Raw genomic sequence first — 58,657 nt, forward strand, 5'->3', positions numbered from 1 at the left:
CCAATTCACAGTCAGGGCATGATGTAAGGCCGGTGTGAGGATTGCTCTTTGAGGAGCAGATCTAGATTCATATATGACAACATGAACTTTTAGAAATATACACTTGAGTCCAACTTGAGTCTAACTCTGGAGTCTGGATCTGTTTCTCATAGAGTGCTCCTCACAGCATGTACCAGTCATTCGGGAACATCTCTTGTACTTGTATGTTGTTATTCATGGAGATGTTCTCAATACAGTATGGGATGTGGCTGTGAGGTCAACGTGAAGAGGGGTTGTGAGGGCAGATCCTAATTCCCAATTATGTTAGAACTAACATTATAGTGATGATATAATTATAAAAATGCCTATATTCAAAATTTATTTTTCTTCACAATTTTTTCTTTGTTCCATTAAAATGCTTTTATTCTTTGTTAAAAAGAAGTATAGAGATAATTCCATATGAAAAAGAGTAAAATAAAAGTTCAAGAGCAAACGACAATTTAAATATGGGCATTTTTGTAATTTTGTTCCTCATTATATTGTTAGTTTTAATATAATTGAATTTTTTTAGGATAAAGTAACTAAATTATAATTCCAAAATATTAACATATTTTAAAACATTTGTAATCCCTTGGGGGTAATCCGATAAGTAAAAGTAGTCATAGGCGAGGCTTTTGGCCCTTTGTGCTATCAAATGGGTTACATTGTACTTTCTATTTACATTAATGATAGAGAAAGAGTTAAAAGTTTTATAGTAAATCCTTGGTCTTTCACAAAAGCCAAAGGTAAGACCAAGGGAGAGAATATTGCTCCTGGATCCCTTTCACCACAGGCAACGAGTTTAAACATACAACTATGTGATCTCTTGTCAGTTGGACTGCCACCTTAAGTCCTTGCATCACCACATTAAGTTCTGCCTTTTCCGTCGAGCTCAGCCTCTTACAAAGGTCCCCTACAATACAACAAGAGAGATGGTTAGATAGGTAGATAGCTCTAAAAGTGATATGGATTGGGGGGAGGAGATATGAGAGGTGTCGTCTCCCTAAGATTGAGAAGCCTGATACATGTCGTTAATTTTAGCAATAACCATCTCGATTGGTATCTACTTATCTCTAAAACACCTCTCATTCCTTGCCCATCAATATAATACAAAGCAATAGCATACCAGTTAAGGACTAACTAAAGCATGAAACTAACACATTCGTGAGAGCAAGGATACAATTTTCCACGACCCTTGAAACAAGTTTTGCAAGTTTATATTCCATGGAGGTAGTGAACAGAATGACATTTTAGAAAGAGGTGGTTGATCGATTCAGGGGGCTTCGTTGCAAAATTGACAGGACTGGTTTTGATCATTAGCCAAGATGTGTTCTTTAGCTGAGATGAAACCATTAACCACTCTCCAAAGGAACAATTGGAATCTGGGGGTCGGAGAGTTTCCAAAGACACTTACTTGTCGACTGGGATGGGTTGTGCAACAGATGTTGGATTTGGGTGTAGGCATACTTTGTTGAGAATTTCCTAGAAGGGTGGAAAGTCTAAATCTAGGAGATGGAGGTTTCTACAGGGAATATGGGTGTATTGTTGATATCCCGACCATCCTCCAAGAAGTGATGTTGGATCAACCTCTAGTTCCAACTGTTGTTGTGAATTAGATTTGCTATTGGGCTATGTCTAAGGGTCGGGGGCCCAGGTTGGGTTGGTTGAGAGCAGATGCCTTCTAGTGTTTTTGCTTGTTTTTTATGTTGTCTAGGACATAGGATAGGTCATTATTTCTATTCCTGGACCAACAAATTGGCAGACCCAAATACTTCAAAGTCAGATTGAGATTAATATAGAGCTCCTATCTAATCAATCTCTACAAATGGGGGTGGATATTCTTACAAAAGAAGAAACCCGATTTTTCAAAATTTATGAGCTGGCTTAACATGGCTTGGAATTGCATTAGAATGGTCTTTAGGTTATCCATCTCACCCCTATGTGCCATAAGAAAGAGTGATACATCGTCAACAAAGAGAAGATGGGATATTGATGAGGCCTCCAGGGCAATTTGGACACCTTGGGTTCTATTTTCAAATTTAGCTTTGATCAGCATTCTTGAGAGTCCCTCCATTGCTAGGATGAACAGATGCGGGGACAAGGGGATCCCCCTGCCTTAGACCTCGAGTAGGGTAGAAATGATCCTCGAAGGTACCATTTATAAAGACCAAGAAGGAAACTGATGAGATGCATTCTTAATCAGAAAGTAGATGTTCGGGGAGAACCCTAACGCACCTAGCACCTTGATGAGAAACGACTGCTCTAGCCTGTCATAGGCTTTGGACATGTCCAATTTAATGGCCACGTATCCCATACCCTTTTTATGGTGTTTTAAAAAGTGGAATATCTCGTGAGAAATTAAGATATTGTCAGTCATTTGGAAGCTTGCCTTATAGGGACAAAGAGAGCTTATGTTGGGAAAATACATTTGTCTAGAAGAGGACAGAGACGGTTGGCTAGGATCTTAGCCAGGACATTGTAGAGAACATTACACAGACTGATAGGTTTGAAATCCTGGACTTTGACATAATCCACTTTCTTAGGATTTAGACATATGGAGGTATGGTTTAGTCTCCTGAGAATTTTCTTTATCTAGAAAAACTCTTGGCTAAAAAGACAACATTCTCTCCCATTAAATCGCAGCATTCCTTGTAAACCAATGCATGCATTCCATCTAGGCCTGGGGCTTTAATATTGCCGATACTCCAAGGGGCTTTTTTTAACTTCTTCTATTGAGGAATCTACTAAAAGTTGTTCATTGTCCTTTGCAGAAATGATGGAGTTGAAAAGGGAAGGAATGGTACTTAAGTCTCCAGTGTCATAGACTTTAAACAACTTTGAAAAGTAAGATGTGAACACCTTAGCAATGTCCTTATGCTCTGTCACCTAGTTCCCTTGCTCATCTTTTATTCCCTCTATGTGGTTCCTTTTTTTTCCTTTTTTTTTTTGTCTGAACCTCATACTCCTATGAAAAGTAAGATGTGAACACTTTAGCAATGTCTTTATGCTCTATCACCCAGTTCCCTTGCTCATCTTGTATTCCCTCTATGTGGTTCCTTTTTTTTTCTGAACCTCGTACTCCTATGAAAGTACTTAGCATTTTTCGCTACATTGTAACCACATTTGTTGGGATTTTTGTCTCCACATGCTTTCTACCTGATGAGAAAGCTCCTCAAAGTTTTTATGTAGCTCTTGAATTTTATGATGATCTCCTAGGCTATTCTAGTTTACCCGAGTGATTTCATCCTATATCTGGTGAAGACATTTTGGGGGTCATTGAACATAGATTTACTCTAGATGATTAATTCTTTTTTTTTTTTTGGCTCTTGAATTTTATGATGATCTCCTAGGCTGTTCTGGTTTACCCGAGTGATTTCATCCTATATCTGGTGAAGACATTTTGGGGGTCATTGAACAGAGATTTACTCTAGATGATTAATTCTTTTTTTTATTATTATTATTTTTTCCATCCTCAAGGCTAGCTTGTAGGCCATGTGACCATTAATTTGAAAGCTCCAACCCTCCTCAATCTCTTTCCTATAGGATTGATCTGCTTGCGACATTTCATAAAAGCGAAAAGGCATGGGATGGCTTTGGATTTGAGAGGTTTTTTTTCTAGAATCAAGGGGTGATGGTTTGAACCCCACCTTGGAGCCAAGGGCAAAGAAGCATTCAGTGACTAAGAAACCTAGTCAAAAGAGGCAATAACCCCATATAGGGTTCTTATCAAATAGGGTCCATTCCTTTAGCATTTGATCTAGGAAAGACCTCCTCCTTTGATGCTCATTTCAAAGAGGTTTAGATCTAAGATCATGTTGCGGTATTGTCGGGATGTCAGCTTAGAGATGGACCAGGATGAGTTTGGGTTAGTCAATCCCGCTACTGTTGCCTCATTGAAATCTCCCATAAGAATATATGGAAGGTCAATTGTTTGGAGCCATGCTTTTAGGTTTGCCCAAAATCTATTACATTGAGCCTTAACTGGCAGACCATAAATAAACCAATCAACCAATCATATGGGAGTTCCTCATCAACCAAAGAAGTTGAAAGGTGTAAGCCTTGATCCGGGTTTGATCTCTCAACAGTCTCTTATTGAATATGGTTTGGAACTATGACCTAGTTCATTAGCGCCTATGTTGACGAGGATTTAGGCCACTCATAAACTATGAGGTTAGGTCTCTCATCCTCCACTTTCAACCGTTCTAACAGATTGATTCTTGATCGTTTACCCCTTGCTAACATCATTGGGTTACAAAGTCCCACCATGAAAAGTTGGTTAAAAGAAGCTCGGGCTTGGACAACAAGTTAGAGGTGGTTGGGGACACTCATAGGCACTTTAGGCTGAGGTTTCCACTCTTGTTGACTGGGGGGGGGGGGGATAAAGCTAGTGCTAGGATATCCTCCAAATCTTCTTGATGAACATTGCCTTCTTGGGGTTCCACTTGAGCTTGAGTTTTCCCATGATGAGGCTTTGATCTTGTCTCAAGGTGTGGTGGTAGGCTTGGATGATTCCTGATTCTTTTGTTGAAAAACTGATCAAAGGAGCAACAACTTGTCTGAGGTAGCTATTGTGAGCATCAACGGAAAAGATGTTCCACTCTTCCACAGAGATAGCACATCCAAGGTAGGTTTTTATATCTTAATGTGGCCCAACTTTGAGTGTTGTAGAAACAACTAGTCTTCAGGGGGTCTTCTATTGAGATTTGGAATTTTGCTCTAATGTAATTTTGGGCATCCGTCACTAAGTGGATAGGACCAATACTTTGAAATATAGGGTAACCAACTTGTTTAGCTAAAATTTCGAAAGGGAGATCGTGCAATTGAACCCATACTTCAATCTCATGTAGGTTCCACTCACACTACAACCTCCGATAATCCAAGGTTTGAGGATGACCCATTGTCCATCCAACAGCCAGGGTATGTTGTCTCTAATATGTATGAAGTTGTTTTTGACACGGAATCATAGTCTGAAGTAGCTTTTTTTCTTATTGTTTTTTTTTTTTCACAACTGGTTCAGGGGGGCCGGTTTAGGGCTCCTCTACCCCCTGAACTGGTCAAACCCGTATTGGAGGGGTCCCAGAACGATTTGATGCTTTGAACCTTGGGTGATCCAAATTCAACCAAATCGAATATCAATCCGATCCTTTTGCACCCCCTAATCACTACTTCCAAAGTACAAAGTAATTAACTATCACATCACATGGGATGCTAGGTGTATCATATACAAGAAGATTTTTTTTAAAAAACTAAAATTTTAAAATGATAAATGAAGTGTGAAAAAAAATAATACGGAAAGTATGGATATGCCCAATGCAGATTTCTGATTTCCACCACAGAGCTATAAACATTCAAAATGTCAACAACCCACACTGCACCAACGCCCGCCGGTAAATTGGCATCAATTCCGATTTGGCACCTACGCCAACAATAGTTTGACCTACAAATTTTGACCCTGGCCTCTACCGTCTTTCTCCCAAAAAAATAAAATGTTGAATTGAGTGCAGTGTACTTATCCCAAAAATATAATACCCGCTCAAGTATTTGATGTATCAATATTTTAATTCTTGGTATATACCATCCAAGGTTCAAAGTATCAACACGTATTAACCCGTATCGTTCCAGAACCCTTCCGATATGCCCCTACAATGGATGCATCGGAAGTCTTGACTGATTTAGGAGGTAGAAGAGACCTAAACCGACCCCATGAATCAGTTCAAAAAAAACAATAAAATGTATCAATTCCGAGCGTATTGATATTTTGAACCTTGGTACCATCTCCTTTCTTGTTCGTGCCTCGTCATATCTGTTCCATCACTATTAATGACATACTGAGATCCTTATATTTTAGTGGTAAGCGGTAAACAAGGGATCGCAGTAAACAGATCCAACCAACAGTCAAAGTAGTTAAGAAAAAATAAAAATAAAACAAAAGCCTATGAATTCACTTGTTCAGACTGAAACAACCATTGTTTTTGTCAACCGTCAAGCAAATAGCAAACCAACCGGATCTACTCCTCACACACATCCTTACCATGCATTGAAAACATCTTCCGTACTTATTAATTATTATTCACGGAAGATGTTCCCAATGGTGGATGTGCCTGTGAGGCGCCCATTTGTGAGGAGCAGATCCCGCTTCCTACCAAGCAGGCTCCTGGATTAGGTATCTAGAAAGTAGAACCTAATAATATAAAAATCACTTCTTTCAATATCATTTCACAAGTGTTTGTTTATGGAGATTTCATTAGAAATCATGGTAACGGCCAATCCCAACCACCGGGGTTTCATCACTTGATTTACATAACCACATTGTTGCCTTTTTGCATCATATTCTAACAGGCGCCCTCTAAAGATACAATACCTCAATTGTTTCTCTTAACAATTGTGGATATGAGAAAAAAGTCATAATGCCATACTACACGTACACAATGAAAAAGAAAAATTTGAAATTCGCCCCCCATTCCGCACCCTACGGAATCACTCCCAATTCATGTATGAATTTCATCATCCACACGGCTTCCTTAGCAGCATCACTTGCGGATAATGTGGCAGACCCATTGACTAAGCCACTGACATAGAAGGTGTTTGAGAAACACGAGGAAAGTATGGGTCTCCGGCTTATACCAGATTGGACCTAAGTGCAAGTGAGAGCTGTTAGACAGTCTTGTATGCCCTTAGCTTCAATCGGATTTGATGCACTTTTGTTATTTAGTGGAAATAAATTAAAGTGCATGTTTGATTCATGTTGTTTGGTATAATTCTGTGTAAGACCCTAAAACTGGACACTTATAGAAACTTGTGTTAGTTTTAAATGTTCACAGCCATTGGATAAGTCTGGGGAGTTTTATCCTGCCAAGGCTGATACTGATGTGCCACCAAGTGTTGGGATGGCTTGTTTCGGCCATCAGGGTAAGACCCAAGGCACATGTAGTATGGGATTGCTTGAACCCTTGAACTGGACCAGATTTCCAGTATTGCCCTAGACCTTGGAGACAAATGGGCAAAACTGGAAAGTTACACCTGACCCCTAGACTCGATTATGACACATCACTAGGTGTCGGATCGGGCTGTCTTTGATGTGTCAATCAGTGAGATCCTTAGTGGGAGTCAAAACCTGGACATGTTGGGGTAGTTTGAGAATTCATCTGAGAGAGTGCATTCCCGATCATTACCATTATCTGACAAAGGGGTTGATCCTGTCACTATGACCACTCACTCAGATGAATTCTCAGACTGCCCCAACATGTCCAAGTTTTGACTCCCACTAAGGATCTCACTGATTGATACATCAAAAACAGCCTGATCCGACACCTAGTGACGTGTCATAATCGAGTCTAGGGGTCATGTGTAACTTTTCAGTTTTGCCCATCTGTCTCCAAGGTCTAGGGCAATACTGAAAATCTAGTCCGATTCAAGGGTTCAAGCAATCCCATACTGCATGTGCCTTGGGTCTTACCCTGATGGCCGAAACAAGCCATCCCAACACTTGGTGGCACATCAGTATTAGCCTTGGCAGGATAAATCTCCTCAGACTTATCCAATGGCTGTGAACATTTAAAACTAACACAAGTTTCTATATGTGTCCAGTTTTAGGGTCTTACACAGAATAATACCAAACAACATGAATCAAACATGCACTTTAATTTATTTCCACTAAATAACAAAAGTACATCAAATTCGATTGAAGCTAAGGGCATACAAGACTGTCTAATAGCTCCCACTTGCACTTAGGTCCAATCTGGTATAAGCCGGAGTCCCATACTTCCCACGTGTTTCTCAAACACCTTCTGTGTCAATGGCTTAGTCAATGGGTCTGTCACATTATCCGCTGATGCTACCTTCTGAATTATGACGTCCCCTCTACCAACGATCTCCCGCAGTACATGGTACTTCCTCTCGATGTGCTTTGACTTCGAGTGGGCCCGAGGCTCTTTAGCCTGGGCGATCGCTCCATTGTTGTTACACAACAATGGGATGGGTGATATGCTGGACAGAATCACTCCCAATTCATGTATGAATTTCTTCATCCACACGGCTTCCATGGCAGCTTCACTTGCAGCAATGTACTCGGCCTCGGTTGTGGAGTCTGCAGTGGACCCCTGTTTGCTGCTTTTCCAACAAACAGCACACGATCCTATCGTGGAAACATACCCAGATGTAAACTTTCTATCATTTGGATCCGACTGGAAATCGGCATCGGTATACCCCAGAACTTGTAGTGAACTACCATCGAATACCAGACAAAACTCTTTTGTCCTTTGAAGGTATTTAAGTATGTTCTTCACAGCAGTCCAATGCTCCTGCCCTGGGTTAGCCTAGAACCTACTTACCACACTCACCGCCTGAGCTATGTCTGGGCGAGTGCACAACATGGCATACATGATGCTCCCTACGGCTGAGGCATAGGGAACGTCTCTCATGCCCTCAATCTCCTCAGAAGTCTTGGGAGACATCTTCTTGGAGAGAGTTACTCCATGTCTGAAAGGAACATTTCCTTTCTTGGAGTTTTCCATGCTGTACCTTTTGACAATTTTGTCAATGTAAGCAGCTTGTGATAATCCAATTATCCGCTTCGATCTATCTCTATAGAGTCGAAGACCCAGTATGTATGAAGCTTCTCCAAGATCTTTCATGGAGAACTGCTGTGACAGCCATACCTTGACCGAAGTCAACATTCCTACATCATTCCCAATGAGTAGGATATCGTCCACGTACAATACTAAAAAGGTAACCTTATCCCCACTGGACTTCCTATAAACGCAGGGCTCATCCGGATTCTGCTCAAAGTCAAACGTTTTGATGACAGAGTCAAAATGGATGTTCCAACTCCTAGAAGCCTGTTTAAGTCCATATATGGATCTATTGAGTTTACATACCATGTGTTCCTGACCAGCAGCAATGAAGCCTTGCGGCTGCTGCATGTAGATATCTTCATTAAGATCTCCATTTAGGAACGCGGTTTTGACATCTATCTGCCAAATCTCGTAGTCACGGTATGCTGCTACAGCTAGCAGGATCCTAATGGATTTAAGCATGGCCATGGGCGAAAAGGTTTCCTCATAATCGATGTCTTCTTTCTGAGTATACCCTTTCGCCACCAAGCGAGCTTTGTAGGTCTCAATCCTGCCATCGGGGCCCTTCTTCCTCTTGTAGATCCATTTGCAACCAATTGCTTTTACCCCGGAGGGCGGATCTACTAGAGTCCAGATTCCATTGGTCTCCATCGAGTCCATCTCAGCTCTCATGGCCTCCACCCACTTCTTAGAATCTATGTCTAACATAACTTCCGCGTAAGTCACGGGATCCTCCACACTAGTCAAAGCTTCCACCAGGTAGGAATCCTGGTCATAACCATATCGGACTGGTGGTCTGGATACCCGGGTGGACCTTCTAGGTTGGTCACTACCTGAAACTTGTGGGACATCTCCCACTGCTCCTGAGCTCTCATCATCAAGAACTATTTCCTGACGGTGAGTGTCCATGATGTATTCGGATTCTAAGAATTGGGCGTTTCGACTGCAGAACAATTTATGCTCACTTGGGTCATAGAATAGATAACCCACTAAATCCTTTCGGTAGCCTATAAATAGGCAACGACTGGTTTTGGATTCCAATTTGTCCGCACTTATTCTTTTAACGTGTGCAGGACAACCCCAAATCTTCAAGTGTTTCACACTTGGCTTCCTTTCGATCCATAGTTCATATGGAGTTTTCGAAACTGACTTGTTTGGAACCCGATTCAGCACGTAGATAGTAGCCTCTAATGCATATCCCCAAAAGAATGTGGGTAATTTTGAGCGTACGAGAAGTGACCGGACCATGTCCAACAAGGTCCTATTCCTCCTCTCTGAAACATCGTTGAGTTGTAGTGTAGTAGGAGGAGCTAGTTGTGACACTATCCCATTGTCCTTTAAGTAGTCCCTGAATTCGTCAGAGAGATACTCGCCACCTCGATCCGATCAAAGGGCCTTAACTTCTCTCCCTAACTGTTTCTCGACTTCCTGTCTGAACTCTTTGAACTTTTCAAAGGATTCAGACTTGTGTCTCATTAGGTACACGTAACCATATCATGAAAAATCATCTGTAAAGGTGATGAAGTACACGTGTTGATTTCGTGTCCTAACACTCAGGGGACCACATACATTAGTATGCATTAGGTCAAGTGTGCCTTCAGATCTTTCAGGCTTACCGTCAAATAGCCGCTTAGTCATCTTACCTTGAAGGCAAGGCTCACAAGTGGGAGGATTTTCTACGGTTAGAAAATCCAAAGGACCATCCTTTACCAGTCTTGTGATTCAGTCAATACCGATATGGCCAAGTCGGTAATGCCAGAGGCACGTGGAATTAATTGTATCACGATTCCTTTTCTTGGGATTTTTGACTGACCTAGTTTCGGTTAGGTTAGTTTCTAGAGAATGATGTAGAACATAGAGACCATTCTCCAGTTCCCCGCATGCGATGAATTTGTTATTCCGTTTAACAGTAATCATATTACTAAAATAAACAGTATATCCATCAGCACACAGTTTAGAAACATAAATTAAATTTCTTCTCAAGTTCTGTACATAAAGACAATCTTTAAGTACAATGACTCATTCTCTAAAAACTAATTCTACGGTTCCTATCGCCGCAGCTGCAACACTTGCAGTCGTTCCCAAGAAAAGTATCACTTCGCCATCACTCAATCTTCTGCTAACTTTGAACCCCTGCAGTGAGTTACACGCATGAGTTGAAGCCCCGGAGTCAACACACCAGGACACAGAAGTAACTAACATATTAGTTTCTATGACACAAGTTTCGATGTTACCTTTCTTAGATTCCAGGTAGGCAGGACAGTTCTTCTTCCAGTGGTCGGTCTATTTGCAAAAGTGACAGACATCAGATGCCTTGTTCTTCTTCTGCTTCTTGGGATTGATAGCTTTCTTCTAGGGCTTCTTTGCCTTTCTCTTTTTCTTGCCCGATTTGTTAGCTTCAACAAGCATAACCACAGGCTCATCCTTCTTTAAAAGATCCTCGGCCCTCTGCAACATATTGTTGAGTTCCTGGACGTTGACATTCAGCTTATTCATATTGTAGTTCATAGTGAACGCATTGAAGGAAGAGGGCAAAGAATTTAGGATGGCATCCACTTGCATGCCAAGATCTATCCCGGATCCAAGAGCTTCAAGTTCGTTAATGTATCCCATCATCCGAAGACAATGGTCATGAACTTTCTGCCCCTTGGACATCTGCGTGGTCATGAATAATTTCAAGATCTTCTGTCGAGTAAACGGTTCTGCTCTTCATACATTGTTCTTAGACTGTCTAATATGTCATTGGCTAGTTCAATATGATCGAACGACCTCTGTATTGAGTTGTCTAATGAGGCAATGACAAAGCAGTGGGCTAGGGAGTTCTTATCCTCCCAATCTTGGTAGTCCCTCCTACGGGCCTCAGAAGCCTTATCACCCGAACGTTATGGGGTAGGATTTTTCACCACCTTATCTAACTTTTCAGAAGTTAGGACCAACATAAGATTTCTATACCAGTCGGCATAGTTTGGGCCCTTAAGCTTGTTATCATCTAGAAGCTTTACAAATTGATCATTTGTCATTTTCTGATAAAACAACAAAAACGTTAGTCCACAACCTTAGTTTGATTCATGTTACCTACATAGATATGGCTTTTAATCTATGTTCCATTCCCATTTATTCATCTCTGAGATTTTTCCTCCCTTCTCAGTGACGGAGACGACGGAATGTCTCTGGAAATGTGAAAAATCACATGGGGTGCATGAAGCCAACTGTTTCAGCTGCATAACCCCACTACCTTTCTGTGATAGATCATATCCACTCATCAGATGAGTTTCCCTTTGACCTCTGTCAGACAAGGTTCAGAGCCGTTTTCAAATAAACCTTTCTGTCCAGTGAGTGCACACCTATCATATTCATGTTACGCCAAGGTACCGTGAGAGAATTCTCATTTTTTGGTAAAGCCCCTCCCACATCGGTCTATAACGTCCCTATCATCTAATGAAACACTCTAACAGATTCAACAGGAAATGGATAACCCAATTTTATGGTGCGTTTCCTCATTACTGATAGACCCATCATTGTACTAATGACGGAAGGCCTTTAGAGAGTCCATCATATGGATCTCCCTATCACACACACTCATATTTGCTTAAGGGAACAAAATTACGCCCTAATTCTAATTTAGGTCAAACCAAAGTGGCTCCCACTGACTTTTATAAAGTCAGATTCTGGTGGGCCTCAATCGGCTAGGGGTTCCGTATGCATCACTTTTCAGGGTTGTGAGACCCACCAAGTAGAGAGGGATCATCCAATGACCTTAAGGGACACCATGGCAATGATGTGCATTCAACCATGGTGTGCGCAAGAGCCACTGACGAATTAACATGGGCCAAGTGCTTATGGCCCATGGTCGCAACACATCATACATCCAAACATCACATGTAAATGAAGAATTGATCCAATCAATTAATTACTGTAAAGCCCATCGAATAGCCCATTTAAAAATTTAAAGCATTAACAATTAATGTTTACTAGGTGTATGGGCTGAATAGCAGTTAGCAGTTAGCAGTTAGCAGTTCGGCCCATACAGCTTTTCTCACAATAATGGGCTTTTGTAGTTTTAACCCTTTAAAATTGGGCTTTACAGGTGGGCCGAATTAATCCATGTAATTGAACATCAGATTTGGAATAATCTGTGTGAGAAATATGGACTGAAAAACAGCCCCTTTCGAATCTCAGATTCGGTCCAAACAGTTTTGGTCCAATCTAGTCCGAAATTGTCCAAAATTGATTTTCAATTCAAGAATTAATTCATGAGAGATCTGAAATTAATAATTTTTTATTTTAGACAATCACAAATAAAAAATATGGATTGTTCGTACCACTTGCAAAACAGAGGTTAATCACAAAAGTTACAGTTTCATAAACTGTAAATCGCAGTATGCGATTTCTCCATTTGCAAATCTCCAGCGCCGCCATCTTCTTCCTTCTTCTTTAATCAAGAAAATAAATAAAAAACAGAAATCCTATTTTTATTAATTAATTACATTCTTGATCAAATCCTATACATTCAGTCTATAAAAATAAAAAAAAAATTATTTACAGACCGAATGATAATAAAAGGAAGAAAAATTGTGCGTAGACTATCTGCGCCAAATCTGCACTACGATCTCCAGGTTCGAACAGTCCATTAAATCAAAAAATAAATAAATAACAATTCTAAATAAATTTTTGGATTTAACAAAATTAATTTCAGATCAAACGCCCTTAACAAGAAACAATTTCTTGAAAAAAAAAACAATCTGCGCAGATCTTGGTAGAACATTTTCTGTTCATCTACGCAGGGTCAAATCTGATTTTCTTTTGGTTCAAGATTCGAACTTGTGGCTTTGATACCACTGAAAGAATGATAGGATCCATCTAATGGACACCAAGAAGGGTGCGGAATGGAGGGCGAATTTCAAAAAAAAATTCCTACATTCTTCCAACTAGGAATCATATTCCCTAAATTTAGAATACTTTATTCAATGATCCTACTTGAACCATAAACAAACCTGATCTGAGCCAAAAGGAAACATGAAGAATTATACCTGATCCGGAGAAATAACATCTCCCAAAGTTGGTGTTCACGCCCAAAGAAGTAACCAAGATCCACTTTTGCTGAAGATGACACAGTTGTGGATGGAACGGAACCAGCAGGGTGCGTCCTACACATTGGATTCTTCACAAGAACCCTCTGGAAACCTTAAACACCGAATCCTATTGTCTTTCTTGCAAGACTATTGTCAAGAACTGTTTTCCTGACTTCCTGTTGCTGCAAAGATCCAATCTTCCAACAAGTAGTGGCGACGGCTGAAGGAGAAGTCCATGGACGAACATGGCAGAATTGTCTCTTCTCTCTAGAGTCTGTGAGAGATCAAATCTCAGAGTGTAGGATGTGATTTTTGTTTGCCAAAAAAAAACCCTAGTTCAAAATCTGATATTTCTGCTAGGGTTTTCTCCTCTTTCTTCTTGATTAAGAAACCTCCCCATATTTTTGGGAGTTATCCCAATTCAAATCAGCATTTGGATAGGGGTCAATTTTAATCATATCTGCAGATTAAATTAGTTAACTCTTGTTCTTATCATGAGGTTACCAAATTCAAATCTACTTTGAATTTGGTCTCTTAGAATGGATAAGGTAAAAAACTTAATCATTTTACTAACATTAATCTCAGATTCGTCCCATGAACTGGTGATCATATCAGCACAGTTCGAAATGGGCTTTTGGCCCATTAAGTGTTCAGTGCTTAACTAGTTTCCAACCTACCGCCCAGTTGGGTTTCTCTGTATGGCGTGGGACTCAAGCATTGATCTACACACCAACCACATGGGTTCGGCCCAGCCTTTATTACAAGGCCCAACTGAATTCACCGAAAGACTCAGTGACGCCCTTGAGCCCATCACATGGACCCTATGGGCCCAACACTTACATTAAGTGGTCCCTAGGCCAAGTCATCTTATAAAAACACAGGGACTGTGAGCAATTGCAAGATTAGCCCATCAGGCATTATCTTAAATGGTCTTACACTTAACTTCTCAACCCTTAATGATCAAGCACTACCCGACAAGAGAGGACCTCTCCCTCGACTACAAAGAACAGTGCCGCACTTTCTACTCACATGGATATCAAGAATTAAAACATTTTGCAAATCTTTTGAAATCGTACATATACATATACATATTAATTTTGCAAAACAAAATTCCAACGATTAAAATCAACTGCCGGCAGTTTGGTTTCCATCAGAGAGAGTGCATTCTTGATCATTACCATTATTTGACAAAGGAGTTGATCCTGTCACTATGACCAATCATTCAGATGAATTCTCAAACTGCCCCAACATGTCCAAGTTTTAACTCCCACTAAGGATCTCACTGATTGACACATCAAAAACAATCTGATCCGACACCTAGTGATGTGTCATAATCGAGTCTAAGGGTCAAGTGTAATTTCCAGTTTTACCCATCTGCCTCCAAGGTCTAAGGCAATACTGAAAATTTGATCCGATTCAAGAATTCAAGCAATCTCATACTGCATGTGCCTTGGGTCTTACCCTAATGGTCGAAACAAGCCATCCCAACACTTGGTGGCACATCAGTATCAGCATTGGCAGGATAAATCTCCCCAGACTTATCCAATGGCTGTGAACATTTAAAACTAACACAAGTTTCTATAAGTGTCCAATTTTAGGATCTTACACAGAATTATACCAAACAACATGAATCAAACATGCACTTTAATTTATTTTCACTAAATAACAAAAGTACATAAAATCCGATTGAAGCTAAGGGCATACAAGATTGTCTAACAAAGTTAGACAACGGTTTCTTGATTTGTTACAACAAACCAACTGTTGTACCTCAACCAAAGCCAGATTTTGGGCCGCAAGAGAAGCTTAATGTAGGGCCCAAACATCATTTGTCTCTCAACACAACATAATTTGATCCGTTGGTCTTCTGTATCTTAGAAATTCTTCTTAAAATTTCTGCGAAAGCTGCCTTGTCCTGCAACAATGAACACCAGGCAGGAACAAATATATTAAAAATGCACTCTTCTTATTTATCAAAAAAAAAAAAAAGACAATGCACTTCTTCCGTTGCTAGTTAGAGTAAATAACTTGATATAGAAGTACAAATTGCAAAAAAATTTGATTTGCTCTTTTGGGTGGAACAATGTTTTAAAATGCAGAGGCATGACGCAAGGCGTTCCACTACCTAGAACGAACACAAGGAAGCATAAGCTTCCTTAAGAGGAGAGTGGTTAGGAAGATGAAGAGGAAGGGGCATCTCATTTTTTATTTATTTTTAATAAAAATCTTTTATATTAAAAAAAATAAAGATGCATAACATTAGTTGAAAGGGGTGGTCTTGTCGAAGCGAAGGCAAGCGATGCTGCATCGAAAAGGGGGCGGGGAGTCTAGGGGGCAAAGCCCAACCGAAGGGGTAGGGGGCAAACCACTTTCTTTCCCCTTATATTTTTTTCCCTTCCTTTTCTTTCCTTTTCTTTTTTCTTTTTTCTTTTTTTTTTATCTTTTTATATCAGATGTGCATGAGGCGCATGAAGCGTACGCCTCTTGCACTTGAAGCATACACCTCAGAGGTGTCAGCACCTCTGGCATACGCCTCAGGGCGTTTTGGGAGCGCCTCGCCTGGAGGTGCGCCTCTAGGCGTACGCCTCCCACACCTTTTAAAACACGGGGGTGGAATAAAATATGCTAGGAAACTGTCCCAGGTTTTTCTTTAGTTTTTCTTTTTCTTTTTTTTTTTTAGAGAGAGAGGAATGAATATAAGGTTTTTGGTGATTCTATTATCATAGGAAGCAAGAAAAAGATGGGACTTTAATAGTAGTGAAAGTGGATTAATTGGTACAAAGAGAGGCGCTGGGGAAGGGGTTAGTTGGTTTGAGAAAGGGAAGGAGACAAAGGAGTTAAGAAGACAATTGGAGATCAAGTTTGTGGTGTATGCATGTTTGGGGCCTCTGTTAGGTCTTATGATGATGTTGATGTTGTTTAAATTATTATGTTGGGCAGTTTTCTGTATTTCCCTCTCACTGGTGATTCTTTATCTCTTGTATTGTCTTTTATTTTTAATCAAATATTATCTTTATTATAGAAAAGTGTATTATTTGGCAAAGATGATTTCAAGCAGATGCCTAAAAAACATCTAGTTAAAAACATGTAAGAAGGTACCTCCTTTGATTTCAGTCTCGCTTTAAATTTAGCAACAAGATCCTGTGTGGTGACAGGTGCCATTTGCAACAGTACAGCCCTGATTTCATCCTCTGTGACAGGACCAGTAGGGGGTGTTGATCCAGTTGTCAAAGATGCTGACCCTTTTGGAGGCACATTACCCCTGGAAGTGGATGTGGGTTCATCTTTTACAGAAGATCTTGATTCCTGAGTGGACATGGAAATGGCAAAATCAGTGTTGGGGTAAAAAGGCGTATCATGTACAGCACAGTAGAAAAGGAAAAACACTAGAAGCATAATTTGTTCGGCAAGTAGTTTCATTCTTCAAGATCTTAATACCAACTACAGGAGAAATGAGTAGATGAGCTGATAAAAATGTGTAATTAAGAAAGGGGTGATGACATACATTTTCAAACTTCCCTTTTTTTGCAGGAGCACCATTAGGAACTTTCCCATCATCCCCGGCTGATTTTCTCTTTGCCTTAGACGACTTGGATGTTGAGGGTGTTCCTCGAGCAGAACCTGAAGGTACTGGTTTTGAAGGACTGCTATCAGCAGGTTCTTCTTTTGGTGAATCCTTCTGTTTTGGAGCCAGTACAGGGGACATACCCATTTCATCTTCCATCTAACCTTGTCAACAAAGAGCACTGTAAATTATGATGCCAAATACCATATTTGCCTAAATAATTTCATATTAGCTATGTCTACACCAAGGTTTAAAATATCGAAACTTATCAGGCCGTATCGTCCGATACGTACCGTTTCCATAAGAAACCGATACACGGAACATGTAAAATTCATGTGTTCCATATCTTTTCGTATGTATTTGACCGATACGAGCCCATATCGGGCCGTTTAGGATTTGTATCGGCCGATACAATCCAAAAATAGGCCAATACAAACCAAATCGTTTCGGTTTCCCTTGTTCAATTAATCTATATTTAATACCGAATCTCTCTCATTAATGTCTTCTGTTACTTATCTATTTAAGTCTAACTTATTCATTAATTAGTTAATTACTCCTATATTTAAGGCAAATTTAAATTTAAATTTGAATTTTAGCGCCTAATTACATGTCTCATTAATTCTATTAATTAATGACTCTCTCTTTCTCTCTCTCTCATTAATTTCGTTTTGTTAGTGTAAAAACTACAAATATTAATTTCGCCACTAAACCAATCCAATTTGTTTGGTGCAATTACATGCATTTTTAGTTTTAAAATTTATATATTAATATATATTAAGATAATTATACTGGTTATTTGAAAATTGATGTATATACATTCATATTTTAGTTTTTTTGTTTTTTTCACATTTTAGTTATTCCATCATTTTTCAACGGCTACTAATTATGTATAATATGTCACATTTTATATAAAAGTTAAATTATGGTTTTTTACATTTAAATGTTTTATTTACAATCATATAAAACTTGTAAGCATTGTTAATAATATATATTTTTATGATTTTTATGAATTTCTTAACATATTTATGCGTATCTTGATTTTTCGTCTGTATCCATGCATATTCAAAACGTATCCCGATGTCTCTTAAAATTGTCTTTCCAATACAACTTGCGTTTCCGATACTTTAAACCTTGGTCTACACCACTTTAAAGATGTTGTTAGTTCATCACAGCTTATGCTTTTAGAATATGCATCATATGAACTTACATCATCATCATCCTCCTCCTCCTCGGCATCCGAATCATTCAGTCCACCTGCTCTACCAAGCAGCTTCTTTAGCTCCTTCCCAGATTTGCTAAGCCCTCCCTCTTCTTCATTAGCTTCATCTTCATCCTCTTCATCCTGCATACGTGTAAAGCACAAAATCCTTTCTATGAATATCCATTACTTGCGAACATACATATTAAAGAAGTAATACATTCAACATTGAGATCATAGTATCTCTACACAGTACAGAAAAGTCAAAAACAACAAGGTGTTAGTAATACAAGGCATATCTGAAGTTATATGAATAATAAATGAAGCAGCATGCAAGATGATGACTTGAGAGGGAGTGAAATGTCAAATGGAGAACAACAGCTCATTCTATTCGATACCCATCTTTGTTTTCAAAAGGGAGTTGAACAATGAAGTCCTCAAGGCATTTTTTCCCTCCAGCCTAAACTCGATTCCTTGTCATAGTTAGCTGAGAATTCATTCTTTTTACTATCATTCTGAGCATAGCTTTCAAGGCGCCAAGGCGAGGCTGGGCATCAGGGGGGCGCCTTGTTGCCTAGGCGATGGATTTTCTTTTTTTTTTTTAATGTAGAAAACATAGATCCTATGGTAGTTCCCTACGTACCATAGCCATATTTCCTTAATAGTTATTCATAATTTTCATAAGAAAGGTACCATAGCCATATTTCCTTGCTAATTATTCATAATTTTCATAAGAAAAGTATAGAGTTCATGTTAAAGTATAGAAAATCAACATATTCATGAGAAAAAAAAAAAAGGAAAAGAAAGTTTTTAGGGTTCAATACAGCATTTAGCAATGTTTGTATTGATTAAGTCCTAACAGATGAGAAAATAATAAAAAGAAATTAGTATATAAACACACAAAATGAATATTTTAGTTTAATAATACCTATTTTATAATTATAGTGTCAAAAAATAAAGAATAAAAAAGTATTTTACAATACATAGTTCAAAACTGCTTGGCAATTAGGCGAGGCAAGCCTCAAAGTGCGCCTTGTCGCCTAGACATCAGCTTGACAACTATGATTCTGAGTTAGAGGAATCCAGAATTTGAAGATACTTGAAAGAGGATAAGGAGCTCTGAGAAGGATGGGTAAGAATGAGAATGTCGAAGTCCTCGATTAGGAAATCAAGCCCCCTATATATTGAAGAGGTTTGCCATGGAGACATGCATGGTTCAAATCATTCCAGAATGTTCCTTGCCTTTACAGAGGGAACAAACCTGGGTTTTCCTTAGAACATGTGTCCTCGGGGGACCATTGTATGGTCCTACACATGGTTTTGAGTGCCCTGAGTGTAGACACATATCCTGGGGGGACCATTGTACCATCATGTGCAACCTCCTTGACCTCCATCGCGATTCTGCCACATGTCTCGGTCCAATCACGATATCCTAGAGGTTGTGCCTAGTCTGATCCCCGTGAGTTCCCATAGGAATCCTGCTGGGTCCGGAAAAGATGCAATATTTCAGACTCGTAATGACATACTGAGGTCTCAATATAGTTGTATACTAATCAACTCTCTTACATTAGACCCCCCTGCTTAACAATGAGGGAAGCCATTTGTTAAGCAGAAATTGGGTCAGGCATTTTCACAATCAACCTTGTTTTCCTCACGTCTACTTCTAGTCTTTCCTCTATTGCCTCGTTTTCCTCTTGAAGGTGTTTCAAGGCCAGGCAGCTCGTCAGTGTATTCTGCAGTAGCTCTCTGTTAGTCTGTAAAGTTTGCAATTGGGTTACTAATTTCCTCGCTCGTTTTACTGTTTTCTTTTTTTTTTTTTTGAAGAATGCTTCTTCTATTACTAATATTATTCAAAATTAAAATTTATCAAAAAATATTATCCAAATCATTGAGTGAAACACAAATATAGATACAAATTCAACTCAGCCCTCCACCAAAGAGCATATACAACTAGAGATAAAAAAAGAAAGAAAGATTAAAAAAAAATAAAAAGCCAAATTACAAATTACAAGCTCGTCCTGTGCAACCCTAAACTAAAACATCTCTTCCCACCCCAGCACTAGTCTCACCAATGATCTAAAAGTCCAAGGAACTTGATTTTGTGATTCACCCAACAGAAGATGGTTTCACAGTCCCCTTCAACTTCCAGATTTATCAAGCCCTGCATCCTCATCAACTTTGACCCTTGAATTAATGCCAACAATTCAGCTCTCAATGAAATTACCTTCACAAACCAATCCTGATAAACTACAAAGTATGTTGCCACTTTCGTCCCTCACAACTCCCTCTAACCGGAAGCCCCCAGGTTGCCCAAACAGCACCCATCAAAATTTAGCTTGATCTTTCCAGCATCAGGAGGGGACCATTCAACAATCCTAGGTTGTCTGCTACATTGAAAACGCACAACAAGCTTAGCTGCCATTCCTTCAGTAAATCATTAAAGGAAACCCCTTTGAAATCATCACAAATCACTGCCCAATGAGCAGCCCTCATTTTATAAGTTCAAAAACCTCCTCCACCTACTTATGACATTCTCCAAAAATTATTGCATTTCATTTACTCCACAATCCCCACAGCACTGCCCCCACCCCACCCCCACATAATGCCATGAACAGATCTTCCCTTCATTTGATGCTGCTCACTCCCTCCCAAACAACAAGAAAAAAAAAATAGCTGCCACAGTCTAGAAGCAAAGGAACAATGCAGTAATAGGTGGCTAATGTTTTCCACACTGAGCCTGGATCTGTCAGCCATCCCACAACAATTTTGGAGTCTCCTTCAATTACCAAATTCTGAACTCCTAATTGTTTTGCAATCTGAATACCTTGTACAGCCACTAAAATCTCAGCTCTAGTAGAGTCTCCTATTCCCACAGGGCCTGAAAACAAGGCTAAGAAGGAACAAGATAAAAGTAAGTGGGAGCAATCCTCACCACTAGCCCTACAAAGTACACACCAATTAGGGGACAAGCACATGAAAGGCCTTTTCTTCTGCAAGCAGTCCAAGGTATTGATCTTACTATAAAGCACCTCCAGCAGAAAATAATAATTTTACGTGGAAATAATCTTTTGGATAAGGGGACCATAATCTCATATCCAATCTAAGAGGGTCCAAAAAAACACTACCAAGAAGAGACAACAGGTCTGAAACACTCTCCGCACTGGTGCATCTTATGTAAGAAGAATGGTGAGAGCTGTTATCACTTATTAGTTTCTTGTCCTTTTGTATCAGAAATCTGGTGTTGGTTTGTCTCTCTTTTTGGTTGCAGGTGGCCCACCCCCCCCCCCCAAGTGTGCAAAGCTTGTTTAACTCTACTTCAGTGAGAGGTTTAAAAAAGAGGTAAAATTTTGTGAAGATGTGTAAGAGCAGCTGTATGTTGGACAGTGTGGGAGGAAAGGAATCAACAAACTTTCCATGAAAAGGAAAAGAACAAAGAAGCCATCATTGACTTAATCTATGTTAGGGTGGTTCATTAGGTCAAGTCTATCAAGCTATTTGAAGGATTCTCAGCAAGAAATATCATTAGAAATTGGAAAGAAGTACCTTGGTCTGCTCGGTTGATTAATTCCCCTGTTCCAACTTCCAACTTGGTCTCCTCCAACTTTGGGGTTCACTAAATTGAATTTTGATGGCAGCAGCGAAGGAAACCCAGGCCCTTCAGGTATAGGTGGAGTGTTCAGGGACGAAGAAGGTCGAATTTTGGCCATGTTTTCAGGGCCTACAGGTTGGGGGGATTCTCTGAGAGCTGAAATTTCAGCAGTATTAGAAGGAATAAAAAGAGCCAAACAGATGAATATTAGGAAGTTGCTGGTGGAGGGTGACTCTAGAGTGGCTATTAACTGGCTGCAAAAGGAAGATGTTAGTTTGTAGAAGTTCTCAAATGACAAAAAAAAAAAAAGAAAATTTACCAGCTCACTCAAGACATGCAAATTCAGTTTCAGTGGTCCAAGAGGAGTGCCAATTCATCCCTCAAGCCTTTACGAAAACCAAAGTCCCAACTTAAGGAAGAGGGTGAGGCAGGTGTTGGGAGAAAGTGAGAGATAGTTTTTTCCTTGAAGAGAGGGACAGGTACCGGTCCTTAAGGGTACAGAGTTACTAGAGTTGACATCATACCTAACATAATTCAGAAATTGAGGGAGGATACTCTGGATTGCTTTCCACGGAGTTGCCAACATAGCTCGACGTGATACACTAACATCCCATCCATCTTCCAATCTGCCGTGTATACTAGCTATCACTTCATGCCACAACCTCTCCCTTTCTAAGGGCCATTGTCCACCTCCACAACCATTTTCCTAAGAGAGCTTGATTCTTGAGAACTAGCATTCCTAATCCCAGTCCACCCTCCTCTTTACTCCTACAAACTATTTCCTAGTTAATTAAGTAATCTTTTTTTCCTCCCCTGGCTCCCAAAGAAAATTTCTCATTAGTCTCTCAAACTTCTTAGTCTCCCTAGTAGGAATCCTAAAGATAGAGAAAAAATAGAATGGTAGGTTTGCTAGAGTGGCTCCCAATAAAGTCACTATACCCCCTAGAGAGATGTAGTTCTTTTTCCAAGAGGCTAATCTTTTCTCAAACTTTTCCAAAACTAAGGTCCAAAAACTACTATTCTTTGGGTTAGCACAAGTGTTTTAAAAGGTGTGGGAGGCGTACGCCTGGAGGCGCGCCTCCAGACAAGGCGCTCCCAAAACACCCTGAGGCGTACGCCAGAGGCGCTGACACCTTTGAGGCGTACGCCTCATGCACTTTTTTCATGAGGCTTGCTAGAGGTGTACGCCTCATGCACATCTTATATAAAACGACAAAAAAAAGAAAAAAGCAAAAAAAGGAAAGGAAAACAAAGGGAAGGGAAAGAAAAAGAAAGAGAAGAAAAAAAAAAAGAAAAGAAAAGAAAAGAAAAGGGAAGGGAAGAAAAGATAAGGGGAAAGAAAGTGATTTGCCCCTTACCCCTTCGACTAGGGGAAAGAAAGTGGTTTGCCCCTTACCCCGCACCCTCTTTTCAGCTAGAGGCGTACCCCCCCCCCCCTTTCAACTAATGTTATGCATCTTTATTCTTCTTAATATAAAAGATTTTTATTAAAAATAAAGAAAAAAATGAGATCCCCCCTTTCTCTACATCCTCCGAACCCTCCTCTTAGGCTATGTTTGGTTTGAAGGAAAAAGTAGGGAAAGGAAAGGAAAGGCAAGGAAACCTTTACAAACCTTGTATAGGTTTTGATATCTTTCCCTTCCTTTCCCTACCTTTTCCTTCAAACCAAACATAGCCTTAAGGAGGCTTATGCCTCTTGCGTTTTGAACTATGCCTCACGACTCTAGGTAGTGGAACGCCTCGCATCACACCTCTGTGTTTTAAAACATTGGTTGGGACCAACATTGGGTAATGGCCTTTTTGCTTCTACCCCTTGCATGATCAAATATAGACCCTTTTTCTTTTCTTTTTTTTTTTTTTTGGGTAAATTCAAATTTAGAGCATACTTTTCCATGCACAAAAAGAAATGATGGAGAAGGATTTGGCAGATGAGGCTGTGGTTGGAAGTCTCACAACTTAAATGGTCAAGAATACATACAATGTTGAGAGGAAGCTAATTCATTGTGCATGTTTCCATGATTCATGAAGAATATAGTCACATCAAATTCCAAGAAAAAAGAAAAAGATAAATGTTAGGAAGAACCTTGCAATAGCCAGTAAGAATGACTTCATCACCATCTTCTAAAAGGACCCCCCCTTCAACTAATGTTATGCATCTTTATTCTTCTTAATATAAAAGATTTTTATTAAAAATAAAGAAAAAGTGAGATCCCCCTTTCCTCTTCCTCCTCCTCTTAAGGAGGCTTATGCCTCCTTGTGTTTAGGAGGCTTACGCCTCTTGCGTTTTGAACTACGCCTCACGCCTCTAGGTAGTGGAATGCCTTGTGTCACACCTCCACATTTTAAAACATTGGTTAGCACCTAGAGGGAGACCTAGGTACTACAAGGGCCAAGAAGAAATGGGACAACCTAAACAATCCGCCACAAACTCAAGAACCCTCCCATTCATATTAACACCTACCACACAACTCTTGTCTAAGTTTATCTTCAAATTGGAGACATTCTAAAAGTATTGTACCAAGGCTCTAAGATTCCTCACTTCTCGCCTATCACCCCCTTCATAGAAGATTATGATGCCATCAACAAACTATAGGTGGGTCATCCAGACATTGTTCCTTCCTACCCTCCAACCTCTCACTTCCTCTTCCCTATAGGTGAAAAGAAATATCTCCAAATCCACAACACCCAAGGACCTCCAATCCACAAGACCATAGGCCTTTTCTAAATCCAGCTTACAAGAAAAACCTTGATTTCCCAACTTTCTCATGTCCTCCACATACTCATTTGCTATTAAAATCTGATTTGGTATTTGCCTTCCTTCCACGAAAGCACCTCGTGCTTGACTAATGAAGGAGGGCAGCACTACTCGAACTCTCACAGATAGCACTGCAACTGGGATTTTATAGATGCTTGTCACTAAGCTAATCGACCTAAAATCCTTTGGGTCCTTTGCATCTATCTTCTTTGGGATTAGGGCTAAGAAGGTAGCATTAACTCCAAGGTTTACCTTATTCTTGTCTACAAATTCCTAAAACACCCCTACAAGGTCTTCTCTAACCACATCCCAACAGTCCTGATACAAAGCCATGGTGAAGCCATCTGGACCAGGTGCTTTGGATCTATCCATTGAAAACATTGTTTGTATGATCTCCTCTTCACTAAAATCCCTTTCTAACCAATTTACTTGTTCTTCAGACAACCTAGTTCAATCCATTCCTTCCAAAATTGGCCTATTATTCAACAATTTCCTATAGATTGATTTGAAATTATCCACAAACAATCCAGCTATCTCATCTTGGTTTGTGACTTCCTCTCCATTCACCTCTAAGTTGGCCACAAAATTTTTTCTCCTCCCATTAGCTAATGCATGGAAGAATTTTGTATTTCCATCCCCTTAATCCATTTGTGTCTTGACTTTTGCCTCCAAGAAATTTCCTCTCTCCACCTGGACACCAAAGGATCCAAAATCCTTTGGGCTTCTTTGGAATCTAGTTCCTCAATCCTGGACACCAAGTTAGTTTTTTGCTCCTCTATCCTTCCAAAGTGCTCCCTATTCCGCTCCTTGATTTTGGATCTCAATCTTTTTAGCTTTTTGTGGAATCTCACTCCCTTCCACTTCACCCCTCTCAAATCTTCTCTCCACCATTCCCCAACCAAGTGCACAAAGTCTAGGTGAGTTAACCACATATTCTCAAATCTAAAAGGTCGTGGACCGGAGCCTAGATTTTCAAGACTTATCAGGACTTAACTGGATAGGGTAGTGATCAGAAGCAACTCTAGGTAAAGCTCTAGCCACCAAATTCCTCCAATGGTTCTCCCACTCTTCATTAAAGAGGAATCTATCTAATTTTGAGCAAAGGGGATTTTCTTGGAAATTAGACCACCTGAAATTGGCTTATAAGAGGGGCAAATCCTTTAGTTCACACATACTAATCAGTTCATTGAACTTTCTCATGCTGGTCATAACTGATCTTTGGGGGTTATTAGATTCATTACAAAACCTAATTACATTGAAATCCCCCCCAGACACCAAGGACCATCCCATAGACCTTGTATACCATATAACTCTTCCCACATCTCACATCTCATTCCTTTCTCTATAAGTGTTTGGCCCATAGACATTGGTTAGAACCCAGGTGAAACCATCCCCTACATTCCTGAACTTTAAAGACACAGAAGTAACTAGACCTCTAGAGGCTCCCCAAGGAGCCGAAGTCCAACAAACTCCTCTTGATCTCCACACACTTCTGACCCATCTTCTGTCCAATTCTGCCAGCTTGGTTTCCTATAACAACACTATGTCCAATTTCTCTCTTCTTAGTAAATCTTTAATTGCCCTTCCCTTTCTTTCACTCCCTAGACCTCTCACATTCCAGCTGATGATTTTCATTGAAAAACTTCTTTCAAAAAACCCTTCCCAACAGACTCCACCTTATAGCAGAACCTTTCTTCTTTCCCTTCTACCACTGAATACAATGTCACCCTCAATGTCTGAGATTAATCTCTCCATTTCTGACCTTTTCATCTTTTTCCTTTTCATATTACCCTCAGTCTTCCTGGTTGATGCACTGGCTTCAGCCTCTCCTCCTCCCCCCCCCCCCGCCCAAATTATAGCTTATGTCACAATCCTTCTTCTGAAGAGATACCACTCACTCCCTGTGATCTAATCCCTCCCTCTTTATACTCCTCTAGCAATGCACAAATATGCTCCCATGTCTTCTCTAGTTCCACTCGGGATGTTGGAGCATCTGTTTCAAGCACAGGAGGCACATTAGTAACCAAAAACGAATGGACAACAATACCTGTGTTGTTGGGGACCAAGGGGGCATCTTCCGAGGGAAGGGAACCAGCATAAGAAGGCAGGCCTAAACCTATTCCCTGTGATTGGATTCGTATTGGAGAATTTACAGTATAATTCAATACCCTGTCAACTTTAACAACCAAGCTCGTCTTCCGGTGTTGCCCATTTTCTGGTGTTACATTACAGATCAAAGTGTTAGGCTCTTTCCCTTCCAAAATCATATCCTGCTTTTGTGAATTATTCTCACTTGAGCCATAACCGTGGTCTTCACAGGCTGATCCATTATTCTCACAACATCATCCTCAATTGTTTGTGAATTAGCTTCCTTTCCCTCCTGAAAAAGTACTTCCGTGCCCAAACTATCTTCCTCAAAAACATTACTCGAGTTGCTCAGGTCGATGCTCCCTAAGCTTACTGTATCATCTAAGTCAGTATCACTAAAGTCTTCCTCAGAGTGATCATCCTGCCTAAACTCCTCTAAATCACTTCACCTGATACTCCTTGGGTTGCGCTTTTCCAGCAACAATCTATTTAACCTTGCCGACACAATCCATTGCAGTGAGCTTCCAGGAAGAGAAAAGTTCGATTTCTCTGACTTTCAGGCTGTTGTGCTCAAAGAAGAAGAAAATAGATGGTCCTTACCATCTATCGTCACCACTCCCCTGGTCATGTGATCCTTTAAGTTAGACTTGGGTCCCTTTGATGGGCTGATAAGCTTCGGCCCATAAATTGGTCTAATATCTTGCTCCACCTGTCCCACCTTAGATGGGCCCATAGCAGTTGGCCCACTAGGAGTTTTCTCCCCTAGTCTGTTGGATAGCCCATTTTCTGAATTCTGGGGCCCACCTATCTGAGAGGGCCCACTCATATTTGCCTGACCTAGATTGGGTAGAGATGGGACCCCACTTATTTTTAATGGACCCAACGGTACAACTCCCCTAAATTCCTTTGACTTCGGTCCAAAGGAGTTGACTGCCCCCTTTTAACGCCATTTGTTACAGCTAAAGCATATGATCTGTCAGACACCCAGCTATTACCTTGTTGATCACGTCTAGGCTTCCCATCTTCAGCAAGGCTTTTGAATTTCTAAAAGCTTGCTCACCCTTTTTTGTGTAATTGTCTCTTCCTTGCATGTCTACCAACCCCTTGCTGCCACATAAGGTTTCTTCTTCAACCTTGTTGTCTTCCTCCCTTTGAGCTTCCCTCCACAGTTCAGCCTTTATGGAGGAAGCCAACCAGACCACCAAGAAAGCACCTTCAACTCTCAAGTTCACTTTCCTGGGGATCTCCTCGGGCTTGACTCCATTTAATAGGATTGCTGCAGACCTGAGATCTCCCCAAAAAGCACCAGCCAGTCTTTCTCCACACAATACTGCAATGGCTTCTGCTACATCATTCCAAAGATGGAATGGTAAACCAACCACACGCACTATCAGCCCTTCCAGAATTGAGGAATCCTTTGAATTTGATGAAGGAGACCACCTGAAAATGTTCACTGAGCCAAGTTAATCCTGCAGACACAAAGCCTCAACTTCTGGCTTGTTATCCAGAGGATCAAGCAAAGATTTTCACCCATCAAAAGGCATTCAACAATCAGCCTGTTGGACCATTCTCCTTTTTTCCGCCGATACCAGTAGTGCCACTGTATTTCCAGCTTGCACCAAGGTAGAAACCATCTGGTTGGGGGGTTCAAGGTTCACTACCGTCTTCGAGAGATCCTCCCTTTCCTTCTTTTCTATAACTTTTTCCATTTCTGTTTTCATCCTTGACAGAAAATGTCTGTAAACCACTCTACCACATTCAATCCTACCAACAACACCATAGCCATCTTAGCTTTCCAGATTTTCAAGCTGATCTGCCCTCTGATTCTTAGTTTTTCCAACAGAAAGTTCTTTGCCTCCACCTTTAGAGATTTTCTCCCCCGATTGACCTCCATGAAGTTCTTCTCCTCCATTTTTTTAACCCTTCCCCAACTAGAAATGAGCTCCATCAGAAGACAAATATTCACGGTTTCAAAAGTCAGACAGCATTTAGTTTATAGATAACTGTTATCATATATAAAAGGTCTATTTCTTTTATTTTTTTACATCTATTGCATACCATATAGTAAAAATAATAGAAAAATAGTTGGAAATCATCAAAAACTTCCTGAAGTAAAGAGGAACAGTTGTTTGTCCAAGACCAAGGCTCCATTTTTCTTCCAACGGCAGATTCAATCGAAATAAAGCAGGGCCTTCTTCCCTGTTCGTTTCTTCTTCTTTTTTCCTCACCGGTTTGCACCGAAAACAGGGCAGAGCCCCTCTTTATTACTTTCTTTCTTGTTTTTTTTTTCTTCCACAGGTTTCTACATTAAAACAGGGGCAGATTTTCCTTTCATCATCATCAGTTTTACCCTAAAAACAGGGGTTCCACCCGCCTTCTTCCTTCCACTGATTTTATCCTTTTACACGTTATTTATTTCTTTCTTCTACTGATTTGTTTTAGTTTTCCTCTCATTTTTATACTAAAACATTGATCTTTTTCTTAGACTCATAATAGGTTTTGTTGTGATCTTGACATCTTGTGGATTCACATCACATTCAGTTGAGGTAAACACACTTATTTTCCATAGTTCTGATGTATCTGTGTTTAGTTTTTATTTTTTTATATTTTTCAATACAGTCATTCTTGTCACTTAATAATTAATTTAATTTTTTTTCATTGATTTAAGGTTAAGGTGCTTCCATAGTTTTGTGCGTGAATATTTAATAAAAAATGGCTGATGTGGGTGCTAGTCAAGAAGAAAGCCAAGGAACTCAAGGAAATAGAAGAGATCCAGCTTGGAAATATTGTCACTTGCAAGTAGGGGTGGCAACGAGCCGAGCTTCTTACAAGCTATCCGAGCTCGGCTTGTGAAAAGCTCAACTCGATTCGGTTTAAACTGAGCTTCGAGCCGAGCTTGAGCCTGATATATAGGCTCATTTGCTAATTGACTCGAGCTCGAGCCTAGCGAAGCTCAGCTCATGAGGCTCGCGAGCCTAGTATAATAAATAAATATTTTTAGTATATACATACATACATATACATATAAATATATATAATAAATAATTTTTATTTTACATAATAATATTTTATATATAATTTTTTATTTTTTATATATAATAGTAAATAATTTTTATAATTAGTATTTTTTGTATGTAAAATAAAAAATATTTTTATATGTATATTTTTTATTTAAAAAAAAATTGGCTTGCAGTCGAGCTCGAGCTCAAGTCTCTAGCTCGAATTGAGCTCGAGCCTATGTCAGTTACAACGAGACAAGCTCGAATAGCCAAGTATTCGGCTCAAATCCACCCCTACTTGCAAGATCCCAAGAACACCAATGACATGTAATTTTTGTCGGGGCAAGTTCGAAGCCAAGATCGAGGCGGGTAGACAACTACCACCCCGCTTGTCCCCAGAGTTTCATGTTTCCCCAAAACCCACCCCAAACCCAATGAATAGTTAAATGGCAAAGCCCCACAAAGACAGGTTAAATTGCCATCTCTATTGGTGTAATAGTTTGTAGGTGATAGGGTTAGCAATGGTGCAGATATCATGCAAATTGAATTCTTGGCTATACAAGAAAGTGTTGGATTAGCGCTTTTTCTATGTTGGATGACATTAGGAGCAAGGCTTCCTTTTATATGTCTTCATAAGTAAATTGGAGCAACGATAAGTTCATAGGGGTGGGCATGGGTCAGTTCGGTTCGGTTCCAATGGCAGAAACTGGAACCTTACCCTGTAGGGGCCGGTTCCAAGTTTTTGGAACTAGAACCTACCCTGTAAAAGTCGGTTCCAATGTCGGTTCTAGCCTTAGAAATTCTGGGGTCAGTTCCAAGGTCTACCCATGGAACCTGTTCTTTCTTTACTCTTCCCCTTCAAAAGAAATGAAACATGTCCTTTAAAAAAATGAAAACAAATGATCAAATCACTAAACTAACTCAATGGTAAAGTGAGACCATGGCATTTGTAACCATGAGTGCTTGGGTTCAAATCTTCACATCCTTAAGAATATTATGGAATTTATTTCAAGGCAAGTTTGGTTCCAAGGCCGGTTCATTAGGTCGGTTTGGATAGGGTAAACCCCTAGACCTTGGAACCGACCTAGGTGAAGGTTGGTTCTAAGAATTTGGAACCAGACCCTACCTTGTAACAAATTAGGTGGGGTCGGTTCAAGGCCAGCTCGAGGTCAATTCCAAGAATTTGGAACCAGACCCTACCTTGTAACAAATTGTGTCTACAAAACTGCTTCCCAATGCCTAGACATAATCTTCTACTTTGACCAACTCTTTAAATAGTCTACAAAGTTTATATAGCAATCCATCAAGCCATGGACGGTGATTTAAAAGGTGCGCCTAGGCACACAGGCGAGGCGCATTTTACTGTATGTGCTTTACTTAGATCCTAAGCACACCATTTTCAAAAGGTGTGCGCCTAGTGCACCTTGCACTCGAGTCCAGACATGCGCATTTTGAAAATCTGTGCATTTTTTCTTTTCTTTTTTTTTGTGCGTGTGTTTAGCAATTGGGCCAAGGGCTCCACCCCCAGACCCTCAATCAAGCCCCTCGAGGCAAGCCCAAATTTGCCAATGTTGATCATTCATTTATCCTGGTAAAAGATATTTTTAAAAGACACTTAATGTTTAGGCTTGCCTTGAGGGGCTTGGTACAAAGGCAGCTCGTAGAATCAAGAATGCATAATGTTTAATATCACATTAGCCATTTGAAGTAATGCAATTGGGGAAAAAATAAAGATATTAAGAGCTTCCATGCTTGACTCCTACGATTATTATGAGTTTAGAGTCTATAAATAATGTATGCATGTTTTACACAAGGGCAATGAAGTTTATTGAGTTTTCTTCAGCTTATGCTAGCTATGGTGAGTGGTTCCCATGCCCTAGAGTGATTCTAGGCACCCTATGAGTGATTCTAGGTATTTTCTATCTTCTTTCTCTCCCTATTTTCTCTCTTATCTCTAAGGACTAGAACTAAGCTGGTCCTACATCAAAGGCCCTACAAAATTGCATCACGAACGACACACGACCTTCCATGCTATTTTGACTGACAATTCTCAAATCCACCATTTTGACCATCCGCTCCATCATGAGGCACTTTGTCAAGTAAACACTAGTCTGATTAAGGTCTTGGATAACTCAGTTGGTCCTACATCAAAGGCCCTACAAAATTGCATCACGATCGACACACGACCTTCCATGCTATTCTGACAGACAATTCTCAAATCCACCATTTTGACCATCCGCTCCATCATGAGCCACTTTGTCAAGTATACACTAGTCTGATCAAGGTCTTGGATAACTCCCTCATCCTCAAGTCTCCATTGGTGGAAAACAGAGCAGAGCCAAGATCTAGTTTAGAGATGAAGGGTGTTGAATTGGTGATGGTGATTGTGGAGATGCAACTCACGGTTTTGGCCTAGCAATTTTGTGATTTTTTTCTTATCAATAACAATGAACTTTTGTTAATAAGGAACTAGATAATTAGAGTTACAAAGGAGGGAGCTAAATAGTATTAACTCCCAACTATCCAAGGTACATCCTGACCATGAAGCAATTACAATTACAATTACAAAACAACCCAGAACATAGTATTCCTGTTTACCCCTTGTTTAGCTAAACCATCTACCAATGCATTTGCAATTCTCTTTACCCATGTACAATGTATTTCCATGTCCTTGGTGAGCCACTTGAATTTCCTCTTTGCATTGTTGTATCTCCAGAGCATAGAACCGTCCTCTGGTAGCCAATTCACCACAATTTCAGAATCACCTTCTATAATCAGCTTTTTAATATTCAGTTCTTTGGCCCTTTGTATCCCTTCAATAGCTCCTAGAATCTCAGCCCTCAAAGTCTCTCCTACCCCAATCGGACCAGAGTACATAGCCAACAAATTTCCTGCTTCATCCCTTATTACTCCCCCTATTCCAGAAGGCCCTGGATTGCCTATGCTGCCACCATCTAAATTCAGTTTGGTGAACCCATGAGGTGGAGGTCTCCAGAAAAAGTTTATGTTCTTCCTGCTTGAGCCTATTTCTGCAATCTCCTTCCAGCTCCTTATGGCTAAGTGGAACCGTTGTCCATTCTAGATTTGGCGATTGATGCACCTAGGCACAAGAAGCTTGGGTTGTGGCAGCCAAAGTAGACGATTTCTATTGTCAAGTCACTAGGAAATGACTTTGTTCAACCTGATCTAGCCTTTCTTGCTACTTCTCTTCTGTTCTGCTGAGTCTTTCTTTAAGTTCATAGGGTTTCCCAACTAGGCTGGCCCAATTGTCATCAAGTTCTTCCTTGCTAGTTAAAGGGACCTCAACCTCAAGTGCTAGAGGAGTTGGTTTTGTTTCCTCAACTGCCAATGGTTATGGCTGCTCGTCCTATCGTGGAATTGCTCTTCTTGGTGGCATACCTCTCCTAAGATGGAACTACAACCAGAGATTCTTGATGTAAGAGGATAAGGAGAACTAGGAAGAATGGGTAAGAATGTCGAAGTCCTCGATTAGGAGCTCGAGTCCCCTATTTATAGGAGAAGTTTGGCATGTAATCATTCATGGCTCAAATCATTCCAAAATGCTCCTCACCTTTGTGAGCAGAGGGAACAAATCTAGGGGTTTCCTCGAGTAAGGAAGTGTGTCCTAGGGGAACCATTGTACCATCCCGTGCATGCTTTTAAGTGCCCCCGGGGTGGAGACACATGTCCAAGAGGAGCCAACTACCAAATACTGCCACATGCAACCTCCTTGACCTCCCTTGTGATTCCGCTACATATCCCAATCCAGCCATTTGTGTTAATTGCATAAGGCACCCCAAGCAAAAACTTATATCGAGTCCCATAGGGGTCTCACTAGGTCTGGAAAAGATACAATAGTTCAGACTCACAAAAACACATTAAGGTCTCTTACAGGCACCAAGCCTGCCCTTTCCCTATCAAGAAGGTTTAGTGGATGTGGTAAGAAGAAATGATTCCTCAAATTTTTTTCCCTAAGAATCAACAATTTTGAGGCATTCAAGGAAATCTTTGGTTTCTCGGTAAAAAAAATACATTTGGTGAAAGAATGCTGATATGGCTTGCATATCAGGTGTTACATATTTTAGGTTTGGACATTATTGGCATAGATACATCACTACCATGTCAGAAATCACTTCTAGAATCCTTCCCTCAATTCCAAGAAGCTATTTATTGGAGATTCAAGAATCATCCCTGAACATGAAAATTGAGAGTGCTCAATTCCCCTACCGTTCTTTTGAGCAATTAGCTTGACAAATGTGATTTCTCAGAGTAATTTGGTGAATAGGCTGATTGGCAATATGAGAAAGTGGAAATGGTGAATCAACACCACTTACAAAACACCCCTTTAGTGTAGGGATACAATTGAATCAAGCTTTAGTCAAATGGTTCAAGCTCAAGTTCAATGCTAATCAAGTTTGAATCTCAAGGTAAGCTTGATTAGTTATTCAAACTCGAATTCAACCATACCATTCTCTTCTGAACATTAGCAGTGGTCAAGAAAGCACCCACATTGCAAAACCTAGCAAAACCAGGAAGATATGAACTTCATGTCAACTATGAACATCTCATCACCTCAAGTAGCAAGAATAGCTGGCTATACAGGTTGAATTAACTTCCATGCTAGATTGCACAGAAGAGAGGTGACGGTTTTCCTCTATGAATTCTGATGTAGCTTGTAAACTAGTACTTTTCAATCAAAACAAGGGTGGGAGAACAGTTAGAAAAACAAACCTGTTTGATTTCTGGAGGAGCAGGAACCTCAGGGGCTAGGTCTTCTCGCTCCTCAGGGTCATTACCCACAGCTTCATCATCATCAGTGAAAATTTCTTCATGCTCCCAATCATCACCTAGAAAGGGCCAGCAGAAAAACCAAAACTAAAAAACCTTTTGTTTGAAGATACTTGTTAAGTAGAACTTTTCTTCCTTAACTAAATTTCATGAAAAACAAAGATAAACAGATCATGCCCAAGCTTTAAGGTAATAAAATATGCAAACAAGACAGATTCTCACCCTTCTCAATATCATCATCATCATCCAAATCAAGATCACCTCCTCTTGGACCTTCTTCATCATCATCACCAGCTAATTTTCTGAGTCCAAGTCGATTTTTCCTTGCCTCCTCTTCTTCCTCATCTTCTTCTCCCCTATCTGAGGCATTGCCTTCATCCTCATCACCAGTTGCTTTTTTACGTCCTCTCCCACCACCCCCACCACTTTCCTTGTCATCAAACTTCTCTACTTCACCAAAAGCAGCAGGTCCATTATTTGCTGCTTTCATCATCCATCTTTGATATCCATCTGCAGTTTTCCTCCTGTTCTTCATCTTCTCTTCAGCTTCTTCTAAGGTAAGTTGCTTATACTGAGCAACTTTGTTAAAGTTGTACCTAAGGATGAAAGCAACCAAGCATCCATTACTAACATAGTTAAAAAATTGTTTTTCCTATCAATACCATAGCTGCAAAGTAAAAACTAATACAATGGAATTTATATCGGATCATCAATTATATACTGTCTATTGATAGTTGATAGAAATAAGCAATATTCTCAAAAAGAAAAATTGTGTGCTCTTATTGGATTTGAAGTTATAAGTGCGTGAAAGAACATAAATAGCAATGTTCCACATTCTACAAAGAAATCATTAAACTGAAGAAGACCCGGTACATTATTACTTTTACACATAAGCAATCATTAAAATCTACTTGTCAGATGAAGACAGTGAGAAGAAAAGAATATAGAGCTCTCTCTAATCTCAAACATAATTTAAGGTTGCATATGTTGGTATACATACCAAGAACCAGCAGGGATAGCAACAAACTCCTTTCCTTGCATCATGAGCAGATAATAAGTTGCCGATTGTGAACCCTCAAGCTGACCATGATACTGAGATTGGCCTGTCTCATCCTCCAAAAGCCAAGGCTTATTCTTGTACTTCTCCTATTTGACACATTTCCAAACATTGTTAGCAATCAATAATACAAAAAATAGAAAATAAAATGGAATATCAGAAGGTGAGAAGTAATAAGCAGTAAACAATTAATAGGTAAGACTAGCTCTCAAAAGGGTCAAAGGCATTAGTATAGTATGATGAGGGGTAATTTGGTCCTCCTAATCATTTAGCGAAACGTGGCTTCCGGATGACACCCCGGCACTAAATCAGCAGACCAGCTCGGTAAGTTAGCTTAGAGCACCTCGCTCAAGCCGACCTTCACCTTGGCACGACCGAGCTGGCTGAACCATAAGATTACGGCGACCTGTCCCGAGAGTCGACCGAGCTGAGAGGACCTAAGGCGACCTGCGAGGAAGAGCTCCCTAACCGCCCCCAACAATTCGCCACCAAAAGCACCGATAACACGACCATTAGAACGACTCATCGTGTCGCTCGCCTCGACTTCACTTACACGAACCGTAACTCCCGCAAGGATCTCTCAACTGACACCTTAATGCGCCAGGAAAATAGGAAAACAACTCCACAAAGAGCTCAAGACAAGACTGTTACCATGAACCCCTTGAGTCCAGCGACCTATATAAGGCGCCCAGATCCACCCAGAAAGGTAAGTGCACTAATATTCTCGAGCTCCCTCACACTCAAAGAAATATTCATACACTTACTGACTTAAGCATCGGAGTGCCCTCCCTAGGTAAAAGATACCCGGGCACTCTCATCCCTCTCTGTCGTCTGCAGTACGTTTCAGCTCGAACACATCAGCATCAGCTCGGCTTAGCGAACCTCCGCGTTAGAGTTTGAGTCGTCTGCCACAAGGGAGCTTCCAGATTGCGCGACATCATAGTACATGGCCATCAAATCCATAATTTCTATTCAATCTATATATATATATATATATATATATATATATATATATATATATATATTTGTGTGTGTGTGTGTGAAACCTGAATATTTCAAGCCTGCATTATCAAGAAAATTAGGCTCACCTACATGAGAAAGCAACTAGACAGCTAGGTGAAGGTGATCAAACTAGGTTTCTAAGCTCCTGGTCAATGACACCTAGTTGAAATTTTAAAATAATAAATAAAAATAAAATTATAGGTAGAAATCCCCTCATTATGTAATATAATAGCATTGTCCAATTAAAAAAAATGGCCACCACCCAATTTTAATCCCATCTATTTTGGGTCTTGGAAGGGGTAGATTGGGTATGGTCCTAACCTTTGGCGTTTTATTTAACACAAAGTGGTCACCCTCTGACTCAAATCCACGTTCTCATGCATGACAGCCTGGATTTTACCATTACACTAAGTAATTGCCCCTGTACAGTTAGAATAAGTGAAACTAGGTATAGGTGGTTTCAGAGCCCCATAGACCTGATCAACTCAAAAGCTGAGCACAAGGCTTCTTATTTCTCTCGGGTACTTCTCTCCAGGAAACCTGTCAAGGCTACATCATCAATCCACAGAAAATGAGACAAAAATCTTGGGGGAAGCATATAAATGTATGCTTGCTATACATTAAAATAATAAATGAATAGTACTTCCACTAATCAGCACCTGAAATGATCATAAATTAACTCTTCAAAATCCTAAAAATAAATTTCCAAGACTCTCCACACCAAGAATCCTTCCAGAAATAGACATGTGCACCCTTACCTGGTTGTGAATCCCGTATGGCATGCAAGCCAGCTGGAATTCCCAGTCCAAAATCAGTTTGGCCATACTTGCCCTTAATCACTTGCTCACATGTCCTGTCCTGTTCCCTCCACATAGATAGTTCTTTTTTTTTTTTAACCTCTGTGTAGATAATGAACAGATATGGTGAGAGGGGGCATTCTTACCTGAGTCCCCTCCCTAACCTTAAAGGCACACCTGAACTTTCTGTTCACCATCAGCTGAATTTAATGCGCGATCACCAAGCTATCAAAGACTTGCTTGCTGGAAATGCACGCATTCTGGTAGTTCCCCCTAACTTTACTAAGTAGAGGCCTCACCTAGCTTCCAAAAATGTTTGCAATTATCTTATATGATACATTACAAAGACTTATTGGGTGGAAATCCCCCCATCCCACCTCTAGATTCTCATTCTTAGGGATGATGATGAGATTAGTGGCTTTAACTGCATTTGAAAGTCTTCTCTGTTTACAAGCTTCTTGCACAAAGGCCACCACATCGTTGTTGATCACCTCCCAGTTGTTCTGGTAGAAGATGGCCAGTTGTCCATCTGGACCCGAAGCTTTAAGGGCTTCAAGGCTGAAGACTGCTCTTTTAACCTCATTGTGGTTAGGTACCTCATACAGTAATCTATTTTCTAATTCTGAGGTGCAAACCTCTCCAAACACACCCTCCAATCTTTCCAAGTTAGGCTTGGAAGAAGAGAAACAGCCTTTTCAAGTACCTCTCCTACATATTTTAAATAGTATTCTCAAAAGAGAAGGAAGATTGTAATCTCTTTTGAGATTTACATTAGTATTCTCAAAAGAGAATGAATATTGTACCTGAAACTTCCAAACCTAGTATTTAATGATTCCTCATTTCACAGCACCGACATTCCCACCAATTGCTACACAAGTTTTCAATTTTGGCTTATTTAGAGCACAGTTTACCCTCACTCACCAAACCGGGTCTTTTAGTTGTAAAGTTAGCACTCACATCAAGGGAAACTCAACCAGTTCACCCACTGGCCTGGTTCAGCTACTTACTCTCTTGTTTTTTGTTTTTTTTTTTGAGAAAATTTAACCAATATTTATTGGGAATAAAAGGTGGGGTGGGGTGGGGGGGAGGGAACAAGAGGAGATATACAAAACAGGGGGGGAACCCCTACAAGTTACAAAGGAGGAAGCTTGTCGCTATACAGATGCTCCAAATACACACCAAATTTAGCTAGGCCATCTGCAGTATGATTGTATTCCCTAGGAATCCAAACTAAGTTAACACTCAATCCATCCAAAGAATCCCAAGCTTCAGTCAGATAGTGATAAAGTCTCCAAGGGCCCCCTTTTTTGTTTCTTAACCATTTTATTGTATTTGCTGAATCACCTGCAATGATCAAATTCTGAATACCCAAATTCTTAATTATCCTGATTCCGGTGAGAGCAGTCATCACTTCAGCCTTTGTGGAGTCGTCCCAACCGATTGGGCCACTAAAAGTCCAGCAGATATTGCCCCTTTCATCCCTTACTGTACCACCAATACCCGCAGAACCCGGATTGCCTAAGGCACAACTGTCAAAATTAAGGGTTATCACACCTTCACTGATAGAAACGGGATGCCTCAAGGGAGTTTGCTGAAGATGAGGCAGAAACAGAAAGGGGTGAATATTTCTGATAACATCATTGACTAAAAGTCCTTTAAATAGATCTGAATTCACCGACCAAAGGACGCAAAGATAGGTAATATCTGAGATTAACTCCTCCAAGGTTCTGCTTTTATTGTCAAAGATACGGGTGTTTCTTTCATCCCAAACGCCCCACATTACTGCATGAAGCACTGATTGCCAAAAGACTTTACCCCTTTTGCTAAGCCCTATTCCTTGCCATTGATTCAAGTTGTCCATAATGTGTTTTGGAAAAGCCCAGCTGTACCCTACCATGTTCAAGAAATGGGACCATATCCTTTGAGTAAAGCTGCAATGAAGAAGGATGTGATCTGCAGATTCACCCTCGCTGAGACATAAAATACAAACATGAGGAGAAATGGAGCATCTTCCCAAAAGCTTTTTCTGAAGAAGATCACAAGTATTAACTTTCTGGAGACAAGCTTTCCATACAAAGAAGCAAATTCTTGAGGGGATGTGATTACACCAAATTTTCTTGTAAGGAAAAGAGGGATGCTGATCTTCAGCAATCAAAGCCCTGAACATAGACTTAGAAGAGAATTCGCCATTTGGGTGAAGGGTCCATATTCGGGTGTCAGAATGAGAGGGGGATATATAGGCATCTTTGAGGGTTTGGATTAAAGCTATTAAATCAGAAATCTCCGAGTCCCTTAGGGGTCTTTTGAGGTGGAGGTTTAAAGAATTCTCGGCGGACTGGTTTGGGAGGCAATCAGAAATAGAGACTTCTTGGACAAGGGTGAGGTTAAACAGCCTAGGGAAAGAGGCATCCAGGGTTCTTTCGTTTGTATTTTAATTTTAGATCTTTCCATAATTTAATTTTAGAACCATTTCCCACTTTATACCTTATAAAAGGAAAGAAGGAAGTATGAATGGAACATATACCTTTCCAAGGACTGATGGCCTTTATCCTATTCAAATGGAGATTGCAATCCCACCCGTTTGTATTTCGTCCATATTTACTAGAGATGACAGTAGTCCATAGAGCAATAGGTTTTTTCGGACATCTCCAGAGCCATTTGCCTAGAAGAGAGGAATTTTTCTCTTTAAGCTATCCAATACCCAAACCACCTTCCTCTTTTGGTCTGCATACTTGTTTCCAGCTAACTAAACGGCTTCTCTTATCTCCACCACCTTCCCAAAGAAAATTCCTTTGAAGCTTTTCAATCTGATTTCTGACTTTGGTCAAAATCCGGAAGACAAAGAGAAAGTAGACTGGCTGATTTGATAAGGAGGCCTTTAAGAGAGTAAGCTACCCCCTTGGAGAGATAACACTTTTTCCAAGTCGATAGTTTCTTCTCGCATTTCTCCAACACAGGACTCCAAAAGTTGAGGGATTGGGATTTTGGACTCCCTCCAAGAGGCATCCCAAGGTAGGCAATGGGGAGATTCTCCACTTTGCACCCCAATAAAGATTTGAAATTTTCTAGAAGATCCACATCCACTGAGTTGATAGCCACAATATTGCTTTTGCAAAAATTAACTCTCATACTAGTGAGAATCTCGAAACATTCAATTACCATTTTAGTGTTTGTGATGTTGGTTATAGAGGCATCTAAGAATAGGATTATGTCATCGACGAACTGTAAGTGAGAGATGTGAAGTTTATCCCTACCCACTTCAAAACCTTTCACCAAGTTGAAAAGAATTGACTTGTCAAAGAAATAATTAAATATATCCATCACCAAAGTGAAAAGTAAAGGGGAAAGAGGGCAACCTTGTCTTAGACCCCTGCTTGCCTTAAAATAACCTTTCGCTTTCCCATTTATCAATACTGAAAACCATGGAGAGCCAATACAACCTTTAATCCACCTGATCCAATTTCTCCCAAAACCTCTTAGCCTTAAGCAATCAAGAATGATATCCCAATCCACTTTGTTGTACGCCTTCTCAAGATCAAGTTTCACAAGGACCCCCGAGATCCCAGAGGATTTTCTGTCTTCTACACACTCATTTGCAATAAGAATGTTGTCCACAATTTGTCTTCCTTTAACAAAAGCAAATTGATTTGGGGAAATTAAATCTTCAAGGACTTCTTTAAGTCTGTTGGCCAGAACCTTCGCCAAAATTTTGTATATGCTCCCAACCAAACTTATGGGTTTAAAGTCTTTAACTTCCAAAACTCCCACTTTCTTAGGGATGAGGCAGAGAAAAGTAGAGTTAAGGCCCTTGTTAACAATGGCAGATGAATGGAAGTCCCTGAAAAACTCCATGAGATCTAATTTTACAATTTCCCAACATTTTTGGAAGAAAAGGATAAGGAAGCCATCCTGCCTTGGAGCCCTATCACCATCCATGCTAAAAATATTCTTCTTGAAACTTACTCTCTTGGTTATTCGGGGCCACAAGATCAGGCTCAATCCTCAATTTGGGATCACTTCCACCAATCATGGTCAATTGGCCATGGAACCTTGACCATCTGAGCTTCCCTACCATATGAATAACTACCAGTCAAAGGTTCTTAGGGAACCACATCCAACATGCTCTGGGACAGCAATGGCTTTTTACCGAGATTCAGTCTACTTGTTGCATCCAATTTGTTAGAATCTGCAAAATCCTCAAAACTGTCTTTTCCAATAGACTTCTACATCAACACCCTACTAACCACAACCACCCCTACCTTCTTCTTGGCTCTGGCATCCCTCCCATCACACCCAATGAAACAGTTGACTTTTGTCAAAAAGGTGAACTCCTTTGCTTCAAATTCAGCCCCTAGATATTCTTGACACCCATCCCATAGGCATTCCTCCTTCAAATTCAGCCCCATTTTGTCTACCAGAACATGTTAACTTTTCTCTTGATCCTGATGACTTGCAAGTCTCCAAGCACTCCAGAATACTAGATCTGACCTTGCATCCTTCCCGATCATGACCTAATCTGCTGCAAATGAAGCAAAAACAGGGCAGTTTATCATGTATGATGAGAACTTCCATCATCACCACATTAATAAACCTAAAAGGCACAGATTGGATAAGCAGATCCAGCACGCTGATCTCCACTTTCACCCTAGTGAACTTGGACCACTTTTTTTATCAATAACACAAACTTGGACCACTTCTTAGTTTCCTCCAAGGTTAGCGGACACCTTTAGGTACTCTAAAGGCAGACCATAAATGTGGAACCAGAACATGCCCAATCAAGCTTGTACGAGTCAGGAATCTTGTTCAGAACACACTGCTGAAGGATGATGAGATCCTGTTCATAGAACTAGGGGCCATTCTTCCAAATAGCATCAAAAGAAACTTTATCTGGAAATTGAATTATGTGGGATCTGGCCATAAACTTGGAGACTAAAATTCCAGAGAACTCATTCCAAGAATCACATCGCCAGACTATCAGATAGCACCCTCACCACCGTCAACCAAAATCCATCCAGAATCTTGACAGATCTCTGACATGCTCAAAGAGGCAGCCTCTACTCTTCCTCCAGAAAGGATTTTGGAAAATCTCTCCACCATCACATCTTCCGGCTCATTTTCCCCCTCCATTTGCAACCTGCAAACGTTCTACTTACCTCCTAATATCAGAAAGTCATTCAACACCCAGCCTCAGTAATGGCAGGTCAATCACCTGCTCAGAGCGGTAGGAGTGACACCACCACAATGAGAGAAAATTTCTAAATCTGCAATTTGGTAATCACCATAATGATGCATTGACTACTTTAATTGATTTGGTCATTGTTTATTTATTTTTATGTCATAGTTCTAAAATCTATATCAAAAGCATAAAGTATTATTGTGGTTCCTAGTCTATACATTTCAAGTTTCTATGGTTATAGCGTTCTTGTTGTCACGTTAGAACTTCAGCGTTACATCAATGTTGCATCTGATTTGATAGAAAATAAGAGTTAGTAACTTTCCCTCAATTTTCTGCTTCTCTTTTATTTTTTATCAAATCAAACACAGCCAGAAGGGGAAAAAAAAGAAACAATGAAAGAGATAAATAATTACCCGCAAGGCATCGGTAACTTGGCGTCCTTGCAGTCCTTCTTTCTGGAGAGACCATTTATTATTGGCATTTTTCTTCTTTGAAAAATTAGGTATGCCTGTTACGAATCTACCAATAAAGTAAGTCTTATCGCTGGCAGGGCTCGCGCGAACATTGTACTCCTACATGTCATACAGATCGTACTTGGCGTTTTAGAGAATTTCAGAGGCAAATAACAAACACTTTAAGTCATAGAGGTATAATCAAGCAGAAGACAAGCGAACCCGAACAAAGAAGTTCAATTTAGGCTATTTTTGGTTTAAAGGAAAAGGTAGGGAAAGGAAGGGAAAGATAGGGAAACCTATACAAGGTTTGTAAAGGTTTCCCCACCTTTCCCTACTTTTTCCTTCAAAGCAAACACAGACTTAAGGAAAACACAAAAATTGCCAAAGGAAACAGGTCAAAAGAGAGCCCAAGAAGAGGAATTTAGGAATAGAAAGACCGACAAAGTACAAACCCGGATCAAACGTGTAACAGGGACTCCGCACTCGTAGCATTTCCCATGGTTCTCCGCCATCGTCTTCCCGCAGGACAAGCAGAGAGTCATGTGTTTGCAATTGCTTCCGTAAAGATCTGACGTCGACCCACAGCCGCCGCATGACGGCTTTAGAAGCAGGTCAGAAGACATCCCCGTGTGCTACGGTTCGAAAATCAAGCAAAATAAAAGGAGAAACCTGAACTGAAAAATGGCACCGAAACTCAAAACCAGAAGATTAGGGCTCCGAAATTAGCTACAGAAATCAAAACAAAGTGAGCACTGAGCAGCAAACTTGCCTACCTTCAATTTGGAAAATCTTTCTAATCACAATTCCATGTTTCGAAGAGATTGAAAAACCGTATAATTCACAATCAAAAGTCAAAACCAGTTAATGAGCCCGCCGTGTTCGCTTCGTGTTCGATTTTGGAGCCGAGGAAACGCTACTTATGGGCGAACCGGCGCACAATCATAATTTATAGACCACCATTTTTGGAGGGAGTAACGGAAGACTCCGCTACCATCAAAAGGCGTTTTAAAACGCTAACAGTAAATGATCCAGCCATGCATTGAGAACATAATCATAATTTGTCCGTGGGTCGCATAAATATGGTGAGACATGAGAAATGAAAAATAAGGTGAGAAATGAGAATGAGATCCGAGCCGAGCATTACTTTGGCATACATCGGTTTGGTTCAATATTCAGGTTCGAGCTCTAAAACGAATATATTTTTTATTGTATAATATAATATATTAATATTAATATTAAGGATAAATTTTTTAAACTACCCTTATGGTTTAGTTAATTAATTAAGTGTATCCTTATTGTCTTAAAATTAATTAATGCTACCCCTACTGTTTTTAAGAATTGACTAATACTTTCCTTACCATTAACATCCGTTAACAAAAAAGACTATTTTACTCTTTATTCTTCTTTAAATTTTCAAAATAAAACAACTTAAAAATGCAATAGGAATCTCATACTATGTTTCAATGGAACAGAATAATTTACTGAAAGACTGGAGAGTGGAGAGGGAGGTATGAGAACGAAGGTTGAGAGAGAGACAGAGGCAGAGAGGGAGGTCTGAGAACAGACAAAGGAGAGAGAGACTAGAGGTAGAGGGGGAAGTGTAAGAATGGAGAGAGAGAGAGAGAGGCAGAGGAGGAGGTCTGAGAATAGACAAAGAAGAGAGAGACCAGAGGCGGAGAGGAAAGTCTAAGAATGGAGAGAGAGAGAGAGGCGGAGGGGGAGGTCTGAGAATGGAGAGAGAGAGAGACCGGAGAGAGACATAGGCAGAGGGGGACAGTGAAACAGGGGATAGCGAAAGTTACAGGCTTAGAACACAGACTGACACAAACGGTTGAAGGACAGGTGAGATTGATTCACCAGTGTTGGCCTTGAAACAGACGTTAGCAAGCACCACTATTTCAAGGAGGTCCGTTTCACCAGCGTTGGCCTTGAAACAGACGATAGCAAGCAACACTATTTCAAAGTGCAATTTCGTCTATGCCGCTGGTGAAAAGGAAGCAATAGGAATCTCATACTGTGCTTAAAATAGTGCCATACTGCATTTCGATGGAGCCCAATACTGCGTCTGAAACAGTGCCATACTCCGGAGGTCGAGGTGGAGATTTAGAGCGTTCTTCTCTCTCTCTCTCTACAATGGTGGAGATTTAAAGACGAAGAATTCAGTCCCCATGATCGTCGGCCTTGCAATTGAATGATTGAGGTTCATTGATCAAGTGGCGAGTAGAGGGATAGAATGTAAAGGCGTTGATGACCGGTTCGACTATCTGTCATCTACAAAATGCAACCCGGTCCCTGTTGTGGACTGGTCGGAGCTAAAGTCGAGTAGAAAGCTTTCCTGCCCTTATCCACCTTTAACCTTTAAAAGCAATCCTTTCATCAGATCCCCCATTAGCTGCATCAGAACTCATGGAACACCACCTCGCTGGAAATTGTAGGAGCTCAAAGATCCTTGTGGTTGTTGGTCTCGGTAGTGGCACCCGCTCCTTAGCCAATAGCTGCTTCGTCGCCTGGAGAGAGATGGAGCAGTGGAATCAAATGGTTAGAAGGGTCCAAAAAGCTACAACTGTTGGTTTTAGTAGTGGCACCCACTCCTTAGTAGATAGTTGCTTCATCGCTTGGCTCAGTTTGAGAAAATGATCAAAACTGGGCAGTGGGTTTGCTAGGATTGAGCGGTGGGTTTTGAGAACTTGTGATACAGTGGTGATGGTAGAACACCTCCAAGAAAATGGTGAGTAATCACCGGTGACGAGGGGAAGGAGAGGAAGAAGAAGAAGAGAGAAAGAGAAGAAAGAAGAAGAGGGTTCAAAGTCTTTGTTTTTCTAGGAAGGGAGAGAGCATCTCCAACATAGAGATGTCGTTTCGAAGATGTCAGTGCCGATGCCAGAGGGAAGAATGAGATATTTTTTTGAAGCCGAGGCCGGTGTTGAATGTTATAATAAGGGCAAGTTGGATATTTTTGGAAATTTAACAGTCATGTGATACACATTTAAATGGTTTTTGACAGAACATTAACGGTAAGAGAAGTATTAGTCAATTGTGAGAAATAGTAAGGATAACATTAATCAATTTTCAAATAGTAAGGGTACATTTAGTTAATTAGATAAACCATAAGGGTAGCTTAAGAAATTCACCCTAATATTAATCAAGTTAGGATCACGAGCTTTCAAGCCAAACTTTTTATTAATTGACTTTGGATTCGAATAATTAATGAACTTCTCTACTCAACTAGAATCAAACTCAAGTCTGAATTATTCAACTAAAACTCAATTCGAGGGCTCCCCTATGTCCAGCCATGGATTGTGTATGTTGGAACAGGTGTAGTTGGGAGTAGATCCCAACCCCTATCTTATTTTAGTAGAACTCACATTGTTCTAAACTTCTACTCAATAAATGCCCCCACCCCCAAGAGATCAACCAATATAGGCCAATAGTGTTTCCAATGTCATTTGTGATTTCTTTGCTAAATACTTCATTAACAAACTTAAGTTGGTCATCCCTAACCCGATTGATATTGTTCAAAGTGTGTTCATTCACTAAAGTTTTATTTTAAACAATCTGATCGTCTCTCACGAAGCTTTTCACTTTTTGGAGACAAATAAGATGAAATGATTTCTTCATGGTGATCAACCTAGACATCAAGAAAACCTATGATTGACTCAATTGGCAAATTTTCATTGTAACCATTGAATCATGATAATATGCCAATGCATCTCACTATTATAGTTTTTTGTGTTAGTGAATGGCACCCATCGAGACAATATTCATCCTATTAGGGGAATTAAACAACGAGACCCCTTATCCCCCTTCCCCTTCATCATAACAATGCAAGCTATGTCCTCCATAATCAGTTAGGCAATTAACATGTATGAAGATAAAGTGAAATGGCCCAACTCTATCTAATTTGTTCTTTGTAGATGACATTGTATTATTCTTGAAAGTCAATATCCAAAATTGTTTCTAGTTGAAGAAGATCCTCTATAATAAGGACAGTATATCAACTTGCAGAAATTGGAAATTATATTTAGTGTAAATTATTAGATAGTGTATGCCCTTAGCTCCAAATAGACTGATGTATACTAAGATTTATGAATTAATAAAATCACATCATTATTGTTTCATGTTTATGATTGGTGTGTTTTTGTGAATTACCCCATAAACTTGACATTTATCAGATTTATGTTATTTTAGAATATTTTCAGCCATTGGATAAATTTGAGGAGTTTATCTTAAGAAGGTTGACACTAATGTACTAATGATATGGTGGAGTAACTTGTCTCACTTGCCAGATTTAGACCATAAGTATAGTCAATGGGTGTTTGTAAAACATAATGAACATTGACCAATTTCCATTTGTGCCGTGGACCTTGGAGAGATATTGGCAAAACAAGAAATTTAAATTTAACACTAGACCTGATAGTAATACTACACTAGGTTTTGGACTAGCCTACTTTTGTTATGACAACCAATGAGATCTTCTCAGGTTCAACTATCTAGGTATATTTGAACAACTCAAAATACCACATAAGTGGGTGATCATTGATAGGATCAACCATATTGTTAGACAAAGAGCATATCAAGGTTAATACTCTCTCTTATGAAAACTTAAAACTATCAACAATGGATTTTGACTTGTTTTTAAAATCATTTTGCAAAATGTATTTATATTTATAATATGCAATTTTATGTAAAAGGTTTTCAAAAGATTTTAATATCATGATCCATCTAAGCAGAGGGTGTGACACTACATTTAGCAGTCAAGGAAGAGGTTAAGAGCAAAAAACCATCAAATGGCTAAAACCTAATGCACTTTATCTTATTGTTAATTCATTATCATTGGAGTTCATAAGATGCGTGAAACTAAGGATCACTTAGACATACATGTTGGGCCCATACTGAACCCAATTTGATTGGCTCAAGGGTTCACTAGGTTTGCTTAGTGAATTTGGCCCGTGTGCTTTCTAGCATGGATTGAACCCATATTATCTAATATAAGATCTTTGTGGGTCCCACATCATACATATTGTTTAAGCCAATAAAGCTTGTAATAGTTAGGTTAATGAACCACTTAAATAATTATCCCATTAAATAGTTAGACTACTCACATGACAACTTAAGGGGGCATTCTACAACATGAATGGTTTTTCTTGTTGTTGGTTCCAAAAAGAAATAAAAACCATTTTGTTTGAAAAAAGATTGTTTTTTAAATAAAAGCACAAGAAACGTGTTCTTGGTTGTGTATGTATGTATTTTTTTTTGTTTGTTTTCAAAACTGAAACCAAAAACATATTCTTGAATCATCTAAGTATTTAACATCATGTTCTATAAGTCATTTAATTTTTATACCAAGAACATGCATTATTTTTTAAAACAAAACCAACTTGCTTTCCATTTGAAAACAAAAGCATTCATCATTCATCTTGTAAAATGCCTCCTAAGTTGTCACATGACAACTTAAATTGTTATGTGCATTGGGTCAAACTTGGGCATGGATCTCCATGATGACTAAGCTATATATAAAAGAAAAAGGATGTAAAGCCGATGCCAATTGCTGTACATTTGCCAACTACATTTTTTTTTATATATATAACTTGTTATAGCCAAGGATGGGCTAAGGGCAACAAGGCACTTTCACTTCCTTAGCTAAGGGATGGTTTGTCCAAGGGCTAATGAAGCTGAGGGACTGTAAGTCCAACATGTGAAGGAGGAAGCACGTTAGAGGCCCCTGGAGTTATCCCAAGGGTGGAGATTCTAACAATCAAGTTAGTAAGTGCATAATAAGGGGGTCAAACGAGGCTTGAAGAGAGAATGCTCAGACGAGGTCACCCAAGAGCTAGAGAGCTTGAGAGCAGAAAGAGCCAAGATAGCTTACCTAGGGAGTGATGCCATTTATTTATACTTGATCTCGCTTATAGTTGGTTAGTAGCAGACAACTAGGATTGCTTCCTAGACCTGCCACGTGGCACCATCTTAGGCTTTGCCACATGCACCCATATCATTTCCCCCCCCCCCCCACTCTCGAGACTGATAGGAGGGTTGAGTGGAGACCTTGGCTTTGGTCGAAGAGAGTGCAACATCATTACTAGGAAGTGCTGGATGGCGTGTCTGGTGAAGACCTCGGCTTTGGCAGGGAGAGCGCTACCTCAGAAGCGCAGAGGCGTCGAATTTGACTACTGAGAGCTTGTCATAGTTGTCTTGGTGGAAACTGCTTTGTAGTGGGCTTTGTTTCTTGGGAGTGTGATGGAGGACTGAGGGCTAGATACCGTGTTTTGTATGAGTACAAGGTGATTGTGCCCCCTAGCCGTGTGCTTTTCAGGCATCGTAATGGACCCATGTGTAAGATAGATATTGGCATCGGCTGATCACCATCATGTATGGGACAAGTGATGGATCAGTCTGTTGTGGTCATGTGCAAAATGGGTCTCGACATCGATCGGTGGTGATTGTACATGCGACCGGTCTCAACATTGACTGGCCATGATCATACGCAAGATGGGCGTTGGGTCGTGACCGTATGTGAGATGGTCATCGGGTCATGGTCGTACGAGAGAGGGGTCTCAACATCAACGGGCTATGACCATATGCAAGATGAATGTCGAGTCACCGGGGTTGAGCCATTTTCTGGCCTAGGATCGGCAATCAGACCGGTTGACCCACTCGACGTTGTTTTTGTATCCCCGAGGTCGACGACATGTGTTAGGCGTCGGATTAGGCTACCAAGCCGGCTGCTCCATGGTTGCTGGATCAGAGTCGATCTGAACCGTTCGTTTATCTTTAAATATGGCATTGGTCGAGGCAGTTGTCACCATTTTCCTTCTTCATCTTAAGCTTTCAGAGACCTCGACAATTATTCTAGCCAATCCTTTAATCCTTTAGAGACTTTGCCCATTAGGTAAAGACCAAAACCTTAGCCATGTCTTACTCCAATTCCGATCCCGTGTTATGACCTCCCTGACGTGTTAGGTGCGAGCTCACCTCATCCTATCACATCCATCAACAATAGTTAGAGTAGTGGTAGCGAGTCCGAGGGCTTCCCTCAGAAGCCCAAGATCCGAGTATTAAGGGAGAGGACTGCTCCTAGAGGTGTCGAGTGCATCCGACTGGGCGATGACTCTCCCGATGAAAGTGTTGGGTCTACGAGGCTGAGGGGTGGCGTTGCGTCTGATGCTTTAGCTTCGCTTATGGTGGTGGAGGGCGGTGAAGGAGAGGAGCTGAGCCCTGAGCTCATAGTCAAGGATGTGGCTTGAGGTGTAGAAATAATGTGCTACCTACACTCAGACTTAGATAATGAACTTAGCATAGAGTAGGTCAAGACTCTTGCTAAGATGTATCATATACCAATGAGATATCAGCTTAGAGTCCCCAATATTGGTGATCGGCCTTGGCGGCCGGAGGAGGGGGAAGTGTGCGTCAATGAGCACTACCTCCACTTTGGCCTTAGGTTCCCTATACCCGAAGGCACTAGCTGGGGTCGAAGCTGATAAAGGGAAAGGGCTTGCCGAGGCCAGGAGGGGAAAGGGGCCTACGAGGCCGACCGACAAAAGGAATCCACTACGAAGAGGCCCATTGAACCCCTCCAACCTTTGAGGGGTAAGAGGCTAGCATTGAAGGACCGCCTAGCCGAGGGTGGTGAAGGAAGCCCATGCACGTCACAAGGACGTTCGACCGAAGGCGCAACTGGGGGTTCTCACCACTTGAGGCCTCGTACATTGTCCAAGCTTTGTGACAACATGCTGCTAATGACACGATGATCCTTCCGCCCCTAGTGGAGCGTCCTAGAGGGGGGATTCCTTGTGCACCTAGGGGTTGGTCGTGCCCTACTAACTGGGATGCTACCATCTGCAGATAGGCATGCTTGGACTCAGATGGGCGTGCAAGGTGTCCGGGACACCCTCTTGGATCGGTTGGTCGATGTAAGTTTCTCTTCCGCTATCACTTTGATTTATTATCTCTTTCTTGCTTTCCTCAATCTAACATTTTTTTTTCTTTTGCAGGCATCTTCTATTATCGTTGGCCTATGTGACAAGGTCAAGGTCCTCTAACAGTAGCTAAGGACATTGAAAGAGAAGAGGGAGCAACTAGAGCTTCATGTGGCTGAGGCTGAGAGTGGCCAAGAAGCAGTAACTCATTCTTTTTGGGAGGAGCGCCTATGTCGAAAGGACTTGGAGGCCGAGGTTGCTACTAAGAGGGAGCAACGCAGGGATGCCTGAGCTTCCCTCCATAAAGCAGAGGGGAAATAGAAGGAGCTAGAGGAGAAGTTGCAAGCGGTAGAGGTGGAATTGCAGTCTGCCGAGGAGAGGCTGGCATCGACCGAGAGGAGGGTAGAGGATGTTGTGGAGGAGTGGAAGACCACGACGAACTACCAGAAGGAGTTGGCTACCTTCGATGCTACTTCATACCTAGAGGGCATTGAAGATACCAAGGCCCAGGTGTTGATCTTGATGCCTGACTTCGACGTCAGTCAGTTGGGGCTTCTACTTGACCCAGTGGCTGAGGGGTCCCAACCAGATAAGGTGCAGCTTTCCGAGGGCCAAGCCAGCGATGACCAACCTATAGAGACTAGAGTGGTTGAGGAGAATGCGAATGTTAAAACCTAAAGGGTCGTAAGCCGAGGGACCTCCTTTTGTCCATCTTTTCTCCCTTTTCTTTTTTGCCTTGTCATACTTTGTAAGGGGCTCGACCTCCTCCATCACGAGGCCAAATTTTGTAAAGTTTGAAAGATCACATCAATGAAGTATACTTTTTTGTGTAACTTGTGTCTTTTTGTTGTAATTTTCTTTGTAACTTTCTTTTTTGGTGTGATAGGGTATGATGCCCCCCTTCCGAGAGATCACAAGTAGCAAAAAAGGTAGTGGCTTGTTGTTTAGGAAATCACATAGGAAACAAAGTTAAAGGAGTTAAGCTGAGGCTGAACTGTGCCGCCGAGGGCTCGGGGGTCCCTTTCCTTAGCAAGAAGGAAAGGGAGGTGTATGCCTTGGTTCTCTTGAACTGTTCTCTATCCTTGTCAAGGTAGCTAGGTCAAGGCTGACCTGCGCTGCTGAGGGCTCCGGGCCCCTTTCCTTTGCGAAAAAGAAAGGGATGTGTATGTCTTGGCTAGCCTGGCTAAGCTTCCTTGGGGACTTGTGGCCCGAGCCTGCATGCAATCGAGGCTATGAGGACGTGCCTAGTCGAGGTCACGGAATGCTTATTGTCAAGGTAACTTGTCTGTTTTAGTGTGTTTGTTCATTAAGTGGTGGGCCTAAGTCTTTGGTTGATATTGCAACCAAGGTCCTCGAGGTGTTTTGCCTTAGCAAAAAAGGCAAGTAGGCGTGTGACTTGCCGAGAGTCATGTGCCTTGGTTGTTGTCCAGTTCGAGTGTATAACCTTGGTGAATGTTGTGTGCTTTGGCTAGTCACATGGCCAAGGGGTCCTAGCAGCTGGGCGTAGTCAGAACGTTTACACTAATGTTGAAGCTGAGGGGGGTGGACTTTGCACTTTTCATTAATAAGCTCTTTGTACAAGGATTATATCATTGATAATACATCCGGAGGTTCTTGGAATTCCAAGTACAAGGAACCGGTATTCCAACACCGAGCTCGGGCTTCCTAATGATGAGGTTACCTTCTCTGAAGTGACTCTCATTCACTTGAGAGTTGTAGTAGTAGGCCATCTTTTATTGATATGTCGTAACTTTGAGTTGAGCCTGCTGGAATGATGGTTCTAGTTCCATAAATCAACTTGAATGGGGTCTCACCCATGGTGGTCCAAGGTGTCGTTCGATAGGCCCATATGACACTCTATAGCTCAATGGCCCAAAGGCCTTTGGCTCTGTTTGTTCTTGTCTCTAACCCATCCAAGATAGTTCTATTGGTGACCTTGGCTAAGCCGTTGGTTTGGGGGTAAACAACTGAGGTGTATTGTTGCTTGAGGTTCAACTGGCACACCAGACTCTGAACATGGTGTCATTGAATTTCTTGTTGTTGTCAATGACAAGCATGTGGGGGATGCCAAAGCAATAGATGTTGTTCTTCCAAAAGATGTTCTAGATCATTTTGGCTGTAATGGTAGCCAAGGGCGTAGCTTTGACCCACTTGGTGAAGTAGTCAATTGCGATGACGAGGTATTTTCTATTCCTAGTGGATTGAGGGAAGGGGCCGAGGAGATCAATTCCCCATTTGGCGAAGGGCCATGGACTGCTGAGGGTCAAGAGGGTTGTAGTTGGTCGATGGGAGAGGTTGAAGTGTCTCTAGCACTGGTTACATTTCTGTACTAGCTCAGCTACATCCTTCTATATGGTTGGCCAAAAGCACCATTTCCTTAGTGCTTTTTAGGTGAAAGCTCTACTTCCAAGGTCGTTGCCACAGATGCCTTCATGGATCTCCCAAAGCACATACTCACCCTCCTCTTATTGAAGGCATGGAGGTAGAGTAAGATAAAGGACCTTCTGTAGAGCTTTCCTCCGAACAGGGCATAGTGGGTTGCCTGACGGCGGACTCGCCTCACTTCATTCTTGTTGGAGGGGAGTTGCTCATTCTGTAGATAGGTGAGGATGGGGTCCATCCAGTAGGGCTTGATTTGTGCTAGGAGCACCTACACTTCTTCAATATTGGGTCGTGCTAGCTTCTCAACGCAAACAATGTGGCCAAGGTCTGGATCCGAAGTGCTTGCCAACTTGGATAGGGCATCAACCCACATATGAGGTGTTGAAAGTGGTGGGAGAGTTCTTATACTTTGGCTAAGTACTTATCCATGTTTGGTTCTCTGGCTTCGTACTCGTCGTTCACTTGATTCACCACCATTTGAGAGTCGCTAAAGACTTTATGTATTGGGCGCCGATATCTTTGGCAAGTTGCAATTCGGTGAGCAGGGCCTCATACTTGGTTTCATTGTTGGAGGTCAGGAAGCCGAATCATAATGCGTACTCCACCTTATTGTTATCCGGAGTGAGGAGTATGAGGCCTACTCCACTTCTCTTAGCATTGGAAGACCCATCAACAAATAATTCCAAGGTCAGTTGAGGTCCCTCATCTTCTATGGGAGCCTGGCCGAGGGCTCTGCTGAAGGTGCACTCCACCAAGAAATCAGTTAGGGCTTGTGCTTTGATTGCATGCTTCGGCTGGTACTACAGGTCAAACTCGGGTGATTCATGAAAATAGGGTCTGAGTTTCCTGGCCAAGACCACCAGGGCGAAATCTTACTTCTCCACCTCAGGGTAGTGGGTCTTGGTGTCACAGAGGACCTTGTTGACATAATAGATTGGTCGCTGCACTCCTTCATCCTCCCTTACCAGAATAGAACTAACAGCCTCGTCCCCGATCGAGAGGTACATGAATAATGTTTCTCCTGGAAAGGGTCGTGTGAGCAGAGGGGGCGAGGCGAGGTAAGACTACAGATCGTCAAAGGCTTTTGGCATTCTTCGGTCCATTGGAAGTCCTTTAGTTTCTTGATGGCTCGAAAGAAGGGTCGGCAGTGGTTAGTCGACTTTTGACATGAATTGGTTGAGGGCCGCCACTCAGCTGGTGAGTCTTTGTGTTTCTTTGATGGACTGAGGTGGCTCCATGTCCAATATGCCTTGAATCTTCTTTGGGTTGGCCTCTATATCCCGTTGAGTGACAATGAAGCCTAAGAATTTGCCCAAGGTGAAACCAAAAGCACACTTGCTGGGGTTAAGCCTCATGTTGTACTTCCTCAATGTAGCAAAGGTCTCAGCTAGGTCTGAGTTGTGCTGGTCGGCCTTTATGCCTTTCACAATCATGTCGTCCACATAGGCTTTGATGCTTCTTCCCATCTAGTGCTTGAAGACTTTGTTCACTAGTTGTTGATAGGTAGCTCTAGCATTCTTTAGGGCGAAGGGCATGACCTTGTAGCAATAGGTGTCATGCTCAGTGATGAATGAGGTTTTCTCCCCATCCTCAATGCGCATCTTGATTTGGTTGTATCAGGAGAAAGCATTCATGAAGCTTAGTAGATCATACCCTGTGGTGGCATTGACGAGATGGTTGATCCTCGACAAAGGAAAGTTGTCTTTGGGACAGGCTCAGTTGAGGTTTGTGAAATCAATACAGATCTACCATTTCCCTTTATCCTTTTTAACCATGACCACATTGGACAACTAGTTAGGGTAGTGTACCTCTTAGATGAAGCCGACGTCAAGTAGCTTGTCTATCTCCTCTCCGATGGCTTTCCAACACTCTGTTGCAAAGTTCCTCTTTTTCTGTCGAACTGGCCTATAACTTGGGTCCACACTCATCATGTGAGTAATGATTGAGGGGTCAATTCTAGGCATGTTACTAGTTCAGAAAGGGTTTCTAGAGGTAGGTTGGACCCAATGCGCACCGTCTTTCTAGGCTCGACCTCGTTTAGGGGCACCAAGATGAGATCCTCAGCCGACTGGCCTCGGCTCCTTGGTTCGTCCCTGAGATTGAGGACTTCCAACGACAAAGCTTCTTTATTCTTGCCTTTTAGTGCTGTCACATAGCACTATTTGGATGCTTATTGGTTTCCTTGAACGAATTCGATGCCATGCTCGGTTGTTGTGATGTTGCTACTACTGCTGTGAGGACAAGGCACTGGCGTCACCCCCACATATTCTTTCAAGTGACCACAGCGGATGAGAGACTCGATCTCATCTTTGAGTTTGTAGAAGTCCTTGGTATCGTGGTCAGTGCTATGGTGGTACTTAAATATTTCTTTGGGTTACCCCTCTTAGGGTTGCTCTTCAACTTTGCAAGCCACTTCATGTAGTCCTCCTTCCCTATTTGCATGAGGATGTGTGTTTGGGTGGAGTTGAGTGGCGTGCACTTGGTGAAGGATGGGGCTAGCGGTGGGAGAGGCTCTGAGGTGATGGAGTCGGTGAAGGTGTCAATTCTTTTGGACAAGGGGTTCTAATTGGCAGAGGTATCACCTCGACCCTCCTTCACTTGCCAAAGCTCATCTTGCATGGCGCCGATCTGCGTTGTAAGTCGCCAATCCTATGATCGATAGGAGCATTGGCCTCATCTTGGTCCTCTCGGACGCGGAATAGGTTGGACCGATTCCCAAATTTCTCTTATGAGGGCACATCCTGGTTCCTTTGGGCCCATCAGTTGTTGAGGAGGTCACAAAGGTCTGACACATGTGAGGGAGAGGCGTGACATCGACCTCTAGCCCTTAGAGGAGGACTATACTGGCTAGAGTGCCCACCTTCATCCCGAGAGCTCTCTACCAGATAGTATCGTTCATGGTTCCGATGGTTCTCATGGGGCCCAGTTGGATCTCCCCCCGTTGGCTAGGGAGGCAAGAGGTCTTCGACGGCTTGTTGGCATGTCAGCTGCTATTGTTGGATACTGAGGGGTCAGCCTTCTTAGCTCCAACGGGGCGTTGGACCAATGAAGCATGGGTAGAGCGTCCATTGTGATGCCCCAGGCTCCCAACTGGGCAGCTACCTTGTAGGCGGCCTCCTACCGGGTGCCCTACCTCGTCCAGTCTCTAAGTGGTGTTATCAAGTCTGTCGAGGACCATCCTGAACTGGTCCATGGTGACCAGGTTATGGGTGTTTGGAATGTTATCTTGGTTATCAGCCATTGTTCGAAAGCTTAGTAGTTTTTTGAAGCAAGTGTTTACTTAAGGGGAAGTCTTAGCAACGTATCCTACAGACGACGACAATTGTTGCTGCCAAGGATGGGATGGGGGCAACAAGGTACTTTCACTTCCTTATTTGATGGCTGATGAAGCCGAGGGCCTATAAATCCGACCTGTGAAGGAGGAAGCACATCAAAGGCTCCGAGTGTTATCCTGGGAGCGGAGACTCCGAAGGTCAAGTTAGTAAGTGCATAATAAGGGGGTCGGATGAGGCCTGAGGAGCGAATGCTCAAACGATGTCACCTAGGAGCTAGAGAGCTTGAGAGCAAAAAGAGCCAAGATAGGTTACCTAGGGAGTGACACCACTTATTTATACTTGAGCTCGCCTAGAGTTGGTTAGCAGCGAACGACCAGGATTGCCTGCCACGTGGTGCCATCTTAGGCTTACCACGTGCTTATATCATAACCCAAATGAAATCTTATAATCTTATATTCTTATAATCTTTCTCTCTTTATTTTTTAACTATTACCATTACATATTTAATTAATTACAATAATGCCATTGAACAAAACAAAAAAACAATCATAACTCCTTTTCCTCTTTCATATTTGATACTAAACATGTAATTATTTACAATGGTGTCGTTGTTAAATATTTACAATGATGCTACTAAACTTTTACCTTTTTCATATTTGTTAAAAAAATTGTCTTTATCTCTCATTTTATTTACAATCGGGTTGTGTCGTACTTCCCTCCCCTAGGATACTTTAGGGGGTCGGCTCAACACAGCCCTCGACCTGAGCCTATGGAGGCCTACGTCGTGCCGCGAGCCAAGTCTTAGGCCAAGCCAGGCCATGAACTAGGCTAATCCATGTTTTTTTTTTCAATTTAAAAAAATAATGAAAAAGTTAACATAAATTAAAAACTAGGTAAAGAAATAAAAAAAGATCTTAAAATTTTATTTTATATGAATGTATACAATTGTTTATATGCATAATAAAATGACATACTATAATAAAATTGAAAATAAAATTATATATTATATAGTTATTGTATATAATATACAGTTTGAGCCCGTGCAGGCCCATGCCATGCCGCGGGCCAAGTCTTAGGCTAGGTTAGGCCACGAACCAGGCTAAGCCATGTTTTTTTTTTTTTTTTTGAAAAAATAATGAAAATTTTAACTTAAATTTAAATAAATAGACAAAAAATAAAAAAAAATCTTAAAATTTTATTTTATATGAATTTTGATGTGTACAATTGTTTATATATGCAATAATAAAATGAAATAATATAATAAAAGTGAAAATAAAATTATATATATTAAAATATTATATAATTATTGTATATAATATATGACCCAAGCCCGCGTTGGACCGTGCCGTGCCACTGGCCAGGTTGGTCTGTGGGCCAAGTCTTAAGCCAGGCTAGACAAAAAAAAATTAAAGAAGATCTTAAAATTTTATTTTAGCTTGAACCTACATGGTCCTGTGCCGTGCCATGGACCGGGTTGGTCCATGGGCCGAGTATTAGGCCAGGCCGAGCCACGACTAGGCTAAGCCCATTCATGGGCTCAGTAACCCAGTACTTTAGCCTGACCCATTAACAACACTAAATTAATTAGTTAAATATTTTGAGATAGCCTTTACCAATATTGTGTTGATAAAACATAAAATTTTATTTATTTATTTACTTATTTTACTAAATCATTTAATTAGTTAATAATTTAATAATCTAACAAATTCTTATTGGTAGCAAGTAAGACATAGAATCGTGTATATATTAATATATATTTACTGTCACTTGATTTTTTATTTATCTAATTTATTTTACAAATTTATTTATTTATTAAATTAAATTAATTATTATTATTTAACTATTTACAATTATTCCACTATATAAAACAAAAATACAATGACACAAGTAATCTCTCCCTCTTTCACTCTATTGCTTGATGGTCATGATTATTTATTTATTTATTATTTTATTTT

General features: G+C 40.8%; 1 protein-coding gene across 2 annotated transcripts; it reads right to left on the reverse strand.

The window, feature by feature from the left end:
- Positions 1-15,290: 15,290 nt before the first annotated feature.
- On the reverse strand, positions 15,291-44,286 carry LOC148878386 (transcription initiation factor IIF subunit alpha-like). 2 transcript variants are annotated; one of them, XM_088954029.1, is made up of 10 exons: positions 43,903-44,286; positions 43,582-43,803; positions 43,088-43,246; positions 35,643-35,788; positions 34,865-35,238; positions 34,586-34,701; positions 18,433-18,567; positions 17,166-17,384; positions 16,760-16,966; positions 15,291-15,575 (listed from the first exon to the last, which is right to left on the reverse strand). In XM_088954029.1, the coding sequence occupies exons 2-10, from the start codon at positions 43,750-43,752 to the stop codon at positions 15,486-15,488; spliced, it is 1,617 nt and encodes a 538-aa protein (XP_088810155.1). In that variant the 5' UTR covers positions 43,753-43,803; positions 43,903-44,286; the 3' UTR covers positions 15,291-15,485. The 2 variants fall into 2 exon arrangements, with proteins under 2 accessions (XP_088810155.1, XP_088810162.1); XM_088954036.1 differs by having other exon boundaries at positions 43,582-43,798; positions 43,903-44,178.
- Between the last annotated feature and the right edge of the window lie 14,371 nt (positions 44,287-58,657).

The sequence above is a fragment of the Nelumbo lutea genome, chromosome 1, assembly GCF_056320005.1.
Source record: "Nelumbo lutea isolate HS-2025 chromosome 1, American lotus-T2T, whole genome shotgun sequence".
Taxonomy (NCBI): Eukaryota; Viridiplantae; Streptophyta; class Magnoliopsida; order Proteales; family Nelumbonaceae; genus Nelumbo; species Nelumbo lutea.

Bases quoted from the DNA above. Each gene is read 5' to 3' on its own strand.
- LOC148878386 (XM_088954029.1), bottom strand. From the start codon at position 43,752: ATGTCTTCTGACCTGCTTCTAAAGCCGTCATGCGGCGGCTGTGGGTCG. The intron at 35,789-43,087 runs GTAATTATTTAT...TGTGTCAAATAG, and splicing joins AAGTTACCGATGCCTTGCGG to GAGAAGTACAAGAATAAGCC. The intron at 15,576-16,759 runs GTACCTTCTTAC...TCATTGTTGCAG, and splicing joins CGAGACTGAAATCAAAGGAG to GACAAGGCAGCTTTCGCAGA.